At 36.6% G+C, this 72,089-nt stretch overlaps 2 pseudogenes; both read right to left on the reverse strand.

Moving 5' to 3' along the window:
* Positions 1–22,024: 22,024 nt before the first annotated feature.
* On the reverse strand, positions 22,025–23,258 carry LOC149231936 (SUN domain-containing protein 3 pseudogene; annotated as a pseudogene).
* Positions 23,259–29,676: 6,418 nt separating this feature from the next.
* Positions 29,677–32,975, reverse strand: LOC149231937 (cytochrome P450 76T24 pseudogene; annotated as a pseudogene).
* Positions 32,976–72,089: the final 39,114 nt, after the last annotated feature.

Here is a 72,089-nt window from a genome sequence, read left to right on the forward strand (position 1 = left end):
TTGAGAAGGAAAACCGTTCACATGAATGTAATGGTAGTCCAAGGACCCCTGGATTATAATCTACTCCTTGGATGCGACTATATTTATTGCATGGGAGCCATTGTCTCCTCACTCTTTAAAGTAATGTGTTTTCTGCATGAAGGAAGAGTGGTCAAGCTCGAAGACCAGCTTTCATTCCCCGGTTCACACATAGCAAATAGTCAAATACCATCCCTGAATGGTCTTTTCATGAAAGGAATGTCTCATCAATCCCTAGTCCATCCACCTGATGAGCGCGAGTGATTCGGGAGGACATGACTGAAACCCAGGGGGCATGCACCCTAGCCTGTTTCGACAGGAAAACCTTGGTATAGAGTAGGTTTCCGCGAAGGATATATGACTGGTTTATGAGATTAGAGTGGAATAAGATTCCTTCATCAAAGTTATGAGAGTGGAGCTAGTTGCGCCACTCACCTTTGTTCATTTCGGTAAACATCGCCGAGGAAGTGTTTTGTCCGCAGTGCAGATAGAACAATCTTTGGTAATCTAGAAATTTTTCACTATACCTGGGGGCATGCAAGACTTTTGGCATGCAAGCAAAGAGCGACCATTTATTCTTTAAATTTGTAGGTCCTCTAACCCTTTAAACTCATAGGATTGGTCGTTTCTTAACTTGCATAAAGAAAGGATCTAGGGCAAAGCTTTGTAAGGTGAAAGCTCCATAAAAAATGGCATCTTAGATGAGACATCCTTATTATACAACTGGATCGAGTAGTTTTAACGCGAAATTCAAGCTCGTTAAAAAATAAACATAAGCAATGAGCAAACGTTACCCCAGAGTTTAAGATCATTAAAAAATGAACCAATTTCCGGTAAATAACCATCGTGAATGCATTATCATCAGCCTTTGAAGCCTTGGTCATGTTGTCATCATCACCTCCACTCTGTATTGGCCGATCATTCACCTCCATTTGATTGTTTACCCTTTTTGAGGAACAGCTACGAAGAGTGATCCTGTTAGCCATCCTTGTGACACTTCCGTGATTGGAAAATTCCAAGCCTTACCTGGAATTAGCTGCTACCCGAATTTATCACTCGTTCCCCAAAAAACGAGTCTCCTTTAAGCTCTTTTCAACTGACTCATAAAACATGAAAAGATTGTTGAGTAATTGGCCTCTCCAGCTCGTTAAAGTGACCGGAAGTGATATCCCTCCTCTATATTTTAATCTTTTTGGACCTGAGGGATTATTACACAAAAAGATCGAGCGCTTGTTTTGTTTGGCTCGTTAAAATTACCGAAAATTTATCCCTTTTGTATTATTTTATACTTTTTCTGACTTAAGGGATTATATGACGAAAAAGGATTATTGGAGTTTCCTTTACGTCCCTTTCAAACTCTCTAAAATTGAAAAGGACCAAGTTATCTTTGTCGTTAAACTCGTTAAAACCGAATATCGACAAACTTGTCCATACGGACAAGAACGAGTTTCACTGTCGCTAGGCTCGTTAAAACATAGCAATGGGTTTTCCCGAAGGGAAAATTATAGAACAAGCATATGTTATCCTCCTCAATCTTGACAAAAATAAAGAGGTACTGGTCAGCAATGACTGGGGAAAAATTGGGAAGAAAACTTGAAGAAACTTTATTGGTAGTAAGTCGCTCTTGAACATGACACTTTCACTCTACATTCAAGTCAGGTTGGGTTGTTTCGTTCACTGGTCATATCACCATTGGTCCATCACACCATCCACATTTGGGGTTAACGCTACCAATCCATCATGTCATTGTCGCCGATATGTTCAAGAGAAGTCGCTCAGAGAATTCGCCTGTGTCTCATCCACTGCAATACATTTACGCTCCATTCTTTCATGATCGCCACCCTGAACATCAGATCGTTTTCACCTCCATTAAAATCATTTGCTCTGTTTCGTGTCATAGATGTGGGATTCACTAAGGCCCTCCTATGACGGATCGCTTCTTGTCGACATCAACTCATTATCCAGGAAGTCGATCTAGGAACAACCCTTTCAGTACTTTGAAGCTTGCATGCCTCAATGGCATGTTTCTCACTTCCGGCGACATGTTTACATCAATGGCCTTCGACCGAAAGATTTTGCGTGGTGTTCAACGCCAAGTCCCTTATTCACACCACGTGAATTGTATTGTAGTACCTTGAGGGTCATCATCATTATCGGTGATTCCTCTCGCGCATGTTAACAGCTTACAACATTGGCTGGTAATCAGGTGATGTCTTTCCATGTTCGACTCCAAAACATCTCTCACATGGATCGACTTGTACTTTGAGTGAAGATTGAACGAGATTGAAGACCCCGAATCTAGTTTCATCCATCCGGGCTGCGATATATATTCAGGAAAATAAAAACATCAAATGTACATCATTGCTGCACAGATAATCATCCAATCCAAGGGATGATGGCTCTACCAGAATCATCAGTCTGCACACAGACGATTTTCTGTCTTATGTACATGAAAATGAATTTATAAAGCTGAGCATGGGAAATGCCCGCGTCAGCTAGATCATGAAAAATATTATGAAGATAATGTATTGTATTGTATCTTATTACAGGTCGCCTCCTATCTCGAAAAAACTTCGGATCCTCATGATAAAGCATTTCACCCAACATTAAAAGATTAACGACCTCATGCTTTAGGGGGCAACTGTTATAGACATTTTTGGGCACTGCAATGCCAATCATAAATATCCATAAAACAAGGGCTCCTAAGTCCCTAAAAGTGTTGTTCCAACCCCTAAAAGAACAAGTTCAACTGATTACATCATCTCCCAGAAGTTCTCCATGAAAAACTACTCAGAACTGGTCAAAATTGGACCATCTCACTTGCTCCATGGTCAAAGTGCACTGCATCCCACCTAAATGCACACGGGAGGTGCGATGCATACTGAAAAGCCCTTCTATGGGGTGCGATGGGCGAGAGTGGACAAATGGCAGGGTCAATCTGCGAGGTGGAGGATCATGGAATCTTCCAGAAACTTCTCCTGTGACACTTGCCTCTCTGCATTCGCCCAGGGATGAGTAAGAGATCATCAATCTCCAAGTGGAATCAAGAACTATCAGAGAGAGGACACTAATCAAATCTCAGAAGCTAACTCACCCCCTTGCAAACATCTATATATGGATCCCTCATCCCAGAGATCCAGAGGCTGGAATTTTGTATCTTGTAATGAAGTGTTGCTGGTTTCTTGGTGTAACATCATAGTGTTGGGTGATCTAAGCTTTTCATGAGGTGAATAAGGGCTTCTTGCTGAGAGGATGACGCTGGGTCAGAACAATTGGTGGTAATCCTCTTTGCTTTTCTTGATATTAATGAAGCTATTCAAGTTTTCCTTCACATTCTTGTATGATTGATGATATATGCTTTTGTGTGGTCAATATATATCCGGTCCTATATTGTTTATGATAGTAGATCTCTGTTCTTGGATAGTGTTATGCTGCTTTGATTCTACAGGTGCTCTTTGAATCTAGGTAGACGAGGAAGCGAGTGGCAAAGATCTATCAGAAGGGAGAGGAATCAAGCAAGGAACCAAGCGCAAGAGAGAGGTTGGAATCCTTTGTTCCCCTCTTATCTACATCTCATAAAGGAAAACTAAAGTAGTTTTAGTTTGTTTGTTTCTAAGATAGCTACCAGTCTTAGTGGGACTAGCAGCTCTACATAGACACTAGATTTCTCAATAACAATAGATCTCCTAATTCGAAAGTACTTGATGTAATCATGTTAATCTGGGCATCATTATGAGGGAAATTGGGTGGAGGGAAAGCGAAAGTTCCCATAAAAGATAAGTCTTTGAGAAGACCAACACCAACTTCTTCATACAGAGTCGTTGATTTTCCAACAAAAGGCACACTACTAGTGGAATTAGGATCTGAGGTATAGTAGAAAAATTGGTTTACCTTCACAATTCTTTCTTTGCGAAGAAACGTGATCATCCTAAAATATGATGAGACTATTGCCACCATGGCATAAGTCCAGATCCAACCAAGTGAAAGGTTATATTCAAGTTGAGCATCAACAACCTCAACTTCTATTGGAATCGTTTTACCCTCTAATTCGATTGGTAAATCATTTAAAATACTGTAAGGATGAAAACCTATTCCATCAAAGGCTTTCAAAGTTGTGGGAGATTGATTGGTTTTTGGAGAACCTAAAGCTCTCCAACAGGAAACGGACATAATACATGTCGACTCTCATTCACCAATCATTGTTCGAAAACTCATCAATTTTTGACATGGAATGGTATCTGAAAATCCAGTTGGTTTGGGGGACGTGGGACATGATTCTTGAGATAAAAAAAAAAAAAAAAAAAAAATCAAATTGGAGTCATGAGGATCTACTGCTCCAATGGTTGATAATAACAACTTCCTTTGTGCTGGACAAGTCTACAAAACTTCAAGATCTAACATTGCCAAAGGTGACATAACCAAATCTTCAACGATGTTATAGTTATGAGCAGCCCTAGCGTGAGGTTTAAAGGCTGGATTTCGAAGCATACCCATAGGAGGCAGATGAATTATCATATCAGGGTTTGGTTTTTCAATATGTAATGGTTTAGAAGAAGGAGGAGTAGATGTGGAAGTTTGACTAGATGGACTAGAGTCATCTTCATCTTCAATGGGACTCTTTGATGCATAATGTTTGGATCTCATTGCTACCATAACTTTGGAAGACATCATCATGATATATGCCGATGTGGATGAGGAAGATTGGTCATGAGAAACCATTTTTCTACCTTGAGGAGGAAAGGGGTGCTTCAAAACAGTCGAAGTGGGTGAACCTTTGATAAATTTAGAAAATTTGGCACAATGTGGGCACTCCTTGGTGTAATGATCTTCATCACAAATTAGGCAAGGATAACGAGGTTTCCTCTTTTCATCAGAGGGATCGTTCTTATTTGATTTATCCTTAGAATGAGTGTCTTGTTTAGCTTTCTCTTTTCCCTTTTTCTTATTTCTAGATTGCTTACCTTTGCTGGTAGATGATTCTATGACGTTAATATCTAAAGTAATTTCGGGGGAAGGATCTTCTTCAAGTGATTCAAATAGAGCTAAAACATGAGTTTTCTTAAAATTCTTCTTTTTATTCTTATATTTTTGGCTCACATAACCAATCATACAATCAATGGCATCTGATATTCTAAGGGCTAGATTAGTTTGACTAGTGTGGGGTGAATTTGGGATATTTTCATACAAAGTACCAGACTGAGTATAAAAAATATCAAGGTATTGAGCATAAATTACTTGCTCCTCAGTTACAACACATCCTTTGGAAACATCTTTAGTTATTATTGGTAAAAGAGATTTTACGAACCATTCGTCCAAAATCGGGTCTAGAATGTAAACATTAACCAAATGACGTCTTCGTATCCATTCATGAATGTGATCTAAGATATGGGTTGACGCTGACTATTTTAAAGAGGTTATAAGTTCAGTTCCATTAACATATCAAATGGGAAACTGAAAAATGGGTCAAAAAAGTTGTAGCAAGGGCGTTAAATGTACTGAAGGAAGATTGCGGTAATTCTACATACCATTTGGCTTCCGAACCAGTTAAGGTTCATTGAAAAAGTTGTAATCTAATAGAATCATTGATTAGTGAGTTAGACACACACCAAAGATAATAGGTCATAACATGGTTTGATGGGTCTTCACCCGACATACCTTCAAACTTAGGGATGTCACTGGGAAACTTAGTAGGAATGGATGGCCAAAATGGTAAATAAAGAAGAGGATTATTAGTTAACCAAGAGAGGTCAAGCAAATCCAAAGTTGCAATGAAAGGAAAATGGTGGTTAGGATCCTAAGGTGTCAACTGATAACCCTGAGGGATGAGTCTTGTACTAGGTGGAGGATACCCAGGATATCCTAGAATAGCCTGAGCAGTTGGAATCTGCATACCTCCTGGATATTCAGGATGAGCCATGCTTGAAATATAGGAACTTGGTATGGTTGATTCTGAAATGAAGGACTCCGACCCATTTGATATTGAATGAAATGTCCTTGAAAGGGTTGATTTTGCAAAGGTTGACCTTGGAGAAACTGAGTTTGAAAAGGTGGACCTTGCACAAATTAACTCTAGGGTTGACCTTGTAAAGGTTTTCCTTGAAATGCCACTTTAATATATGGAAAATTAGGTTGTACGACAGGAATTTCGGGTATGGACATAATTGTAGGAATAGATTGAACACCAGATACCCGAAGGATAGAATGAACAAGTGGTTGCATCGTTACTTGTGATGTAAGTGGGATAGTTACTTGTGATAATCCTGGAATGGGACTTTGAGGTGAACTTGGACCTTGATTCTGAACAGTTGTTGGTACAACAGACTAAATAGATGTTTGAGGAGTACTCGGGATAGGATGATGGAGTGGTTGCTGGGTAGGCATCGATGGATTAACCTGGGCAGATGGTTGGACTTGAAAAGGCAATTGTTGTGTAGGTTTTCCAATAGATTGAACAGGTTGATACATGGGCACCTGAGAAGCAAATGGAATCGACTGTTGATTTAACGAAGGGTTCCATATTGTATTCATTCCAGGGTAACACATTCCAATGGTGGGTTGAGGCATAATAGGTAGACCAAAAATAGTTTGAGGCATTTGAGCATAATTAAGATAATTTCTAACCAAGGGTTGCCCCTGAGCTATAGGATAGGATCCACCTAAAGGTTGTCCACCAGGTGAAGGATACGATGGTTTCCCCCCAGGCATGTAATAACCCCCTGTTGGGTTGATTTGAGGATTACCAACATTACCAAAAATCATATTAATAAATTGTTCAAATGTCAAACCTTCATTAGTAGGATTAATTACACCAGTTGACATGTTTGAAGTTTGATTTGAGGAAGAAGCTCTTGAATAAGCTCTAGCAAGAGAGTGATATCCAGGCGGTAGAAAACCACCATATAATGTTGACTCCAAAGAAGTAGAAAACATAGATGTGTCTAATGAGGTACTTCTAGAAGCCATCATAGACCAGTCAAAACCTAGTACAGTAGAGTAAGGAGTCATCTATCGCGGAATTCCTTGTCCTAAAAAGTTCAAGGGTGTAAAATACCAAGGGTCTGGGTGAAGAGATCTAAACAAAATATCTGAAATATCTGTTGGTTCACTAGTAGAAACTATTGGTTCTTCCTCTTCGTCTGAAATAATTCCTTCAATGCTAATGATACTAGGAGGGAGACTATCGATAATAGTGAGTTTCACACGTGGTGAATGTGGAGGATCTAGAATATGAGTTGTAGCAAGTGTATAATATTCAAGTTCAGAAATATCAGACTGAGGTTCATCAATATCTATTTCTAAAATGGGATTTGTATCTAAAAAGTCTCCAGTATATGATTTAGTTTGAATGAGTTCAGTAATTTGTAAATCAGTTCCTTTCGAGTGTGATACTAATTTTTGAGTTTGATCAAGTTCAGTTTATGTCACTTCAAGGCCTAAGATAGTAGATGTTTCTAGTTGATTAACTTCATTTCCTTTTACATCAGAGTCTATAATACTAGAAGTTTCAGTTTCTGCTGCAGTTCCGGATCCCGATGATTTAGACTTTTCGGCTTTTATCTTTTCTAACTGACTTGGTGTATACTTAGGGGGGTCCCCGAGTATACTACATGATTGTCTTGGTAATTTTGCCACAATGAAAAATTTTCACTTATTAAATCACACAATATATAAATTACACTTAAAGTCTCTAAAAAGTAAAAACAACATAGTAAGTAACACATGCTAAAAATTTAGGAGTTCAAACCATACAAACTGACTCTTCACGAAGATCAATAATTACTAGTTGGTGATGAAATCCAATGTCATAGTGATCAAGGTGAAAATATTTATAGAAATGAGCATTTGGAACCAGTTACCTTGACAACCTGCTTAATGAAATAGTCTAGTGCAAGTTACTTTTCTATAACCCATCTCGAGCAAAGATTACCCTCCAAAAAGTCCATGTGAGTCTAGTCAACGTCTACTTTGGGTACAGAAGGACATTCCCTCTATTGTGACCTTAGATAGAGCCCTAGGATTATAGTCACTAAGTTTACCAATTACAACAATTTTACCTGGGGGACAGTCATAGATCAGAATACACACAAGGGAAGAGTAACAAGCTCAATCCCCTTAAAGGCTCCTCCACATGATCAATTGGAGGTTTACTTTCAAGTGACCCCAAATACCTTTTGGTACCATTGTAATACCTGAAAATCACTATATCTTGGATGATGAAGTGGGTATAATCATTTCACCAGATTCAACACGATCTCATTCTTAACTCATGTACAAGAAGAGCTTCCCAGAGAAAAACTGAAATAATTATATTTTCTCTCCCTAAATCAAGATTCTATTGTTTGTTTGCATCTTTGGAAAGTTTACTTCCTTCCCATTTCCAAAACCCTATACTTAAGCAATTGTAGGTGGAGAGAGCCCTAACACATGTAAAATTCTAGATGAATTTTAATTAACATACAATTATTAAGTTGTTCTTTACTCAATAGGTAATAAAGGTGAAACTCATGATGTTATGACACTACTCAAAATCTTAATGCACTCAAAAATGCAATTTGCAACTTCCAAATTTGATGAAATCCTATTTAGAGGAAAGAAAGAGTTTCTTTAATTTTTCAGAAATGAAGTGCAAAACTCACAATTTTTCCGACTTTCTTAAAACAACCAATTCCATCTTAATGAAATCAAAATGTAGAAAATAAACCAAGTTCCAGATTTCCCTAAATATCAAAAAAACCAAAAATACTCTTTATCATTTATCACTCAAAAATTTCAAGCACACAGAAATCAATCAAGGGAGTTGGAGGAAAAATACGTTTTCCCTATGAATGCTTTGATTTAATCATAACAAAAGTGCAATTGTGAGAAATTCCCAAAATTGAAAGAAACAATTTCTTCACAAAAGCAGTAGGTGTCAAGAAACCCTAATTTGCAATTCAATATGAGTTTGATCACAAATAAATAAAAAATTAAGGTCAATTGGTGTATTTGACAAAACAAAATAAGGATATCACAACCAAAAGGACAACCTATCTTGTTCTGATCAATTGACAAACCAACCAAGAAAAAACCTAACCAGTTTCTTCAAAGAGACCTAATTCTCAAAAAAGATAATGACACATCCAAAAAATCAAACTCAGGTCGGGGTTGAGGCAAAAGCCAAATTTTAAAAAATTCCTAAGGCCTACGCAGGTCAACAATACAAAACAGAGCGCATGCACCTAGTTGCTAAGTAAAAACTGGCATAGAACTGCGTTTTGTTGGCGAAAAAAAACAACACAGATATCATAAACCCAAGAAAAAATAAAAATTCAAGAAATCAACCACATAGATCTGAAAGTTCATTAGTTCATAAAGATTCAGGTCAAGATAAATCAGAAGGATCAGAAATAAATACTAAGGAAAAGGAAGAGAGTAGAGACATTCCCCAGTATGGTGGCCAATTTGTTACATCGGAAAAATCCCTCTTGCAAATAAGAGCTATCTCCCTAGATCCTTGATGGAATCTAGAAACAAGAAAAACAATTGAGCTGACTCTTTCCCTAAGTTGGACTTGTTTGAATTATAAGAATTAAAGTTAATGGATGAGCCTCTTACCTATTTCATGAAATGCTCGATGAAGATCCCTTGTTGTGACTTGATGCAGCTCCTGAATGCTTGACAATACTTGCAACCATAAACCATAAAAGAATCGAAATCATATGCAATATAATAATGCAAAATAAACTTAACTTAATGATCAAGGATATTAGGAATTGAATTTGCCTTAATTAATATTGTAGAAAATTATAAACCATTCATCATTCTAACAAGACAACTCAATGGGAGAAAATGTTCATTTGTATTAACCAAGGATAAAGAGGAGCCTTAGAACCTTCGCCTTGATGCCGTGAGGTTCCTCCCAAATGCCTTCAATCTCCTCCTCAGATTATAAGCTTTCCAATCTCTAACTAGAAACATAAGTTTATCTTCTCTGAGTTTTGACCTCCTCTAACCCTCTACCCTCTAGTCATTTTATAGGTCAAGAGGAAGAAGTTTCAGATCCAAAAGAGGAGGGTGAGATCCCCTAATTGAGGGATTAGGTTTTCATGAGGAAAGGGATTAAGATGAATCATATGAGGGTTATAGTTTGAATAGTCATCACCTAGAAGCTTTCAGTTGGGAAATATTCGACCAACTACGTTTATATAATGTACTTTTTATTTTTACTTTCTTGAATTCACCTGCACGAGTTTATAGTGACAGATAGAGCACATCTCTACACTGTTCTCAGAGTTAATTCTAGCGAATGCACGAGAAAATCTAGGATAATCAGCACAGGTGAAACTTGACAAGGTGTGACACCTATTATTCCCAAATTTCTCATCTTCTTCAAGATATTTTTGGTTGTTTGACTTCTAAGGGAGTTCAATCAAACATGTGCATGAATGGTAAAAACACACATAAACTGATCAAGTATCATGATGAAAAAATTGACATGTAACAGATACCCAAGCCACTTTGATGAGATGAAGCTTTTTGTGGCTCTGCTTACCTCCCTCCCTTAAAAATTTCCTCATAATTTTAACTAGTTCGCAAAGAGTCCTAGTTGGCAGTAGGAGAGCTATGAACTAGCAAAAAGGAAATACTGATAATACCACTTTAATAAGAACTTGATGCACAACTAATTTCAACCAAATCACTCACCGCTATTGTAACTTGGACTTGAATTTCACAATAATTCCTAACCATGATTGTGAAGAGTGGGATTTTCAATGGATCATAATCCCTAAACATATAAAATCTTTCTAAGATGTTGTATGATAGAAACCAAGAATAGCAACCAAATGTTTATGAAGAAGGGGGATAATATTCCAAGAATAGATCTGTGATTTTCTATGATTAATAAGACCTATAGAAGTGAATAGATATTGATTTGGAACCCGCTTGAAGCGCTTTGTAATCATTAGTTAGGCTCCTCCCAACAAGAAGGTATCATATGCAAATTGGGAGTGATTTATACTCTTGATTCCTGAGACATATCTTATACATGGAAGGTTGACATTCCTTTGTTCATATCCAAGACACCTTATTAATGAACATGCCATCAAGATTTAGAGGAAAGGTGGAAAGGGGCACCCCTAATGGAGCCCTATTGAGGCTTTAAAAAATCTTGAGGAGTGGCCATTCACCAAGGGGGAGATCAAATGAGAGGAGATACAAACCTACAACCATTTTATAAATTTCCCATTAAAGCCAAATTGAGATAGAAATTTTAATAAAAGGTCAGAAGTGACACGGTCAAATGAATTTTCCATATCAAGTTTGATGAACATAATCTATCCTTCCTTACACTGCTCAAATGTACTGGTTCTTAGACTAAGATGATATTATCTATTATGTGCCTTTGGCCCACGAATCCCCCCTGATTCTCAAAGATGAGATTGGGAAGGAAAGGTTTTATGCACTATTCTAAAATTTTAGAAATTATCTTATATGAAACATTGTATAAAGAGATCAGTCTATAACTTGGGAAGGAGGCCATATTGACTTCTTTGGGACTCGAGACAATAAAGGACTAATTAATCCCTCCTCCCATACAACCATGCTTGAAGATGTAATCCACTAGAAAAATAAGATCAAAATTAATGACATCCTAATATGCCTAATAAAAGTGGGATAAAAACCCATATGGACCTCGAGGTTTGTTCAGGCTTTGATAAAATTCCATTTTTCAGATTTCCACTTTTGTAATGCTTCATAGCACGTCTAAATTGTCATCTTCAGGCACCAATTTCAAATTTTATCTAACATGTACTAAACAACCTCTGAATTGGGTATAGGTTGGGAAAAGTATAGAAAAATGAAGTAATCGACAACCGCCCTTTGGATCCCCTTAAATTCCTTGATCTACACTCCATCAATGCTAACAAATTTAAAATTATTCCTTCAACCCAATTCCTTAGCTTGGTTATGGAAGAACTTAGTTTTGTGATTGCTAGTTAGTAGTCAAAAGCTGCAAGACTTAAGGTGCCATTCTTCCTATTCTAATATTAGCACATGATGGAAGGCCTCGAATTTTGCGTGCTTTTATTTCAGAAGCTCCATTGCGATAGATCCTTTCTCTATTTTCCTTTTAGATTCTTCCATATTTGATTTATGAATGTTTATTTTGGCTTCCTGTGTTCATTATTTGTTTCTATCGTGTGCTTAATGACTATCTTTAGATATTTTTTTCCCAAAAGGTAATTAGAGAACCAATTTCCCACCTACTCCATGTTTCCATTAGCAAATTCGAGAAGTATTCCCTTTAGATCCAAGGACAAGAGAAGCGGAAGGGAAATGACCCATAGTCTACTATTTGAAATACTTGAAGAGAAGTTAGTCGATAATTTGAACTCACCCAGGGAAGAATATGAGAGGAAATCTGAAAGTCTTGAGATAAAAAGGAACATGAAACTAAAAGTCTTCCTAGGTGGGCTACAATATTCCCTAGGCCAAGTCTACCATTATTCCATGTAAATTTGTTAACAATTGGCTTGATATCTATTAGATCTATCCAAGTAATGAGATCCTCTAAAATTTCTTGAAACTAATCTCGAACATGGGATCCTCTTTTTTTTCCGCAAGGATGGTAGCTTTATTAAAATCCCATGCCATAATACAATCTTGACTTCAGGTGGAGCCTCTGAGGTCTAGGAGAGACGCTCAATAATTGATCTTTTCTATCTATTGAATAGGCACACATACATTTTTTTTGTGTAAGGATCGACATTCAATTACTGATAAAAATAAGTACAAACGATTCTCCAGGGTGTTAAGGGACGCCCTGCATTGAAACCAATCCAAAACCACCATTTTAAAGTCTTGATATTACATATACCGAGTTTGACTAAAATGTTTGTCAACAGCATAGGGAAGAGTGAAAATGATTTGCATAATGATACATAGAAACCAAAACTTTGGCCTAGAGCCACAAAACTAGTAATAAATGTGCTTAACATGACTAAACTATCCTATGTAAAAGAACTAGATGCCACATAAGGGATGGCCAATTACTTGAATGAGCGTGGAAGACTTGAGACTCTAAATGAGCTGTGGAGAGTCACAAGCTATATGCCATGAGCCATGAGCTACAAGCCACAAGCCATGAACATTCATAACAAGGAACCCTCCTCGTCCCATTGAGCATACATAGTGGGAGCACCTTCCTTGACACCCCTAAGCCTATGCTACGCACAACATGTACTCCTTCCTTGTCCAATAATCATAGACAATAGAAACTCCTTCCTTGACACCCCGAAGCCTTGAGCCTCTATTTTTCTCTGAGTGTGACTGACGAGCTACCTTCTTACAAACTCTATGACCTCCCAGAACTAGTGACATAAAGCTTATGCTTTTCAGTGATAGGACAGGACCAAGAACCCGAAGGAATTGCTTCAAATTCCCTGCATGCCTCCCAATGTAATAACTCCAATGATTAGCCAATTGTCAATAGTTCGAAAGGTGAGCCTGAATGCCGAATTGGAGCCTCTCTGCAACCAAATAAATTCTACAGGTCACAAATTGCCCCACGACTAATAGACGTCCAATACCAACCTCCATGCAGATGAAGAGAGAAAAATCCCAATGTTAGGCATCGAACCTAGCTACTAGAGAATTGCGAGGAGGATCAACATTGAAATTATCCCACACCATGGCTTGAATGGAAACCTAAAGAATATTTCAATTCTCCATGAAATGAGATGAATGAATACTAGCTTTGCATGCTGGAGCATTAGGCCAACACAATTCACCCTAAGGTTGAATGACCTTACAATCATCACATGCCATCATAAACCAAACACTATGGTACTAGAATGCATTAACAATGAAGGCTCTAGGAATGAGTGAATTTAATGGGGCATACTACTGAGCTATGGTTGATGCATGACCCTCTAGGTGGAGATCCAGTCCACCTAGAGTAGTCTTGTCAATTGGAAGACTACATTCACACCCAGGATGGGGGTGAATATGCACATATACATTAACAACAATAAATTCCTTGTTTGATGGGAGCTGAAGAAAGTGAATCATCAACCAATGAGGAAGCAAATTTGAGTGAATAAACTTGGAAATAGAGGTAGACCAAATGTAGAGCCCCCTAGAAGCCCCATCTAATCCAATCACTCTAAGCTCAGAATTCTTCCAAAATTTTGAAAACACTTGGAGGGTATCTTGTTCCCCCATATTTGTCTCATGGAGCAAGAGGATGGCCAACATTTCCTTTTTTATTATAGATTTAACTGTAGACATCTATTGATCGGAGCCTGACCCCCTGCAATTCCAAAAGAGGAATTTCATTATTTATTGTGCAATTTGTTGCCTCCATAATGAAGGCCATGGCTGTTTTTATTGACATTTATACTAACCATTTTCGATGGATCGATTATTGTTTGGGTACCCATTTCCTTTTTTTTTTTATAAATTTTTTTCATTCCAGAGCTATTGATTCGTCTTCCTCCCTACTTTTCTCTACGAATGATTTATTTCCTTTTCCTTGTTCGCATACAATTTTTCATCTACACATCTTGCTAGTAACCCTCAACCCCGAGTTTTGAGGGCCTTTGGAGAGTGGAATTATTATTTTTATGAATCTAAATCCTCCCCTTGAGTCCCACAGAGGCTTCCTCTAAGGGAGCATCCCTTCTGGTGCTAGAAGAGAAGATGGCTTAGTGGGACTTGGGGCCTTCCCCATCATCATTTTAGTAGTTAGGATTTCCCATTCTTCTAGAAAATGTTTTAAGTTATTGAAGCTATTGTTTGGATCTAGGGATCTATTCTTATTAATAGCATAGGTTCCCTCTGTAGGTGTTGTCCCTTACTTTTTTGGAGACATGGGCCCTTTCCCTTTCTGCCTTGTAGTGGCTTGAGGAGGAGCTTGGTTGTTTATCCTTGTGAGGCCTCTTCTCCTATTCTATTACTGCCATTATTATCTATCATTACTCCACTTTAGCTTCTCTTCTGCCTTCTTACTACAATCACGTGTGAAATGGATATATTCATGGAAAAACTTGTATTTAAATGGAATTTGATTGTAATCAAATTCCTATATATGAGATCAATTGTCTACATTTAGATTTATTATTGTTGGTAAACACTTGTCTAGCTCCACCTCCACATAGATCTTGGTGCAAGTTTGCAACCCTTCTTGTGGCTCATCTTTGTCGATGTAATTTCTAAGAGCATTTCCTATACTACTAAAAGTTTCGTCATTCCAACAATGTAGTAGGAAGAAGAGAATTTTAACCCATACTAAGACTTATGTTGGAACATCACATTCAGGATTAAAATCTGGACTCCAGTGATCTAGATATAACCCAGGGTCTCCCCCATGAAGTAGGGGTTATTCCTAAAGATGCGATCCCAATTTTCTTTTACTTCGGACAGGACGATGTAATTCCATTGTCAACAAAATGACATTGAAACCTTATTTTTAATCTTGGGTATCCAGTTCTCATCGATCCATGCCCGCAAGGATCTCAAAGAGGGTCATAAACCCATAAAATGACAAATAATTCTCCTATCTGCAAGGTTCAAGGTCATTGATATAGATTGAGGTGTGAACTGCCACCTTTGGAATGTTGTTGATCTTCTTCACAAATTTTGAGGATTTAACCTTCTAGAAATGTCGCCCTCTAACAACAAGGGCATTAAATTCCACTCTATTTGGAGGGGGTGGCGGGGGTGAGATGGGGTCCTCTTGAACCTTCATCCATTTTCAATAAATAAAGGAAAGCAACAAAGGGTAACAGGATGAGCAATGTGCACTAGGTTTTGTTTGATTTTTCCATAATTAATTTACATTTCAAAACTAAAACTATATTACAATGTTATAAATGACTAAATTTAAATATTAAATAATCATTTTAAAATTTATTTTTAATTGAGAACTTAATAAATACAATTATATGAATTTATGTTTTATAAATTTTATATATAATTAAAAAACTATTAATATTTTTTTTATTTTTATAAATTTTATTAAAAAAATTTCAATAGTTTATATAACTTAATAATTCTCTTTTAATATATTGATGTTTAGTTTTAATGGTTTAATGAATTTATGTTTTACAAATTTTATATATAATTAAAAAACTATTAATTTTTTTTTTATAAAATTTATTAAAAACTTTTCAATGGTTTATATAACTTAATAATTCTCTTTTAATATATTGATGTTTAGTTTTTAATGGTTTAATTTAAATTTCTAAATAAAATTTTACATTATATTCCAATATATAATTGGAAATTTAATAATATATTGACTTTTAATTATTATAAATTATTATTATTATTGTTTTTTATTTTTTATTTAAATATAAATTGGTTTGTTTAAAGAATTATCAAAAGAATTCTAAATATTTTTTAATTTTAATAGTAAACCATACAAATTGTTATATAAATTTAGAAAAATAAGTACTTACATTTTATAAAGACTTTTTAAAATACAAATTTATAGAGTAATAATTAATTTTTGATTTAACATTTTAAATAAAATTAATTGAATCTCAAAAACACTTGATCATCTCAATCTTCAATCTAATAATTAAATTCATGATAAATATGCTCAATGAAGATAGACACTTACAATTCTCATATTTGTAACTAACAAGATAATAAGACTAATACTTTAACTATAGTCATCCAATGAATCAATCTATTATAACTTTAGAATGCTCAACACTTTTAAAGACCAATGCCTTTTATTTTTCTCAAAATAAAAGGAATTTCAAAGAGTTACTAATTCATTTCTACAACTCTCATATTTGAAACTATCAAGATAATAAGACTAATATTTTAACTGTAGTGATCCAATGAATCAATATATTATAACTTTAGAACCCTCAACACCTTTAAAGACCAATGTCTTTTATTTTTCTCAAAATAAAAGGAATTTCAAAGAGCTACTAATTCATCTGGGGTATTGGTTCCTCAACTTTATGCTAGCTTTACCAAATAATAATGATGTGTAGGTTTCTCAACTTTCTGCTAGCTTTATCAAATAATAATGATGTGTATTTAAATGAAACATAATACGAACTCCACAAAGACCTAGAACCATTGACATTCTCTATTGGAAAACTACAAGGTAAATTACGTTTAAAATTGGGACCATGCTGAGACTTACCTATAAGGATCACATTACCCTTCTTTATTTTAGCTCAAAATGCTCTATAAAAAAAATCCAAGATAAGTTTTGTTTAAAATTGGTACCATGTCGAGACTTAGCTATAGGGACCACATTATCCTGCTTTCTTTTAGCTCAAAATACTCTATAAAAAAATTCAAAAGTAAATTATGCTTAAAATTGGGACCATGTAGAGACTTAGCTATAGGGACCACATTATCCTTCTTTCTTTTAGTAAAAGTCAAGGAAATCATATGTGTGACCAAACTTGGATTGTCTTTTTTACTTTTAAATAGCACCCAATTTTTATAAAGCCATAATTATGAAGAACATTAGAGGTTAGCCCAATAAAAGATATAACCATCCTATAATGTATCCACTGCCTCATATTTTGAGGGTGCCCCATAATTCTAGAAACCATTTCAAAGTTTAAAGAACCTCTTGACACACTTGCAAAATGAAAAAGATTAAACAAAAAAATAATTCATTAATTCTTTGTGAAACATTTGTTTAATCCCCTTTATCCAATTTTTTTTCCTTTTTTTCTTTCTTTCATTCTATGTCAAAACATTGTTTCTCATTACTATCCACACAAAAAAATTATGCTTTTTTTACATTTCCATTTCCAAAAAAATCAACCACAATCATTTAGCCTCACCTTCCTCATCGAAAGAAAAAGCAACTCCATACCCCAGTTTTCCAATTAGAATACTTATAACCTTATTCGATTACTAAACTAGTTGATCTTCCTCTTCATTCAAAATGATTGCATAACAGAAAACAATTTGAGTATAAATAATTCATTCTTACATGAGGCCTTCGTATAGACCAATATTGTCTTCCAAGAATTAGGGCGGAAACCATTCTACTTGATAATCATATTTTCTTACATGTACAAACTTGATAGGTCCATAATCACTCAAATGATTTGTCATGTAAATTGTGAGAGAAAAAAAACAAAGACTTAGATTATCATATTTTCTTAAATGTACAAACTTGATAAGTCCACAGTGCACACCGACTTGAATGATTTCTAAATTCTTAAAACAAAATATTTACCAAATACCAATTTTCCAAGCCATCCACCATTCCAAGACTGGCATGACAAAAATCACACTCTTCTAAATAACAATATTTTATTTAGAAATTTAATATAACTTTAAGACCATTAGCAATCATGTAAAAAGGCAACAATATTTAAAACAAGTTAAACGTTAGGACATAGTCAACAACAACCATTCCACAAGAAGATGAATTTAAAGGCATTGATATTGACAGTTCCATTTGTTTTTTAAAATATTAACATTCAGACAATGTCTCAGGTAGGTGTTCTTTTAGATTTTCTTTTCTCTAATATATCTAGCCTGCGCCAAAATAAACTACGAATAGACTTCATATAACCAACGAATATACTTTGGATATTACCCGACACAAATACAATCCGTATAAACAATTCTAATAGACGTCCCTATTGGAAAGGCAGAGGAGACAAAGCATGAATTCACACATAAAACATATTGAAAAATGAAATAAACTCCAACAGATTACAGAAAAACACACATAAACATCAGACACAAAATATGGGCGGAAAAAGGCTGAAGCTTCATGCTTCCTCATGTATTATCTCCCATTCATATATATATGAAATAATTGAATATAGTGTTACAAATAAATAGATGAGAGATAGTGTTCTCAAGATAGTGCGTGCTATCTTAGACACTTTTGGTTGAGATAATTTCTCCTTTGGTCGAGATAATTTCTCACCAGACACACACCAATATAGGAGTTACCTAAACTAACTCCTATCTTAGAGGAACAACCCAAGAGTTAGGCACAAAGTCCTAACTTGGAATATTTAATTAATTTATTTATTTTTGGATTTATTATTGTTTTATGAGAGAGGCTAACATTCCCCCCTTCAATGATAAATCCAAAATAAGAACGAGGAACCATCTTCCAAGTTCTCATGTTGATCCTCAAAAACATTGCCTGAAAAAACCGCCAAAACTGGATGCTGGAAAAAAGTCAAATCTGAAGAGAACATGAATCAGTTGCATGCTTGATTCATCTCTAAATGTTGCTTGACAACTCCATCACATGCCAAGCCGCAAAAGGATCCAACTGTCCTTTGTTTGAAAACAGCATCCGGTGTCCACAGACACAATTTTGATGAACGCCCACTGGCGTATTTGCTAATGATGATTGCCCACTGGCTGATGATGTTGAAAAACAACTCAATGTTTCTTTTGCTATGATGAAAGCTGCTCACTGTTGATTTATTGTTGGTCGCCCACTGGCGAATTTACTGATGTTCGCTGTTGATGAAAAATGCCCATTGGCTGATGAAGATGCCCACTGGCTGCTTCGCTGATGTTGTCGAGACTTTCAGTCTGACAACCACTTGTCAATTTCATTGACATTTTCCCCCCTTTGTCAGCTGAAAGGAGAGACAATCTTCTCCAAAATATATTTGAACTCCCCCCCTTCAGGTGTAGGAGAGTTTCACTGTTGTACTCCCTCATTCAACTGCATGAGAGTACCATCATCTATTCACTGCTGGCTGCACTATGTGTGATTGTAGTCGGTTGTAGAACTGAGACAATTGTTTGACTGTGGATGACCATTCCCAAGGATCAATCCATTCATAATGTATCTTCAATCTGGCTGATTTTTGTTGGTTGCGACATTTTTCTGAGGAATGATTGGGCTTGCCACAATGGCAACACGGATGGAGATCAAAACATTGATCTTCCATATGACCGACTCTTTGACAATGAGAGCATTTCAGTTGGACATGAACTTCAGGTTGCATGCAATTCTATTTGTCTGCAATTTTCTCAGAACCTACTGAGGTGAGTTGTTCAAGAAATCCTGCACTCACAAACTTAATTGGCTTGGAATAATCTGGGATATGTAAGTTAGTGTCATCAGAGACATATCCTAAGCCTCGTTGATTCTTGTTATTTTGAATCTCTTCCCAGGGCTTGATGATGGGTTTGGAAGAAATTTGAATTTGATCATGAACAACTTCGACACTTGAAGTTGTTTGGATGAGTGATTTGGAATAAACATCATTATCTTCATCTCTATGGTTGAATGACTTGGAAGAAGCACTCTTTTGTTGCAACTCATCTCTTTGTAGTTGCGACTCTAGTTGAAGAAACTCAATGGTTTCATGTGTTTGTTGTAGATGCCGTGAAAGATCAGCAAGAGTTTCTTTGCTGATGTGCACCATGTCTTCATCACTGGAGATGATCAAACTGTGAAGAATGTGTAACAACTGACTATGTTGTGCCATCTGAACTTTCTCACTTGAAATCAGGCTCTCTTGTCGTAGATGTCGTGCTTTGAATTGTTTCACTTGATTTTGTTACTTGAATGACAGGCTCACTTGATATGTTGCTTATTACACTTGCTGGGAAAACTTGCTAGAGTTGTCGAACTTTCTTACTTAGACTCTGGAATTCACACTCGCTTGATGACGATCGTGTTTGAACGCTCACTTGCCTTACTTGATGACTTCATGCTCAATTGAATGAATAGCCACGCTCGCTTGATGTCGATCTCAACTTGCTTGATTGGTGTTAGAGTTGAACTTGTTTGGTTGCTTTGATGGTTGTTGCAATGAACTTCACGTTGGGTCGCTTGAAGGTTTGAACTTTGTAATGTTGTGATGCAAATTGCTTGAATGAATGCTCACACTTGCTTGCAGGAGATGTGAACTTGTTGCTTGTTTGCTTTAGAGTTAAAATTCATGCATTCACTTTATTCTACTTAAAGGAAGGGTGTCGAATACTGTCGAAAATGCACCCAGTGACTCACTACAATGAATTCAATTTGACTCAATTCAAGACTTGGGTGTCGGCTTCAACAGAGAATGCACCCTTACAATTCAATGCAATTTGAGTTTGATTACAAGTTCAATAATGTTGATGTAGATTGTGCTTTGAAACGTTGAAATTTACAGGTTCATTAACTTAATTGTAGTGATGTAGACTTTGCTTTGAAATGCTGAAGTTTGCAGATTCATGAACTTGATTGTATTGAATGAATTTGTTTGTTGAGGTAGAATGCCGATGTTGAAAACTTTGATGAGTTGTTGTATGTGTGGAGCTTAATTATCCTTCCTTGCAGCTATTTTGTTACAAGTGTTGTGCTTGCTTGCATTGAACTTTATGTGTGATAAATGAGATCATTTATGTGTCAAAACTAGACACAAATCATAAGCAAAAAACATGAAGCATGCACCATCATCAACACACTCTTCGTGTACCTAAGATCCCCTTATTCAATTTCGGGCGGATCTAGGACACAATCACCACAAATAATATGTCTTTATTAAGTAATAAGGTCATCAATCTTTCATCTTTTACAACATTGCCACTGAAGCTTTCTCAAATAGTGAGAATCTGATGCTCACAAATTTTGGAAGCAAATGCGTTCAAAAAACTGACTCAACCTCCTACAACAATGAGCTTTCTTTTGAAAAACCGATCACTTCAAACTTACAGAGAAAGAAAACTCAATCCTTATCACTCCATTACAAGGAAATAATCCCTTACTTTATAAAAGAATCTCACTTAAACCAATAATCCTTATCGCTCCAGAAAACTAACTTATCTCTCCAAAATATTACAAAATATACTCCTTAAAAAAAAACAATTTAATGAATTTTTTTTTTTTTTTTTTTTAGAGTCACTTTATCAAAAGTGAATTACGGTTGTATTCGTTTAAACTTTACATTTATCCATGTAATTTTTCCTTGAAATCATTTTCAAAAAAAAATGATTGGCACGTCTCAATATTTATATTATAAAGCCATAGCTTTATGAAAATGGTTTTTTGGAGAAGTAAATTAATTCAACTTGCCTGGAAAACGTTGGTTCTTAGACAATTTTCTGGCAAACGTTGATCCTCGGAGCTGGAACTCGCTTTAGAAGCATCTTCTCTTAACTTGAGGTCTGTTTCTTTTTCTTCTAAACCATCAAAAAGCATATGAATCTCATCAATGCTATTTGAGCCCTTTTCATCTGGCAAAGGAACTGCTCCTATTGCATGGATTGGTGATGGCTCACCAGAGAAATCAGTATTTCTCAAACCATGCTCTCCAACTGCAATCAAGTCTTCAAGCATACGCTCAATAGCATCAACTCCATAAACTTCCACAGTACTTAGAGTGCAAAAAAATTCAGAACCATAGTGGCTAAGGAATTGCAATTTCAAATACCGTGCCCATTTAGGTTCTTGAAGAGCGAACCTCTGGACATGCTTAACATTTCCAGCAGTAAAATTCCCAAGAAGAACCCAATCATCAGTAGGGTAAACTAAACTACTAAAAAGCTCAAAATCCTTCAGTTTAGATGAATAATGTTCGAAATTTGCAATTGCTACTGTATCAACCAATGTTTCCTCAGAAAGCTCTATAACAACGAATTTTTCTTCTGCACTGCAGGGATTCCGAAGATACTTATCCTGGTCTTTGTCAAGGATATTTTGAACACCTTTTACTTCTTTATTGTGGGCTAGAATTTTGGCTCCCTTGGAAGCAGCAGCATAATTGTATTCACTTCCTCCAGGTTCACGCCTGTGCGTGATGATTCCAAATTGATTACTGGTAGGCCGATCCTTTTCATTGCTAGCTTTCTTCTTAAACTCATTTAAACCTACGGGAGTAACACGAGATGATCTATGAGTTTGTGGATGTATTTCTTTATTTTCGGTCACACTAATTTGAGAAACAGCAGTGTCATCATAGGCTCGGGCAGGCTCCTCTACAGTGGCTATACAACGGCTCTTCCGCGCGGTTGGCTTAGTTGCTGGCTTCTGCTGGCTTCACGTTGGCTTTGCTGGCTTCTTTGTGCTTGTACGATACCGAAATATAAGCATTTTCCAACATTAAGCTGGGCTGGAGGGAGCAGATCATGCTTGACTGGTCCCGGGGAAGGAGATTCGCATTTCTGAAATTTGACTTTAAGATCTTCAAGATCCGTTGTGTATTTAGTTTCTACACCGTGGTGGATGAGAATGCCGAGAATCCAGCAGGGAAAGGCATCAGATATTCCTCGCCGGAGCCTCGCTTATCATCTCTGCACATCGCTTTGCAATCATATTTCATTAAGAGACCATGATGAACTTGGCAGATCCGTAGTGCTAGACTGCAAGTTCCAAAATTAAAAATAGTGTGAACGACTCAGAGATCCCAATGGATTCTCACGATTGGGATAAAGCGAGTGGATCTTCAAATCAATGTATCCGATCGTATATTCTGAAATGAATCTCATCCACGGTCTTCCATAACGCTGAACACTGATTTTCTTAAACCACCGAGGGTTTTATGGTCCTGAGCTCCAATTCGGTAAGGATGTGGCGAAGAGTCGCCCAAAACATATGTTCCTCTTCGACAGTCAATAAGATTCCATTGTATCAAAATGATCAGGTTCTCTGCAGATCGACCTCTTTAGGCACTTCGCCGATGGGAGGCAACGGTTCTTAAGTTCAGTCTATCCTTTCCACACAAGGTATGTCTAGTGGAATGAGCAAAGGATAAAATCTTCAAAAATTCTGCCACAGTTAATCAGCAACCACACTCAATCGCTGGCACGGTCATATTATTCTCATATTTCCCTCACAGGCTCATATAGCTCTGATACCACATATTGAAAAATGAAATAAACTCCAACAGATTACAGAAAAACACACATAAAAATCAGACACAAAATATTGGCGGAAAAAGGCTGAAGCTTCATGCTTCCTCATGTATTATCTCTCATTCATATATTAAAATAATTGAATATAGTGTTACAAATAAATAGATGAGAGATAGTGTTCTCAAGATAGTGCGTGCTATCTTAGACACTTTTGGTTGAGATAATTTCTCCTTTGGTCGAGATAATTTCTCACCAGACATACACCAATATAGGAGTTACCTAAACTAACTCCTATCTTAGAGGAACAACCCAAGAGTTAGGCACAAATTCCTAACTTGGAATATTTAATTTATTTATTTATTTTTGGATTTATTATTGTTTTATGAGAGAGGCTAACATCGAGCTACTGCTCTTCTATTGATCACATAAAACATGATGCTTACAATGAACCCGATGAAGGGTATTTATCCTTTTCCAACTATCTACTCGCCTTGACATGCAACCATACACTAAAAGTCATCTATCACTTAACTCGACTTGACTTAACACTCAAACACTCAACCGCTCAATCAATCAATTAACTGACTCTCTATGTTTAGCCAACTCCACATTCAGGTGTAATTATCTTATTTTAACACTCCCCATTAATTACGACTACTAAACTAAAACATGACTCATGACAACTCAAGCATGTCTACTGGTCTATGTCTCGGCTAGGCTTACAACACCCAAGTTTCTTCTATAAAACTCAAACCCATATTATGCTAATGACTTAGTAAATATATCAGCAAATTGATCACCAGATTTACAAGGCTTCAAGTGAACTTCTCCATTTCTCACAAGTTCTCTAATAAAGTGATATCTAGTATCAATATGCTTGCTCTTCTGATGAAACACATTATTCTTTGATAGTGCAATCGTTGAGGTGTTGTCACAATATATCACTGTTAATCTTTGTTGTTTTTGCTTGAGTCCATAAAATACTCTTCTTAACCACACTACTTGGCATGTTGCTGATGTTGATGCTACATATTCTTCTTCTACTAACGAAAGTGTCACAATGGGCTACTTCTTAGATGCCCATGAAATCACACCTGAACCAAGATGGAACACAAAACCAGAAGTGGTCTTCCTATCATCCAAACTGCCTACAAAATCACTATCTATGTATCCAATCAAATCCTTTTTTCTGTGCTTGCATACATTATGCCACAATCTCTAGTTCCTACTATCTATCTCAGAATTCTTTTTCTTGCACTCCAATGTGTGTATTTTGGAGTCTCCATAAATCTGGAAATCAAACTCACTTTTTGCATGATATCCAGTCTTGTAATTGTGAGATACATGAGGCTACCAACCAATCTTTTGAATAGAGTTGGATTGTCATATGATCCTACATCATCCTTGCTTAACTTTGTACCTGTTGCAACTGGTGTAGGGACAAGTTTGCAATTTTCCATCTTGAATATTTTCAATAATATGTGGCATATTTATTTTGACAAATAAAAATTCCTTTTTCAAATTGCTCAACTTCTACTCCAAGAACATATTTCACGAGACCAAGATCTGTCATCTCAAATTCTTTCATCATGGCTACTTTAAATTCATTTATCTCAAAATCACCTGTAAAAATCATGTCATCAACATATAAGAAAACAATTAAAATATGTCCATGCTCATTTAGCTTTGTGTGTAAGGTAGGTTCAATATTTCTTCTGCAAAATCCATTCTTAAACATGTAGCTATCGATTCTGCTATACCAAACTCTAGGTGCTTGCTTCAATCCATAGAGCGATTTCTTCAACCTGTAAAATTTCTCTTCATTAATCTCAACTTCATATCCTTGAGGTTGCTGCACATAAATTTCTTCTTCTAGAATTCCATTCAAGAAGGCTGATTTCACATCCATCTGGTATACTTTCCACTTGTTCTGAGCTGTTGTGGCTAGAACTGCTCTTACAGTATCAAATCTGGCTACCGAAGCAAACGTTTCTCCAAAACCTATTCCCGGTTGCTGCAAGAATCCTTTTGCTACAAGTATAGCTTTAAATATGTCAATTTCACCTTTCTCATTCAACTTTGTCTTATACACCCACTTCACACCAATGAGATTTTTTTCCTTTGGCAAATCAACCAAATCCCATGTATCATTCTTTTCAATAGTTTCAATTTCTTCATCCATGGCTTGCACCCAATTTTCATCTCTGATTGCTTCTTCAAATGAAGAAGGTTGGAATGACAACAATGCAAAATTTGAACTAACATCCAAATCATCATAAATATCTTTCAAGCTTCTCATCCTTCTCTTACCATTGCTTGATTCATCACCTAATTGACTGTTGGGAGAATCTCGATCTGTTGATATGCTTGAAGATCAATGTTGCTCTGAAAATCTTGGAGTCCTCGTTGGGGTGTCTCTGTTTGGTGTCTTCACATGTGATTCTTGCTGCTCTTTTTCTACTACATCATCTTCTTCCATCAATGGCACTTGTGCATAAACTGTTTTGTCTACAGTTCCATTCCATGACTCTTGTTCTTTGAACACAACATCTCTGCTAATTATGGTCTTCTTTGTGATAGGGTTATACAATTTGTAAGCTTTCATTGCTCACTATAAGCAGTGAATATGAATTTTTCACTTTTATCATCCAATTTGCCTCTTCGCTCATTAGGCACATGTGCATAAGCTACACATCCAAATACTCTGAGATGAGATACGTTGCAATACATACATGACCATGCTTGTTCTGGTACTCTATTCATGAGAATCCTTGTAGGAGATCTGTTGATCACATAAATAGCACATGCAACTGCTTCTGCCCAATACTCATTAGTCAAATTTCTGCCTTTCAACATGCTTCTTACCATGTTCATAATTGTCCTGTTCTTTCTCTCTGCTGCACCATTCTCCTACAGTGTGTACCTGGTTGTAAACTATCTTTTGATTCCATGTTGTTTACTATAATCATGGAATGCCTTTGAGTCATATTATCCACCACGATCTGACCTCAATACCTTGATCCGTCAATCACTTTGGTTCTCTGCTAAGGCTTTGAATTCTTTGAACTTTGCAAAAGTTTTGGACTTCTTCTTCAAGAAGTAAACCCAAGGTTTTTTGCTATAGTCATCAATGAAAGTAAGGAAGTAACAACTTCCATTGATCAACTGTTTCCTCATAGGACCACACAAGTCTATATGCACTAGCTCAAGAGGTTGCTTTGATTTGTATGCAACTCCCTTTGGAAAACTTTCACGGTGTTGCTTTCCCAAGATGCAACACCCACAAGTACTAGCAAGTTCATTAATGGGAGGTAATCCTCTGACCATCTGTTTCTGCTGCAACAATCTTAAACCAGAAAAGTGCAAGTGTCCAAATCGAAAGTGTCATAACCAATAATCATTAGAACATGCAATTGTAGAAGAACTCACCTGACCACTGTAATTCATAATTAGAGGAAAGAGACTATTCCTCGTCATCTGCACCTTTGCTATAAGCTGCTTTCTTAGGGGCTTGTCATATATAACACATTCTTAACCTTTAAAGATAACCTTGTATCCTTTGTGTGTTAATTGACCAACACTTAACAAATTATGTTTGAGACTAGGAACATAATATACCTCTTAGATTGTCTTTGGCTCCCCCTGCTTGGTCAAAATGTTGACCAATCCTTTGCCATCTACTTCCATAGTTTTTTCAGTCCCCAACTTTACCGTTGTTTTCACAGATTGATCGAAATTTGCAACCAAATCCTCATTGCCTGTCATGTGGTTACTACAACCACTTTCTAACAACCACAGACTAGCAGAAGGTTCATGCATGGTATGGCAAGCTAGGAACATGGAGTTAGTACTCTCTGTAGTGACATTAGCTCTTTGGTTCCCTTGATCAGCTATTTTCTTCCTGCAATCACGAGCATAGTGACCAAATTTATTGCAATAATAACATCTCACCTTTGATTTGTCAACTCTTTGATTATTGTTGAAGCTTCTGTAGTTTCTTCCACTTTCATATTCATGCTCTTCTCGACCATCTCTCTGACCACCATATCTTCCACTCCATCCTTTGCCTCTCATTCTAATTCTGCCTCGACCTTTGTCTCTTGAAATAGAAACCTGACTTTTGAAAGCAGTCTCTAAAGTGGAATCCTTATTTCTGTCTATCCTTGCCTCATGCGATAGAAGTGATCCCATCAACTCATCAACTGTCAATGATGCCAAATCTTTGGCTTCTTCTATGGTTGTTACCACAACATCAAATTTGGTAGAAAAAGATCTGAGGATCTTCTCAACCACTGTTTGATCTTTAATCTCTTCACCATAAATCTTTAACTGATTTACGATAGTTATGACCCGATTCATGAAAGAATCGATGTCCTCTATCTCCTTCATCTGTAAACTTTCAAAACCTCTCCTAGTATTCTGCAACTTAACAATATTGACTTTGGTCATACCTGTATAGTTTGTCGCCAAAGTATCTCGTGCTACTTTTGCTGAAAATGTGATCATAATCTTCTGGAACATTGCTCGGTTCACTCCCTGCTGAATAAGCTGAATCGCTTGTGCATTCTTCTTCTTGTCTTTCTTCCACTGTTCTTTCTCTATATTACTGAGAGCTTGTTCTTCTGCTTCATCTTTAGGTTCCGAAAACCCAAACTGGACATAATCCTAGACATCATGCACCTGCAACATGGTCGCCATCTTAATGGCCCACACATTATACTCTTTCCCTGTAAATGGTGAGAACTGGGGCTAGAAATTTGAGAAAGCCATCTTCCTCCAAAAATACTTTTTTGAAAAAACTGTAAATTTCTCCTTTGTAAAACTCTTTTTCAAAAAAAATACCCTTTCAGTAAAAACCCTAAATTTTTTATTTTATAAAAAAAAGAAAACAAACAAATAAACAAACAAACAAACAAACAAACTTTTTCAAAAAAATCTCTTAATTATGTTTTATATATAAAAATAATCATTAAAATATCTTTATATGTAAAAACAAAACACCTTTATAAAATCACCAACGAATTAAAAACAAATTTACGTGGGTCCAAATCCTTAATAAAATCTTTTAATGAAAAAACCTTTGTTTTTTTAATATGCACTCTTTTAATAAAAGACTTCAAAGACTTCCCAAGCATATAAATCTTCGAAACGTTTGACTTTGAATTTTGAAACTATGTTATCTGTAACACGTTTCTGTGAGTTTACAATAGGCAAAAGCGCGTTAATCCTGTAACGTTTCAAAAATTCACGTAATTTGCGGTTTTCACTTGACCCTGAACGCGTATAGAACTCTAGGATGGGTTAATGCTCAAAGCACGAAAAAATATATTTTTCTTTTCACACGAATCACTGCAAATCTGTTCTCTCTGGATCTGTGTAACTTCGCTCTGATACCAATTATTGGAAACGCAGAGGAGACAAAGAATGAATTCACACGTAAAACTATGCAACATCCCTCTGATACCAATTTGTTGGAAAGACAGAGGACAAAAAGCATGAATTCACGAGATGCTACTATTTTATTGATCACACACAACATGATGCTTACAATGAACCCCGTGAAGGGTATTTATCCTTTTCCAACTAGTTACTCGCCTTGACATGCAACCATACACTAAAGTCGTCTATCACTTGACTCAATACTCAAACAATCAACCACCTTGAGTCAACACTCAAACACTATCACTTAACTCTAATTGACTCAATACTCAAACAATCAACAACCTTGATTCAAAACTCAAACACTCAACCACTCAGTGAACTGACTCTCTAAACATGTTTAGCCAACTCCACATACAACCACTCAATCACTCAACTGACTCTCTATGTTTAACCAACTCCACATGTAGGAGTAATTATCTTATTTTAACAATCCAGTGGCCTGTGCGGCACGAGAATAATTTCTAGCGCCACTGCCTTTGCCATAGTAATTCCAAACTTCTCTGTCATGTCCACTTCTTATGCACTCATGCCCTTCGCTGGTGCCCACTCGAATGAATGGATGAGAGAAGCCAATACCAGATGAATCATCCGACTCGCCAACGGAAGCCCCGCGCATATTCTCCTTCCTGCTCCGAATGGTATCAGCTCGAAGTGTTGTCCCCTGTAATCCACGCTATTCTTCTTATCATCAAGAAATCTCTCAGGGACGAATTTAGATGGTTCATTCCAGATGGCAGGGTCCCTTCCGATTGCCCACATGTTGACGATTACCTGGGTGTGTTTGGGTATCAAGAATCCCTCAATCTCACAATCACTATCTGCTCTGTGTGGAAGGAGCAGAGGAACTACCGGGTGCAACCTCAAAACTTCTTTTACCACTGCACAAAGATAAGGGAGACGGTCACTATCACTTTCTTCCACCCTTTTATTGCGACCAACTACCTGGTCCAACTCGCCCCGGGCTCGTTTCATTTTCTCCGGATTACATATGAGTTCTGCCATCGCCCACTCCATGGTCTTCGCAGTAATGTCGCTTCTCGCCCCAAATATGTCCTGCATCAAGAAATTGGCCATAAGATAAATTACTTTGGCAGTATGAATTCACTAGTAAACTCCGATACTTTAGAATAAGATACTATCTATCATTAAATACGTCAATAGCCTTATTGTATGATACCAACAACGGAGAATGGAAATGATTACAGTTAATGTTGGAAATTTCAGGTGATTTCAAACACAAAAGACCAGAGAACAATGCTCTGATATAATGTTGGGAATTTTTCTGCTAAAATTCCAAAAACAAAACAAACACAACACAGAGAATGATACTCTGCTAGGAATTTCTGATAATTCCATAACAACAAAAAAAATCACTTGAACAAAGGATAATACTCTGTTTTACAACACAGGATCTTTAACACAGGATCTTGCTGCAGACAAAATTTCAACTTGCTGAAGATAAAGTTTCAGCAACAAACAAAAAAAATTTCTATTCATTTACAATAAACCAACTGTTACAAAACGTCTTCCTCTTAACAAAGGGATTTCACCAGCACTGCTTTTACAAAAACATCTTCCTCACACAGAGTGATTCTCCAAGTGTCTATGTTGATAAGCATCTTCCTCTTAATAGAGGGATTTCACTATTGTCTATGCTAAAAAGCGTCTTCTTCTTAACAAGAGGGATTCACCAAGAACTTCCAGTTCCATAAAAAAAATTATTCTGTTTCTTTAGGAACAAATACTTTGTCTCCGCTTACAAATTTACACTGCTATGTAAATATTTTCTTTTTACTTCTTGCTTTTGCACTGCTATACATTACAAAATTACTCTATCTTCTGCTTGCAAATTTTTACACTGCTGTGTGTAAAAATTTTCTCACATACGCTCTTTACATTCAACCCTCACGTTGCTGCGCATATTGGGTTTTCATTCTTCCACACAAAATTGTAGATCTGCGCTGCCCTATTTTCTTCTTCTTTGCACTACTGTGCGTTTCGTTTCTCTCACAATACAATTTCTACTATTGCGCTGCTGCGCCTCTCTATTCCATTATATTACATTAAACAACCTTTGCATATTACATTGCTGTGTAAAACCCTTCTTTTATTTCGCACTGCTGTGCCTTTCATTACCAATACAATACCAAAAACTGGACATTACATACGCTCCTGCGTGTTGTCCCCTTTTTCATTCAACCACAAAAACATTCACGCTCTGTTGCTGTTACAAATACATGGTCAACAAAAAATATAACAAGACACTGCTATCTTACTTTCCATACTCCGGCGCATTAAAAAAAAACTAATAAAATTAAAATCTTTACCAACAATTTACCCATCACAATAAATTTCATTAACTTGCTTTACTGACAGGCCGATGGTCAACAAAGATTTCACTTCTCGTTAATTTATTTCTGGAGCGATGGTACTTCAGCATGGCGAGTTAATTTTTGTTTTGTCCGTAGATTATGGCTGGCTGCAATGTCACATGGAAGGTCAACCAAAAGTTTACTTCACGCAATGTCATGTAGCATTAAAACAGAAACATGTTCCCGCTATCTTAACCGTTGATCTGCCCTAAAAAATCGGACGGCTGTGGTGAATATCGCAAGCCCCTTCTTACCGACCTTTACCTTCAGGGGCATTGGTGGTTTTGAGACCGTACTCTAGATGCGTGGCAGCAAGTCGGTGTGATCAGAGCCCTCGAAGGAAAAACATCTTTTGATAAAAAGCGGTGCGATGAGCACCAGCGGTTTTCTGGAGTACTTTTACGTCGTTGTTCAACTGTCGGCATCCGGCAACACTGCAGTTGAAATTATAATTTCAATAGTTAAGTAGACTCTGATGTCGGTGAGAGTAAAATCATCGCCTCTGATATCCAGTAGAGCGTCCAACAGATCCTCAGGACCATCACTCGCGTCCGTCGTTTTGCCTTTTGTGGCGAGGCGGTTCTCTATGAATTTGTCAACAATGCCAAATTCCCTTCCCAAATAGAATGTTGTGTTATGTCTCACACCCTAAGGATCCAACCACTGAAGAAAGGGAAAGTAGTCCACCAAATTTGGAGCTCCTGCATTCACCCCCCATTGCCAAAGACTGTCTTTGAACTCTTGGAAAGCTGGAGAATTGGGATGGAACATGTCTTTACCAAAGGCCATCTTGCCTAACATATTAAGAGCGAAGTGGGCCATCATATCTCCGATGTTTACGCTCTTCCCCTCTGTACTTCCCAACAGAATCTGCTTGATTGTTCGGAATACTTCATCTCTTCTCAAATGTTGCAGGGCTTCCAACCTCTTGACGCTGAAGAGCTCTTTATTGGATATGCGTCTGAGCAAACGCCAGTGGGATCCATATTGGGCCCAAATTACTGAGGACTTGTCGTAAGAAAGGCATTGAATTGACTGTATGACCGTCCGGCCCGCAAAAACATGGTCATGGGTCTTGAGAACTTGCTTTGCCATGGCCGGAGAGGAGACTACCACAGTAGTTTTCATTCCGAGAGAGACACACATGAGAGGGCTGTACTTCTGAGCGAGGTGGAAGAGAGCTTCGTGGGGTTTGTTGACCAACTGGAACAGGTTTCCTACAATCGGCCACCCTGGAGGTCCCGGAGGAAGCCTGCGATAAGTCTTCCTCCTCCACACATCAAAGGCAAAGAATATAAAGACAGAGGTGAGCCCTGTAATAGAATACCATAACATCCATCCATTATCCATTGAGATTTATTGCAGAGGCGGCTAATTGGCAACCATGGAGAGTTGAGCTAAATATGACTATAGATAGAGGTAATAGACAAGTATAAATACACGAATGCGAGCCTTTGCCCTAATTGAAACCATCGATTCACGGAAAAAATAAAAATAAATACATATAGAAATGCATATAAAGGCGTTGTCTATTCAGGCCAGACTTTCACGTAGATTGTGACTTTTTGGCGGGTGATTTTTTTTTAAGAAATCTGATTGTTGCAGTGTTCAACTAGAGACTATAATTTAGAGGATGGTGATTTTTTGGCAAAATTTTTGTAGCTTATTTGACTGTTACAATGTTTAAATAATTTTTTTATATAAATTCAATACCATCAAAAACTCAAACGCATCCAAAATTCTGAAGCTTTACAGCTGTGACCCTAACCCTGAACAAAAACACCCCAACCATGAACAAAACTTGTACAGAATATCACACGGTCTAGTCTTAACCTTTTCACAGTGATGAGGTCATCTACGGAGTTGCGTGAATCGACGTTGAATGGGATATGCCCACCTATGACTCAAATTATATTGTTCAGGATATGCATGTGCACGTTGGGTTTGAATATTAGTTCTATGAAGGCATTTAGGTATTTGAATACAACGGTCATTCTCTGCATCAGAGTTAGTTGGACTGTATTCGCTTATTTATAAAAATCACTATTGGGAATCGGAAGTGCACCGGACTGTATTAGGAAATAAACTTCGCCATCAGCTACATTTTAAATAAAATTTGTAGTCCTTGATTTAGATTCTGTGTATACATTTATATTTTCCCAACCATGAATTATTTAATGATTTGGATAATGGGGAAGATTTTGGTTTTCTCAAGAAGTGAAGCATTTGTGGGTGAATTGAAGCATTTATGTGTGAATTGAGAGTGAAAAATGGTTTAAATAAATATTGTTGTGCGAAATATTAAGTATTTAATAAGTTTTTTTGGTAAGCCTGTTTAAAAGGATTTTATTAATATATAAATATTTTTATATGGATAGTAAGAGAAGCAGAGATATCGGTTATCAAAACTAGAGTCTTAATATTAACATCAGTTACATCCATACTTTTAAAGTAGAGTTAAAAACCCTATAACTAATACATGATAATGAAGGACTAGGGAAACTCCATTGCAATGAAGAGACCATGACACGAGATCAGAGCAAGGACACTATATAACAAAATTACAAGATCGTTCCAATAGAAGATTGGTTCCTATAAAGAAAGTTGATTGGTTCCTGTAAAGAAAGCTATATGTATGCCATTGGAGATATCAAAAGATCGACTACCCCTCATTTGTGACAAAATAAAGTACAACACAGTACAATATCAACCACATTGCGACCATCTATTGCATTCAGTAAGAAGAGAGATATACCAGTGTAGACCTTCAACAAAGCTGTAACATTTTCTAGAAAGACATATTAATTAAGTTGACAAAACCAGGCACTAGAAATCCACTTGTGTCTTATATGATCGTTGGTGAAAGAGGAGATATAGCAAATGGATGAGAAGTAGTAGTCATTTGTGTATTGATTAAAACATGAGGCCTAGTGAGTTCCTCAGATTCCGAGTCTACAATAACATATTTCTCCACCCTTTGCAGACATTAAACCATATCATCAAGGAAAAAACAAACATTCATGAGCATTCTCTTCATATCTTCTTGACCTACAAAATTCTTGCAGCTATCCACGTGCTTATCATGTAGGACCAAGTTAAAGAGTGTGTCCATTTGTTGGTGGACTACAAGAGAGTGTAAGAAATGCAATCTCCTCTCCCTAAATTTCCCTAGATTAGGAATCCTTTTGAGATATGCGACCCCCACTTTGGAATCTAATAAGTAAAGCTTATCACCAAACTCTCTCGACTCAAGATGTCAAATTTCCTTTCATACCTCCGAGGGACCGAGTCGAAATAAGATGCTACTGAATTCCATTCAAATAATTGTCAATGAGAAATTGAACTACTTGCCCCCCCTCATCGACTTTCCATTCTCTGTCGAGGAGGCATTGTCACAAAAGGGAGCAAAGAAACCACATGAATTTGACCACTATAATGACGAACATGACAATACCCTAAAAGTTGGGTTGTCAGCCTAAACCAACATACCACGCGGTCTATTTTCAGAAGTTGGAAAGGTGCTTTCAAATGAGGTATTTGAACATCACCAACTACTTCGATGAGAGAACAACAACCAATTTTAAACCAACAATGACGATGAGAGTAGAAACTAAGGTTTTTAGACCGAGAGAAAATCAATGACGTATTATCATCAACACATCACAACTAAAGTCCATAGATAGTAAATATGGAGCGAGTGGAAAGACACACTTCTTACCAATGCTTTTGTGGACCAGAACAAAAAATTAGAAACCAATGTGGACCATAAAACACATTACAAGACCAGAAGGGACCAAAGTCTAAAACATTACATATTAAAATCACCAATTGCTCTATTACCCAACGAGAGATGAAAATTCCCTAAAAACCATATGGAGAAACTTCCCGGATACCATACTACACAAACGAGAACAAGACAATTAAAGGAGATACCTAGAGAGTCAGTCCCTTGAAGTGCCGAAGTAGGAAGGACCACAACTAGTTCAAACACTGAACTTATTGCAATGTTGTGTAGAAATAAGACGAAGAACATTGACCCCCTTCGAAAGTCCAAGACTTAAGATTATAAAAAACACAATTCCACTGTCCTTAGAAAGAAGAGAACATCCCAACTTGCTAAAAGATGAGAACATGCAACCCCGACATCTGATGTAGAGCATGATAAAGGAAAAGGAGCATGTAGGTAAAGGTTTCTCCTCCCCACCACTTTCGATCTGCTCATACCATCACTGTTCAAAGAAAAACACTATAGAAGAAGTATAGTTAAGAATGATGTGAGGAAAGAAAACTATTTATAAACTGTAGCAATGCGAGAGAAAAACTAGTGTTATTCTTGGCACACTTATTTAGAAAAACATTCCTCTTATTAAGAAAAATATTTTAAAAAATGTTACATATCTCTCTATATATATTATTTTTGTTATTAATATTTAAAATGTTATATGGCAACTTCATATTAAAAATGAAATAATTACAAATCTCCCTAGAAACCTATTAATAGAATAATAATTCTATCCCTCTATATATAAAATCTATATTAAATATTTTTCTCTCTCTCAAACATATGTAAAATCTATATTAAATTTTTTTCTCTCTCTCAAACATATATATATATATATATATATATATATATATATATATATATTTCTTTTGTTTTATATAATATATGCATAGTTAACATTGAAATATTTTATTTATGATTCACATTCTACATATTAAAATGTTAATACATGTCCAATCATATTTAAAAAAAGAAAGCATATACATGTCATATGAATGAAAAATTAATGAATTATAGACCAAAAAAATTCTATTTAATAGAAAAGGATCTCTCTCTCTCTCTCTCTCTCTCTCTCTCTCTCTCTCTATATATATATATATATATATATGTATATGTATGTATGTATATGTATATGTATGTATGTTACATGTCAAATGAGTAAAAAGTCAATGGATTAAAAAGAACTCTTCCTCTTATATATATATATATATATATATATATATATATATATTTTACCTAGTAAAATATATATGTTTATTTTGTTTTGTATTGTATAGTATATACATAGTAGACATTGAAATATTTATGAATGATTCACACACTACACATTAAAATGTTAATAATGGTCCCAATTATATTTGAAAGTACAAAATATACATCCATAAAACACTTTCTATATATAATATTATTTTTGTTATAAATACTTTTTAAATGTTACATGCTTATTGATTTTCCCCATATATATATATAGATATGTCAGTCAACTCTATATTAAAAAATAATGAATTACAAATCTTTCTATCATATATATATATATATATATATATATATATATATATATATATATATATATATATATATATATATATATATTTCTTTTGTTTTATATAGTATATACATAATTGAGATTGAAATATTTTATTTATGATTCACATCATTCATTAAAATGTCAATACATGTCTTAATCATATTTGGAAATAGAAAACATATATCCTCAAAATTCTTAATTTTATTATAAATATTTTTTAAAAGGTTATATATATAATTATTGTTATTAATATTTAAAATGTTATATCTGAATTCCATATTAAAAAATGAATGATTGCAAATTGTGTTAAAGAACATATTAATGGAATAAAAATTCTCTCTTGATAGAATTTATTTATAGTATCTTCATGCCAAGTCTCATCATTTCCCAGTTCAGAATTTGGGTGTCCTCAACATGCTAGCTACTTGTGCATTGAGAATCTCTGATGAAAACCACCTTTATAATGAGAAAGCCCATCTCCTTAATGGTTTTGTTAATAATGAATATAGTAGGCACCAAGGCCTTAAAGATTTCCTAAAAGCAAGCAGAGTTCCCAAGGTTAAGAAGGACCCTATAGATCGTGTCTCAGGGGTGCATCTCCCTTTCATCCAGGGGACCACTGACAAGATTGCAAGGATCCTAAGGAAGCACAATGTTCCATCGACCTTTAGACCCCTTAACACCATTCAAAGCTCCTTAAGATCTGTAAAAGACCCTATTGACCCCAAGGATATGAAAGGTGTTTATGTTATTCCTTGTTCTTGTGGGACCCCCTACGTTGGTGAAATTGGATGCTCTATCAATCAAAGGATTCATGAGCATGCAGCAGATATCAAACATATGAGAACCGGTCTTCAATCGTGGCAAAACACGTGGAAAAGGCCAAGCATCATATTTTTATTGAGGAGGCTCGAGTCATTGCTAGGATTGCTCCTTTTCATCACTAGAAGTTTAGGGAGGCCATTGAAATTGAAAGGAGGCAGAGTAATCTCAACAGAGATGACGGATGGAAAGTCAGTAGTTGTTGGATTCCTACCCTTTCTTTTTAAGACCCCCTGTTTTTCTTTTTTTTTGTTTTGATTTCATCTCCTCGTCTCTTGAATTATTTTGGTTTCCTCATTGTTTTCTTTTCTATTTTAGTGGTCTTTTTTCCTTTTTTGTTATTCTTAATTCTATATATATAATGATAATAATATTATAATAATAATAATATTATTATTAAATCCTGTCATAGCATTAATTTAAGTTTAAAATTTAATAGATAAAAAGAGAAGACATAGTAATTATAATAAATTTTGATGAAGACATAGTAAAGAAGGTATTTGGGTATTTATTAGCATATTTGTTTAATTCATTATATAAACAAAGGGTTAAATAATATACATATATAAAAATTATAGTATTTTTAGTATCCTAATTTCTATTTATTCATAGTTTATTTATTTTAATTATAAACACGTTTATTTAAGTTTTATAAATAAACTAATTCATAAATATATAATAAAATGAACTATAATATTTATGTTTGGTCTATTAGTTCTTATTTAATAAAACTCGGTACTTATAATAAACATAGTGTAATACATATATAATTAGTTAGTTACCCTAATATATTAATAATTTTATATATTTTATTAATGATTTCACTAATAAACCAATTAATTTATCAATTAATAGTTATTTATTTCTAATTCTTGGTTCATTTAAATGTAGCCCTTTCTGGTCTAGTCAAATGGAACCATTTCTGTTGGTTAAATATAGTTGTTTCTTTCTAGCCGTTTGAACGGTTAGTCTCTCTATTTAACTCAATTCCATGATCTGTTTCTTCATCTTGTCTTGACAATGAACCACACTTGCTTATGGATCACAAAAGACTTAATTCAATAATTCAATAATTATTAATCTTTTTAAATGGTTTTTTTCCCAAGTAAAAATCATAATTTCCATTAAGAAAATTAAAATTACATGTTGAAGATGCTAAAAACACATATCAAAAGAACTAGCGCATAAATAATCACACTAGAAGTCCGAGCCTAAAAGTATATGATCTAGTCATAGCATAATACCAAAAACATCAAAACTGCTGATTTTTAGGGCTTTTTAAATAACCAAATATATAGAGACAAAACTGATTCTTGTAGCTGCCATAATTGGTACATAAAAATATTAAAAATGGATCAAATATAACATCATAAAGGAAATAAGCTGCAAATTTACTCTCGAGCTCCATCATTCTGGATACCATCTATAAATGGTATGTGTTAATACTCATAATGTTCAATGAGCTCCATCATTCTGGATGCCATCTATAAATGGTCTACGGTAATACTCATAATGTTCAACCTACTCTGTAATCTGTCATCTGCCCCAAGCTTGTTGCCTTCCTGCCTTGGAAAGCTCATCAGATATTGTGTTTCTCTCCCTATAATTATGTTGACATGTGATGTGATAAAAATTCTTTTTTATAATTAAAACTTCCTCAAGGATGGGCTTCAGTGTGTGCATGTGACATACATAATTTTCATTAAACCAATTAATAACCACAAATATTTTATAAATGTTATATATTAGTTTGGAATAAATTATACATATGACTTATAATGAAGTGTGAAAACATACATTTTTTAATTTAATTTTTTTTTTATCTATTTATATAAACTTGATATAAAACTATGTTATTTAACATGAATGTTAAGATATTTTATTTATATTTTTTTGTTATTAGTATATTTTTATTTTAACTATTACATGCAAACTAAACATAAAATGGATTGTATTTCATGTAATATCAATTATATTGTTTTTACATGGCGTTTGTAAACTCCATATTAAATAGTGAAAGAATTACATATCTCTTTAATATTGCAAAGTAAATTATATTTTTTTCTTTTTAATTTCAATTACTTTATATCTATATAAAGTGGATGTAAATTAAGGTGGGAATTGAAGTATTTGTGAGTGACATTGAGTTATTACTTCTTCTATTTTTTTTCTAATTTGTTGTTGTAACCATTATTTTACTATTTTTAAATGTAACATTACATGACCATATCTCCCTCATACTAGGTTGTAAAACACCTCTCAACCGAATTAGTCTAGATCCATCTTAACTCTAAATTTATAAGTAGCTAGAGGGATCAAATCTGTAGAGGTGCAAACCTCATTTTGAGTAGAAAACTTGAATCTTGATTAAGAGTTAAGTTGAATCTAGGCTAGTGTTAGAAAATGTGCATATTCTATACTTTCTAAATTTGAATATATAATTAATAAAAAAACAAATATTCTTACCTATTAAACCTAAATTTGAATATATAAATGGATAAAAAACAAATATTCTTACCTTTTAAACCTAAATTGGAATTTATAATTAATAAAAATTAAATATTGTTACCAATTAAACCTAAATATATACAACCAACCTAGATCCATCTTAATATTTTTACGGATTAAACCTAAATATATATAACCAGCCTAGATCCATCTTAACTCAAGAGATCAAATCTCTGGAGATGCAAATATTTTTTTGAGTGAAAAAATTGAGGAATGTTTTAGACCTCCAGATATCTGACACCTCTCAATGCTTCATCTCAAGTTAAGATGGGTCTAGGCTAATTTATATGTATATTTAGGTTTAATGGGTAAGAATATGTGTTTTTTATTACTTCTAAATTCTTTTTTTTTTTGGTAAAAATTTTTATTACGTAATGTGAGTCTTGAGATGATTGACATGCCTATCCTGTGGCTTGAGTAACCATGATTAAGGGAATCTAAGCTATTAGAATCACTCAAGGATTGCAATCGGCCTTGGCCGCACCAACCCTTAGCATGGGTGGATTTTTTCCCAAGCGGTTTCGAACGAGTGACCTTTTGACCATGGAGTGCCTTTAACAGAATTCCTTGCAACATCTATGCCTTGTGAGCCATTATGAATTCAACTTTAGAAAGTATAGAATATGCAAGCTAAGTGGGCTTGATTGTGGGGAAAACTCCACAGTTAAGCGCGCTTGAGCCAGAGGAGTTCTGGGATGGGTGACCTCCTGGGAAGTCCTGGTTACCGGGTGCAAGCCCCGGAAGTGATGATTGATGCTATGTGATTCGTTCTCCACATTTCACTAGTTTCAATCCCACTTCTTCACCCCTGTGAGCATCACCCGATGCAATGAGTGCTAAGTGAACTATTCAAAAATCATGAGAAATTAGTCAGTTACGACTACCTCTCATGGAAATGGTCATACATTTGAATGACTTACTTAACGCAGTTGAATCCCAAAAAATGATATCTAATACAATGCACTGCGTAAATCCCCCATACTTAAATTCAAAAAGAGTCAAGGGATCTCTACTTGAATGGTTCATGAGGCACAATACTTGCTAAGGTTTTGCAAATGGGGTAGCAAGCTAAGTGGGCTTGATTGTGGGGAAAACTCCACAGTTAAGCGCGCTTGAGCCAGAGGAGTTCTGGGATGGGTGACCTCCTGGGAAGTCCTGGTTACCGGGTGCAAGCCCCGGAAGTGATGATTGATGCTATGTGATTCGTTCTCCACATTTCACTAGTTTCAATCCCACTTCTTCACCCCTGTGAGCATCACCCGATGCAATGAGTGCTAAGTGAACTATTCAAAAATCATGAGAAATTAGTCAGTTACGACTACCTCTCATGGAAATGGTCATACGTTTGAATGACTTACTTAACGCAGTTGAATCCCAAAAAAATGATATCTAATACAATGCACTGCGTAAATCCCCCATACTTAAATTCAAAAAGAGTCAAGGGATCTCTACTTGAATGGTTCATGAGGCACAATACTTGCTAAGGTTTTGCAAATGGGGTAGCAAGCTAAGTGGGCTTGATTGTGGGGAAAACTCCACAGTTAAGCGCGCTTGAGCCAGAGGAGTTCTGGGATGGGTGACCTCCTGGGAAGTCCTGGTTACCAGGTGCAAGCCCCGGAAGTGATGATTGATGCTATGTGATTCGTTCTCCACATTTCACTAGTTTCAATCCCACTTCTTCACCCCTGTGAGCATCACCCGATGCAATGAGTGCTAAGTGAACTATTCAAAAATCATGAGAAATTAGTCAGTTACGACTACCTCTCATGGAAATGGTCATACGTTTGAATGACTTACTTAACGCAGTTGAATCCCAAAAAATGATATCTAATACAATGCACTGCGTAAATCCCCCATACTTAAATTCAAAAAGAGTCAAGGGATCTCTACTTGAATGGTTCATGAGGCACAATACTTGCTAAGGTTTTGCAAATGGGGTAGCAAGCTAAGTGGGCTTGATTGTGGGGAAAACTCCACAGTTAAGCGCGCTTGAGCCAGAGGAGTTCTGGGATGGGTGACCTCCTGGGAAGTCCTGGTTACCGGGTGCAAGCCCCGGAAGTGATGATTGATGCTATGTGATTCGTTCTCCACATTTCACTAGTTTCAATCCCACTTCTTCACCCCTGTGAGCATCACCCGATGCAATGAGTGCTAAGTGAACTATTCAAAAATCATGAGAAATCAGTCAGTTACGACTACCTCTCATGGAAATGGTCATACGTTTGAATGACTTACTTAACGCAGTTGAATCCCAAAAAATGATATCTAATACAATGCACTGCGTAAATCCCCCATACTTAAATTCAAAAAGAGTCAAGGGATCTCTACTTGAATGGTTCATGAGGCACAATACTTGCTAAGGTTTTGCAAATGGGGTAGCAAGCTAAGTGGGCTTGATTGTGGGGAAAACTCCACAGTTAAGCGCGCTTGAGCCAGAGGAGTTCTGGGATGGGTGACCTCCTGGGAAGTCCTGGTTACCGGGTGCAAGCCCCGGAAGTGATGATTGATGCTATGTGATTCGTTCTCCACATTTCACTAGTTTCAATCCCACTTCTTCACCCCTGTGAGCATCACCCGATGCAATGAGTGCTAAGTGAACTATTCAAAAATCATGAGAAATTAGTCAGTTACGACTACCTCTCATGGAAATGGTCATACGTTTGAATGACTTACTTAACGCAGTTGAATCCCAAAAAATGATATCTTATGCACATTTTCTTAACATAATTAAATAGTTAAAATATGTTCATGCCTTAATTTAATGTATAATTTAACTTTAATTGTGTTGAGAGGCGCGCCATCCTATGGAAGAAATGTTGTAATGTAATGTTATGTAAACATTTTAACTCAGTCAAATTGCATAAAAATTAAAATTAAAATTTTAAAAAAAATTAATATATAAATATATGATGAAATTACTTATTTTATATACATATTTTCAAATATTATATTAAATTAACTTATATTAAAATTAATATCACAATAGGATGAATGTTATTCATTTCTTAATAAAATGTATTTGATTATTACTGCGTGCCTCACCAACGACTATAACACTCACCTCATTGTCAAATTCCGTTGAATTTCAATTATTTTTTTGAGCTTTTGTAACTTTAACCAAACTTTTCTAGAAAATGTTGAATATTCCTATTTTTGCATCAATTCAAAAATAATTTTCTAATTTATAAAAATATTATTTCTAGTTTTCCATTGGATGAGCGAGCCTTGATGTGTCCATTGAATTTCAATTATTTTTTTGAGCTTTTGTAACTTTAACCAAAGTTTTCTAGAAAATGTTGAATATTCCCATTTTTGCAGAAATTCAAAAATAATTTTCTAATTTATAAAAATATTATTTTTAATTTTTCATTGGATGAGAGAGCCTTGATGTGACATAATTCCCCTGGTGGAGATTGTTTTATTTTTGGTATTGGTTAGTTCCTAACAAATATTTTTAAAATAAAAAAAGGTCATTTTTGTGAGTTACCAATCCATTAGTGAGTGCTTTGATACTAGCATTATTATGGCTCAGACTGCTAGTGCTCTACCCAATGATGCCAAAACTATTTGTGTTGTAGGTCACTTACGTAATTGAGGGTATGTGTGTGGGGGGGGCGTGAGGTGGGGCTGGTGAACACATATACAAAGGAATTTTTCATTGTGTGGAGTATGAAAGTGCAAGTGATGGTAAATAATGGTGGCAAAGTGTAATTAAAATTAAAATAAAAAATCTAGAGCCATTGTGAGAAATGCGGAGGTGCAGAGGAAGCTTTCATTGTGTTTCCTCTGCACCTGCACACTGCCACATGAATTCATAAACCTTTGACAAATTTGGTAAATCACAATTTTTTTGAACAAGGAACATTGCATTTGGCACCCTTACGATGCTCTCTCATTGAATTGTTAAAGGAATAAATATTATGATATTCTTCCTACTTATTGTTTGAATTCGATAAGCCATTTCAAATATGAATGGAAATATATTGTTGTTCATGATGGGGAGAAGATCCCATTTCTCATGTGGAGTTGCAGAGGTGCTTATCTACACTTCTTCACACTCATCGTCCCTGTAACTTGAATTGTATGAAAATGTGTGATCACTGTGCACCATGATCTTTAAACGAGAGGGAATATCAGACATATTGACTTGGATTAGATGTTTATATAATTGTTTTTTAAATTGTGCTAAAAGGTGTAATGAATTATAATGAATGAGCTTTGAGGGCGATTTTTCTTTACTTTCGCACACCACACTTGACGTCTTTGTTGGGGAGAAAGATAAAATAATATATTCTTATTTTTGGTCTTTATTGTTGGGTCTCTCAGTTATGCTCTTAAATTATACAAATAAGACCAAAATAGCTTTTATCGGGGAGGGTTTTAGAATGGTTGCTTCCACAATCATATCAGTGATGAACTCGCTGACAATGAGATGATGTGGGCAACTTTTACGATGCACTATGGCTTAACAATTTGGCCCATCCATGTCAGTTCGTTCATAATGTATTTTTATAACATGGAATGAGATTGGACTATGAATCCAATGTTCGATTCCGATAGCCAAATTTTTTGGTTACAACTTCACATAATAAACAAATAATTTATATGATTTTTCGATGTTGTAATTGAGAGAGATTAATTGTACATGATTTATGTTGGCACCACTATTTCAATTAATTTGCATTACCATTATTACAACTTGGGCTCATGTGTGTGTTTTTTTAAATTAAAGGTTGATGTCATGGTTTACTTGTTCAAAATCTATATAGCTATGCGAAGTTAACGACATCATAAACTTTACTAAATTATACTTTCTACGAGAATCCATGGGATACAAAAAAACTTGGCCAAACGAGCGAAGGAGAACATTTCACATTTTCTGGAAAGTCACAAATTATAATAATACTAGATGTATTATGAAAAAATGTTATTGATTCCAAGAGGACTATAATGAGGATTCTGAAGGAGCACATTTGATATTTTCTAGAAAAGAAAAATTTATAATAATACTAGATGTATTCCAACAAAATGTTATTGATTCCAAGAGGAATATAATGAGGAGGGTGATAGACCAATAGGCAAGTTAATTGTGGAGACAAGGTCCATATAAAGTGAATAATGACCACATTGCGTGGAGTGCATAGGAATCTTCCTCCACACAATGAAAGCACCTTTCTCCACACCTTCACACAAATAAGGCTCAAATACCATTGTCAGTGGTACACCTATATACAAAGTGGATCGAGTTTATACAAGGTGACACCCAAAGTGGTATTGAGTCATATTTCCTTACCTTAAAATCACAATGGATCCGCAGGTCATCAAGGAAGTGTAGAGTGTAGAGGAAGTTTTCATTATGTGTCCTCCACACTACCCCTTTGTACATGATGCTACGATGGTGGGAAAGGGTTTCAAACGTTGGCAGGTTTACTGATGGCTCAAGAAAAAATATATCAAAAACCATTTATGCAATCCAATTGCAATACAACGCCTAATTCTCACTCAATATGCATGCATTGAAACTGCAAGTGGTTACTATTCTAATATATCAATATAATACTTCATCACTGTCTATCTATAAAACACATACAATTATCTAGAGAAAAAAAAACATAGATGCACCGAGAGATTCTACTAAACTCCAACAGGTGAAGAGTCATATGAAGTACAATAGATCAAACAAAGATGCCAAAGAAGCCACCTACTTAGTCCCATGACCTTCTATAGCCTAATAAAATCACAATAAGTTATGCTTGTTCATATACTATATTTCACTTAGAAATACACTTCAGTTATCAGCTACGAGCTAACATTTTTGACATTGTATATGTTGTCACACCTTTATATAAGTTAGGCATAAATTGATACATTCAAATCACAGTTTGTGTAACGATCCACCTCGAATTGTAGGAGGAATATGATTATTAGCATGCATATAATAGCTACATATGCATATATCACATGCATGGAACTAATATATATACTAATTGGCTATAACAAATGTCCAAGTATAGGATAAATTAATTAATTATTAAAAGTACTAATTAAATACCTAACTATCACGAAGGAAATAATTATATTAAGTATAAAATTCAATAATGAAATTTAAGGGATATACTAAAGCTAAAATTTTAATTAATAAACTCATCAATTAGTAAACCTATTTAATAATCCATTGATTAATAAACCTAGATAATAATATCATTTCAATCAAAATTTGGGTTAATTAAACCAATTTAAAAGAATTAACTAATAAAATAATTTCAAAATGAAACTAGCAGATCGAATAAAATCAATCATATATATTTAATGGTTATAAATAATTTAAACATCCCAAAGGACGATCATTTAATGGTTATATATAATTTAAAAACACCAAAGGGTGATCAATTAATGCTTATAAGTATATTAAAATTGAAGGATGGACGACTGCTAGAGTCATAAAGACCATACATCATGATGTCAAGTGATCTATTGCTAGATTCATAAACACCGTAAAATAAAGCTTAGGTCTAGGTTGAATCAAAAGCCAAATTTTCAAAAATCCATAAGGCCTCCACAAGTCAGAAATACAAACCAGAGTGCATGCACCCAGTTTCTAAGGAAAAACCGGTGCAGAATTGCACTCTGTTGGCGAATGAAAACAACGCAAATATCATAAACCCAAGAAAAAATAAAAATTCAAGAAATCAACCACACAGATCTGAAAGGTCATTAGTTCGTAAAGACTCAGGTTAAGATAAAGATGAAGGATCATAAAGCAAAACTAAGGAAAAGGAAGAGAATAGAGACATTCCCTAGTATGGTTACCAATTTGTTACACCAGACAAATCCCTCTTGCAGACAAGAGAGATCTCCCTAGATCCTTAATAGAAATTAGAAACAAGCAAGACAATTGAACTAACTCTTTCCCTAAGTTGGACTGGTTTGAATTATAAATATTAAAGCTAATGGATGAGCCTTTTACCTATTTCACGAAATGCTCAATGAAGATCCCTTGTTGTGACTTGATGTAGCTCCTCAATGCTTGACAAGACCTACAACCATAAACCATAAAAGGATCAAAAGCATATGCGATATAATAATCCAAACAAAACTTAACTTGATGATCAAGGAGATTAAGAATTGATTTTTCCTTAATCAACATTGTAAACAATTATAAAACATTCAACATTCTAATAAGACAAACCAATGGGAGAAAGTTTTCATTTGTACTAATCAAAGATAAAGAGGAGCCTTACAACCTTCGCCTTGATGTCGTGAGGTTCCTCCCAAAGGCATTCAATCTCCTCCTTAGATGACAATCTCTCGAATCTCAAACTAGCAGCATAAGTTTATATTCTCTGATTTCTGACCTCCTCTAACACTCTACCCTCTAGTAATTTTATAGGCCAAGAGGAAGAAGTCTCAGATCCAAAAGAGGAGGGTGAGATCCCCTAATTGAGGGATTAGGTTTCCATGGGGAAAGGGATCAAGATGCATCATCTGAAGGTTATAGTTCGAATAGTCATCACCTAGAAGCTTTCAGTTGGCAAATATTCAACCAAATACATTTCTATAATGTAATTTTTATTTTTACTTTCTTGAATTCACCTACACAGGTTTATAGTGGCAAACAAAGTGTATCTCTATGTTGTTCTCATAGTTAATTCTAGTGAATGCATGTGAAAATATAGGAAAAGCAGCATAGGTGAAACCACGGGGCCTTCACCCAATGAAAGTTTTACATATCACGTGCTTTCATGGCATATTAAACAATACCCTTAATTTGACTACATATTGGAAAATACCTCTAAAACCACATTATTTAACCCCCTACCATTATTAATCCAATACAACTTCCAAATTTAAAAACCCCTACTTTCACCGGATATTGTAGGTATCAATTTTTTCATTAACATTTTTTATACCTCTTTATATTTTTTCATTAACTTTGAGCTCCAATTTTTATACCTACCAATATAAAAACCCTTTACCCTATATATATCCCCCAATATAATATGCCATTTTTTCCTCAATATGTATTCCCTAATATGAACCCATGTGGTTTGGTATTGCTCTGCCAGTGAAGCCCCCATGGGTGAAACTTGATAAGGTGGGACAACTATTATTCCCAGATTTCTCATCTTCTTCAAGATATTTTTAGTTGTTTGACTTCTAAGAGAGTTCAATCAAACATGTTCACGGATGGTAAAAATACCCATAAACTAATCAAGTGTCGTGGAGACTGTTATCGGGAAATCTAGTGTCTATGCAGAGTTGCTAGTCCCACTAAGACGGGTAGCTATCTTAGAAACAAACAGATTAAAGTTACTTTCGTTTTCCTTTATGAGAAGTAGATAGGAGAGGATCAAAGAATACCAACCTCGATCTTTCGCTCGATTCTTCACTTGTCCCTTCTCCTCCCCGACAGGTCTTTTCCGCTTCTCCCTTGACCACTCCACTACAAAGAGTACCTGTAAAGTCAAAGAAGCATAATACCTTCAAAGTGCAGAGATCTACAATCATAAACAATATAGGACCAGATATATATTGACCACAAAAATGCATATACTATCAGACATACAAGAATGTGGAGGAAAACTTGAATAGCTTTATTGATATAAAGACTAGAAGAGAGGATTACAACCCATTGATCTGACCCAGCATCATCCTCCCAGCATGAAAGCCCTTCTTCACCTCATGAAAAGCTTAGATCACCCAACACTATGATATTCCACCAGGAAACCAATAGCACTTCCTTACAAGATACAAAATTCCAGCCTCTGGATCTCTGGGATGAGGGATCCATTTATAGATGATTGTAGGGGGTGAGTCAGCTTCTGGGATTTTGATTAATTTCCTCTCTCTGATAGTTCTTGATTCCACTTGGAGATTGATGATCTCTTACTCATCCCTGGGCGAATTCAGAGAGGCAAGTGTCACAGGAGAAGTTTCTGGAAGATTCCATGACGATCCACCTTGCAAACTGTCTCTGCCATTTGTCTACTCTCACCCATCACACCCTACAGAAGGGCTTTCCAGTATGCATCGCACCCTTTACACTGAGTAGGTGAGATGCATCGCACCCTCTACACTGAGCAGTCTGTATGGTCCAGCTTTGACCAGTTCTGAGCAGTTTTCTGTGGAGAACTTCTGGGAGATGATGTAATCAGCTGACCTTGTTCCTTTAGGGTGTGAAGAAACACTTTTAGGGACTTAGGAGCCCTTGGTTTATGGACATGTATGATTGGGGTTTCAGTGCCCAAAAATGTCTATAACAGTTTCCCCCTAAAGCATGAGGTCGTTAATCTTTTGATGTCGGGTGAAATGCTTTATCATGAGGATCCAAAGTTTTTTCAAGTTGGAAGGCAACCTGTAATAAGATACAATACAATACATTGTCTTCATAATATTTTTCATAATCTAGCTGAGGCAGGCATTCCCATGCTCAGCTTTATAAATTCATTTTCATGTACATAAGACAGGCAACTGTCTGTGTGGCAGACTGATGATTCTGATAGAGCCATCATCCTTTGATTCGAATGATCATCTATGTAGGAATGATGTATATTTGTTGTCTTTATTTTCCTAAATATATCACAGCCCGGATGGATGAAACTAAATCTGGGGTCCTCAAACTCGTCCATTCTTCACTCGGAGTACAAGTCGATCCATGTGAAAGATGTTCTGGATTCGAACATGGAAAGACATCGCCTGATTACCAGCCAATGATGTAAGTTGTTAACAGGCGCGAGAGGAATCACCGATAATGATGATGACCCTCAACGTACTACAGTACAATTCGCGTGGTGTGAAAAAGGGACTTGGCATCAAACACTACGTAAAATCTTTCGGTCGAAGGCCATTGATGTAAACCTGTCGTCGGAAGTGAGAAACTTGCCATTGAGGCATGCAAGCTTCAAAGTACTGAAAGGGTTGTATCTAAGTCGACTTCTTGGATAATGAGCTAATGTCGACAAGAAGCGACCCATCGTAGGGGGGCCTTAATGAATCCCACATCTACGACACGGAACGGAGTAGATTATTTTGGAGGTGAAAACGATCTGATGATACAGGGTTCAGGGTGGCAGTCATGAAAGAATGGAGCGTGAATGTATTGCAGCGGATGAGACACAGGTGAATTCTTTGAGCGACTTCTCTTGAACATACCAGCGACACTGACATGGATTGGTATTGTTAACCCCAAATATGGATGGTGCAATGGACCAATGGTGATATGACCAGTGAACGGAATAACCCAACCCGACTCGGACATGGAGTGAATGTGTCATGTTCAAGAGCGACTTGCTACCAATAAAGTTTCTTCAAGTTTTCTTCCCAATTTTTCTCTAGTCATTGCTGAGCAGTACCTCTTTATTTTTATCAAGCTTGAGGAGGATAACATATGCTTGTTATATAATTTTCCCTTCGGGCAAACTCGTCACAATGTTTTAACGAGCCTAGCGACAGTGAAACTCGTTCTTGTCTATATGGACAAGTTTTTCGCTATTGGTTTTAACGAGTTTAAAGACAAAGATAACTCGGTCCATTTCAATTTTAGAGAGTCTGAAAGGGATGTAAAGGAAACTCCAATAATCCTTTTTTGTCATATAATCCCTCAAGTCCGAAAAAGTATAAAATAATACGAAAGGGATGAATTTTCGATAATTTTAACGAGCCGAACAAAACAAGCGCTCGATCGTTTTGTGTAATAATCCCTCAGGTACAAAAAGATTAAAATCTAGAGGAGGGATAGCACTCCCAGTAGCTTTAATGAGCTGGAGAGGCCAACTTCTCGGCAATCTTTTCATATTTTACGAGTCAGATGAAAAGAGCTTAAAGGAGACTCGTTTTTTGAGGAATGAGTGATAATTTCAGGTAGCAGCTGATTCCAGGTAATGTTTGGAATTTTCCAATCACAGCAGTGTCACAAGGATGGCTAACAGGATCACTCTTTGTAGTTGTTCCTCAAAAGGGGTAAACAATCAAATGGAGGTGAATGATCAGCTAAAACAGAGTGGAGGTGATGATGAGAACACGACCGAGGCTCAAAAGCTGATGATAATGCATTCACAATGGTTATTTACCGGAAATTAGTTCATTTTTTAATGAGCTTAAACTCTGGGGGAAACATTTGCTCATTGCTTAGGTTTAATTTTTAACGAGCTTGAACTTCACATAAAAATTGCTCGTGCCAGTCGTATAATAAGGATGTCTCATCGATAGATTCCATTTTTATGGAGCTTGCACCTTTCGAAGCTATGCTCCATTGCCTCTCGTATGCAAGCTAGGAATGACCAACTACGCTCCTCTACTTAACTACCAAGATCACTACCAAGGTTAGGTAGGAAAATTTTTCCTTTACTTTGTTGGTGCCATCTGGCCCCTGCGAAGATGAATAGTCGACTCAACCACTCACCCGACTTAGGCAATTGAAGTCAACAGAACCATAGAGTTAGCGTTATGTTAGTCACTTTTCACTTGCTCACAAAAGGTTTACATGCCCCTAGGTACAGTGAAATAAAGTTTCCAGGTTACCATTTAGAAGTTCTCACATTCGCAAGATAGTTTCCATCCACACAGCAGACAGAAACACTTCCTCGGCTTAGTCCATTTGGACAAAGGCTCCAATCACCTAACCTTGACGAAGGAATCTTATCCCAGTCTAATCCCATTGTCCCATACGGACGGGTGTCAGACCAATCATATATCCTTCGCAGAAACTTACCCTATACCCAGAGTTTCCCTACCGAAGCAGACCAGGGTGCATGCCCCCTGGGTTTCAGTCATGTCCCCCCGAATTACTCGCGTTCTTCAGGTGGACGGACTGGAGATTGATGAGACATTCCTTGTGTGAAAAGACCATTTAGGGATGGCATTTGACTATTAGCTATGTGTGAGCTGGGGAATGAAAACTAGTCTACGAGCTGGACCACTCGGCCTTCATGCGGAAAACACATTACTCTAAAGAGTGAGGAGACAATGGCTCCCATGCTATAAATATAGTCGCACCCAAGGAGTAGATTATAATCTAGAGGTCCTTGGACTACCATTACGTTCATATAAACGGTTTTCCTTCTCAACGTTATAGGTACATTGGGAAGGATCCCTAACGGTTGACTGGTTCCTTTGTCGAAGCCTGTCAGATTTCTCATCTCAGGCAGAAGCGATGGCGAACCAAGCACTTTCCAAGCAGTTGAGGAAAGGATACTCACAGAAGCCCCTTCATCTATGATGGTACCGACCATGACCATTTTGTAAGCTTGTACAATGATTCGGAATGGTACACTAGCCGGTAAACGGGGTCTGCCTAGTAGATTCCAATCGAAGGAAATGACTAGGTTGCTTGGAGGTGGGACCGAATAGACGGCTAGATATGACTCTGACGAACTTCCTTCCTGCGGTAAAGGAACGGGTAGATTTCCCCCATGTTCATCAGAGTCTGTGTTTACGAAAATAATTTGAATGGTGTCATTCTCATTCTCTTCAGTGATTGTATCATCTGAAGATGGACCTTCTGAAGACACGACTGGGTCGACTGCCGCCTCAACCTTTTGACTTTCATCTGGTATGGATTCAGCAGGTTTATCTTCAATGACAGATGCTTCGACCAACCATAATGGCGTGTCGGTCGGATTTTCAACTAGTGATGGACTCGGCAAGAGTTTCTTATATCCAGGAGGAAGCCATAGCGGTGAAGCAGGACGGTTATCCAAGACTCTTTTAGCTTCGTCTAGGAAGGGACAACAGTGGACGACGTGATCGCCTTCACACAGTTTACAAGGAAATTTACATTTCCTTTTTTGTCCAAATGCTTCGCTTTCACTAGTTGATGGTGTACTTTCAACATGATCTTTAGAGGTTGATAACACCAGTTTGTGCAATCGAGGAGACCAGTCCCTTAAGATCTAAGAGATGCAAGGACAATCTCGATGATAGTGGTCTCCTTTGCAAATGACACATGGAGATTTAGGCTTGGACGGTGCGGTGTGTGGATTTTCACTAGACGATGCCCGGTTACCCCTTTTCGCCTTTGGCTCCTTCTTCTTCTTCTCTTTCTTCTCCTTCCCCTTCTTCTCCTTCTTAGTTACTTTATTTTTGGCTTTACCAGCTTCATCAAGCGAAGAGGAAGGAGGAGAGGGAGAATCGGACAAAGTAGAAGGTTCAGGGGTAGCTTTAGTATCATCTAGTTGCTAACTTGATTGTTCAGGAATCACGGTGTTTTGAATGACAGAGGTCGAGAAGAGCCATACTGGCAAGCCAATCGTCAATCCTGGAAGCGACAATGTGGCCATATGAGGTGCACCAACATCTCCCCAAGAGGAGAAAGGACTAGGATTTCCTCCAAGGGCAAATCCTTGGTTGGTGGGCTCCATTTTCCTCAACCTAAGACCAACACGGGAATGGTGATATTATTCTGATTAAAATAAATTTTAGACGCTTTGACACAACTTGTTTTTTCAATTTTTAAGAGTCGAGAAAAAACAAAAGATGACTCTAGTCGCCTTCGATTTTTAATGAGCCTGAAGTGACAAGTGCTCAGATGGACCTTTTCCTTTAAGGAGTCTAAAAAGGAACGAAAGAGACTACTCTGGGAATCTAGACAGAAGGATTACCAAACCAATCGCAAAATTGCAGAATACTTTTTATGGTACGGCAGTCAATCTTCCCGAATGTTGTGTTCAGTGCATTGCAATCGATAGGGTGGCAGACACGACTTCCTATGATAAAGGATATAGCCTATTGTAGTCTCCCAATATATACTTGACGGTACGTGGGAGCACAAGTCCGTACTGGCACTTGTCGTCTCAAAGAGGAGGAATCACCCAACCAACAATGAAAGTGACAGTTACCAGGCTTTACGATGCCAGAATATGTCTCTAGCCTAGACTTCTAGATGTTGTGCATTAGGTTCCAAAGCATTTTTATGTTCATTAAATTTATTTTACAGTTGATCTTTCTTAAGAAATTTTCCTTTCAGGTTCACCGCGTGATGTAGATATACAATTCCTAAAATTCAATCTAAGATGATAAACAATCGTTTAATCTTCTTTTTGCAATGAAAATCCTAGCTACTAAAGAAAGAGAGATGATATTCTTTCAACATAGAGTAGAGAGCACAGAATAGATGCACTGTCCTAAATCAAACCAACAAGCAGTCTAAATGCAAATGCACATGCATGTATTTGTTTTCAGCTTTCTTAATGTGTGAATGACAAGAAGAATGCTAAGTACAAATCTGAATTATCTTTTCAAAGCAAAACTGCTTTCGACACTTGAAAAACTACTGATTCAAATCAAATACAAGAGTAACTGTATAATCGACCATCAAGAACAATAGAATTCTTTTCTTTGACTGAAAACGACACTTGCGACACTTCCAAATCAAAAGACAACAGTTTGATTACGTTACTTTTTGTAAAAGAGAACTGTAAATGGCGCACAATACATAAAAACATTCACAAATATTTGTACTATGGAGGTAGAATCATGCAAAGGAAGTGAGTTTCCACAGTGGTATGCTGATCATAGACATCAAAACTCCTGAATAAAGCTGAAGAGAGTGAACACAAAACCAAAATCTGAGAGCAGAAGAGACCTTATCTGATCAGCGCACCTGCAACACAGGGAAAGTCCGATGCAGTGCACCTACTGCACACGGGAGGTGCGATGCATCCAGATTCCCAAGAGGAGAAAGTGCGATGGTCCAGGGACGAGACTTCAACTTGGTTCTTTGTCACAGTTTGCAGCTTAGTTCAGGGATTTAAGCCGAGCTAATGATAGTCAATAAATAGAAATCACAGGGGTTGATCTAATGAGGTTAGTAGAGCCACCACTAGGGCAATTAGGATCTTTGCAAATTGATTGTTCAGTTTATAAACAAAACCCGGAGATAGACTGAAGCAGCATTGATCTACTTTGCACTTGCATAGCAAATGCAATTCGAAGGCTAGCTGGCTTAACTTCAGGCTCTGTCTGTAAGTTTATGAAGCAAACAATCTATTCGCTCCCCAGTGGAGTCGCCATTTTGTTATCGGGAAATCTAGTGTCTATGCAGAGCTACTAGTCCCACTAAGACGGGTAGCTATCTTAGAAACAAACAGATTAAAGTTACTTTCGTTTTCCTTTATGAGAAGTAGATAGGAGAGGATCAAAGAATACCAACCTCGATCTTTCGCTCGGTTCTTCGCTTGTCCCTTCTCCTCACCGACAGGTCTTTGCCGCTTCTCCCTTGACCACTCCGCTTCAAAGAGTACCTGTAAAGTCAAAGCAGCATAATACCTTCAAAGTGCAGAGATCTACAATCATAAACAATATAGGACCAGATATATATTGACCACACAAATTCATATACTATCAGACATACAATAATGTGGAGGAAAACTTGAATAGCTTTATTGATATAAAGATTAGAAGAGAGGATTACAACCCATTGATCTGACCCAGCGTCATCCTCCCAGCATGAAAGCCCTTCTTCACCTCATGAAAAGCTTAGATCACCCAACACTATGATATTCCACCAGGAAACCAACAGCACTTCCTTACAAGATACAAAATTCCAGCCTCTAGATCTATGGGATGAGGGATCCATATATAGATGATTACAGCGACGTGATTCAACTTCTGGGATTTTGATTAGTGTCCTCTCTCTGATAATTCTTGATTCCACTTGGAGATTGATGATCTCTTACTCATCCCTGGGCGAATTTAGAGAGGCAAGTGTCACAGGAGAAGTTTCTGGAAGATTCCATGATGATCCACCTTGCAAACTGTCTCTGCCATTTGTCTACTCTCGCCCATCACACCCTACAGAAGGGCTTTCCAGTATGCATCGCACCCTTTACACTGAGCAGGTGAGATGCATCACACCCTCTACACTGGGCAGTCTGTATGGTCCAGCTTTGACCAGTTCTGAGCAGTTTTCTGTGGAGAACTTCTGGGAGATGATGTAATCAGCTGACCTTGTTCCTTTAGGGTGTGAAGCAACACTTTTAGGGACTTAGGAGTCCTTGGTCTATGGACATGTATGATTGGGGTTGCAGTGCCCAAAAATGTCTATAACAGAGAAAAATTGACATGTAACAAGTACCCAAGCCACTTTGATGAGATGAAACTTTTTGTAGCTCTGCTTACCACCCTCCCATAAAAATTTCCTCATAATTTTAACTAGTTTGCAAAGAATCCTAGTTGGTAGTAAGAGAACTATGAATTGGTAAAAACGAAATACTGATAATACCACTTTAATAAGAACTTGATTCACAACTAAGTTCAACCAAATGAGTCCCTATTGTTGTAGCTTGGACTTGAATTTCACAATAATTCCTAACCATGATTGTGAAGGGTGATATTTTAAATGGATCATAAACCCTAAACATATAAAATATTTCTAAGAGGTTGTAGGACGAAACCAAAGAATAAGAACCAAATGTTTATGAAGAAGGGGGATAATATTCCAAGAATAGATCTGTGATTTTCTATGATTAATAAGACCTCTAGAAACAAATAGATATTGATTTGGAACTCGCTTGAAGCACTTTGTAATAATTAATTAGGCTACTCCCAACAAGAAGGTATCATATGCAAATTCAAAGTGATTTATACTCTTGATTCCTGAGACATATCTTATACATGGAAGCTTGACATTCCTTTGTTCATATTCAAGACACCTGCTTAATAAATATGCCATCAAGATTTAGAGGAAGGGTGACAATGGGAACCCTTGATGGAACCCTATTGAGGCTTTAAAAAATCTTGAGGAGTGGCCATTCACCAAGGGGGAGATCAAAGGAGAGGAGATACAAACCCACACCCATTTTATAAATTTCCCACTAAAGCCGAATTGAGATAGAAATTTTAATAAAAGGTCCCAAGTGACATGGTCAAATGAATTTTCCATATCAAGTTTGATGAACATAATTTATCCTTCCTACACTGCTCAAATGTATTGCTTCTTGGACTAAGACGATATTATCTATTATGTGCCTTTGGCCCACAAATCCCCCTTGATTCTTATAGATGATATTGGGAAGGAAAGGTTTTATGCTCTATGATAAAATTTTGGAAATAATCTTATATGAAACATTGCATAAAGAGATCGGTCTATATCTTGGAATGAGGCCATATTGACTTCTTTTGGAATCAAGACAATGAAGGATGAGTTAATCCCTCCTCCCATACAGTCATGCTTGAAGATGTAATCCACTAGAATAATAAGATCAAAATTAATGACATCCCAATATGCCTAATAAAAGTGGGATAAAAACCCATATGGAACTGGAGCTTTGTTCGGGCTATGAGAATATGCCATTTTTCAGATATCCTCTTTTGTAATGCTTCACAGCAGGTCTAAATTGTCATCCTTAGGCACCAATTTCAGATTTTATCTAGCATGTACTAAACGATCTCTGATTTAGGTATAGGTTGGAAAAAGTATAGAAAATTGAAGTAATCGAAAACCACCCTTTGGATCCCCTTAGAGTCCTTGATCTACACTCCATCCATGCTAACAAATTTAATGTTATTCCTCCAAACCAATTCCTTAGCTTGGTTGTGGAAGAACATAGTGGTGTGATCACTAGTTAGCAACCATAAGCTGCAAGACTTAAGGCTCCATTCTTCCTCTTCTAATCTTAGCACATGATGGAAGGCCTCGAATTTTACGTGCTTGTATTTCAGAAGCTCCTTTGCGATGGATCCTTGCTCTATTTTCCTTTTATATTATGCCAGATTTGATTTATGCATGTTTATTTTGGCCACCTTTCTTCATTATTTGTTTTTATCGTGTGCTTAATGACTAACTTTAGATATTTTTTCCCCAAAAGGTAATTAAAGAACCAATTTCCCACCTACTCCATGTTTCCATTACCAAATCCGAGAAATATTCCCTTTAGATCGAAAGAGGAGAGAAGTGAAAGGGAAACGACCCATAGTCTATTGTTTGCAATACTTGAAGAGAAATTGGTTGATGATTTGAACTCACCCAAGGAAGAATATTAGAGGAGATCTGAAAGTCTTGAGATAAAAAGGAACATGAAACTAAAAGTCTTCCTAGGTGGGCTACAATATTCCCTAGGCCAAGTCTACCATTATTCCATGTAAATTTGTTAACCTTGATAACTATTAGATCTATCTAAGTAATGAGATCCTCTAAAATTTCTTGAAACTAATATTGAACATGGGATCCTCCTTTTCTTCCCCAAGGATGGTAGATTTTGTTAAAATCCCATGCCATAATACAATCTTGATTTCAAATGGAGCCTCTGAGGTCTAGGAAAGACACTCAATAATTGAAATTTTTTGTCTATTGAATAGGCACATATACATTTTTTCTGTGTAAGGGTCAACATTCAATTACTGATAAAAATAAGTAAAACTAATTATACATGGTGTTACGGGATGCCCTACAGGGAAACCAAACCAAAACCACCATTTTAAAGTCCTAATAGTACATATACTGAGTTTGACTTAAATGTCCATCAACACGATAGGAAAGAGTGAAAATGTTTTGCAGAATGATACATAGAAATAAGAACTCTGTCCTGGAGCCAAAAAACTAGTAGTAAATGTGCTTAACATGAAACTATCATATGTAAATGAACTATAAGCCACATAAGGGATGGCCAGTTACTTGAGTCAGCCTGGAAGACTTGAGACTATAAATGAGCTGCGAAGAGTCACAAGCTATAAGCCATGAGCCACAAGCTACAAGCCACAAGCCACAAACACGCATAACAAGGACCCCTTCTCAGCTTATTGAGCACACACAGTGGGAGCTCCTTCCTCGACATGCCTGAGCCTCTACTATTCACAATAGGTACTCCTTTCGTGTCCAATGATCACACACAATAGGAACTCCTTCCCCGACACCCCGGAACCTCGAGCCTCTATGCTACTTCGAGTGTAACGAATGAGCTACCTTCTTACAAACTCTATGACCTCCGAGAAGTAGTGACACAAAGCTTATGCCATTCACTAACACGACAAAACTAAGAACCTAAAGGAATTTCTTCAAATTCCCTGCATGCCTCCCAATGTAATAACTCCACTAATTAGCCAATTGCCAATAGTCTGAAAGGTAAGCCTTAGTGCTGAATTGGAGCCTCTATGCAACCAAGTAAATTCTACAGGTCATGAATTTCCCCACGACTAATGGACGCCCAACCCCAACACCCATGCAGGCACAGAGAGCAAAATCCCAATTGTATGCATCGATCCTAGCTGCCAAAGAATCGTGAGGCGGATCAACATTGCAATTATCCTAGACCATGGCTTGAATGGAAACCTAATGAATATTGTGATTCTCCATGAAACCATATGAATGAATACTATCTTTGCACGATGGAGCATTAGGCCAACACAATTCACCCTGAGGTCGAATGTCCTTATAATCATCACGCACCATCATAAACCAAACACTGTGGTACTAGATTACATTAACGGTCAAGGCTCTAGGCATGAGTGAATTTAATGGAGCATACAACTAAGTTATGGTTGATTCATGACTCACGAGCTGGAGAGACAAGTCACCCAGAGCAATCTTGTCAAATGGAAGACTACATTCGCACCCACGGTGGGGGTGAATATGCACATATACATTAACAACAATAAATTCCTTGTTTGATGGGAGATGAAGGAAGTGAACCATCAACCAATGAGGCACTAAATGTGAGTCAATCAACTTGAAAATAGAGGTAGTTCAAATTTAGAGCCCCCTAGAAGCCCCATGTGATCCAATCACTCTAAGCTCATAATTCTTCCAAAATTTTGAAAACTTTTGGAGGGTCTCTTGTTCCCCCATATTTGTCTCATGGAGTAAGAGGATGGCCAACATTTCCTTTTTTATTAGAGAATTAAATTTAGACATCTATTTATTGGAGCCTAACCCCCTGCAATTCCAAAAGAGGAATTTCATTATTTATTGTGCGATTTGTTGCCTCTAGAATGGAGGCTAGGGATGTTTTTATTGACATTTATACTGACCATTTTGGATGGATGGATTATTTTTTGGGTACCCATTTCCTTTTTTTTTAATAAATTTTTTTCATTTTGGAGCTATCGATTTGTCTTCCTCCCTACTTTTCTCTGCGAATCATTTGTTTCCTTTTCCTTGTTCGCATTGGATTTTTCATCTACAAATCTTGTTGGTAATCCTGAACCCCGAGTTTTGAGGGCCTTGGGGGAGTGGAATTATTCTTCTTATGAATTTATATCCTCCCCTTGATTCCCCATAGAGGCTTCCTCTAAGGGAGCATCCATTCTAGCGCTACAAGAGAAGAGAGCTTAGTGGGGCTTGGGGCCTTCCCCATCATCATTTTAGTAGTTAGTATTTCCCATTCTTCTAGAAACTTTTTTAAGATATCGAAGCTATTGTTTGGATATAGGGATATATTGTTATTAATAGTAGAGGTTCCTTCTCTAGGCATTGACCCTTACTTTTCTGGAGACATGGGCCCTTTCCCTTTCGGCCTTGTAGTTGCTTGAGGAGGAGCTTGGTTGTTCATCCTTGCAAGGCCTCTTCTTCTATTATATTGCTGCCATTATTATCCATCATTACTCTACTTTAGCTCCTCTTCTGCCTTCTTATTACAATCACATGTGAAATGGCTATATTCATGGAAAAACTTGCATTTAAATGGAATTTGATTGTAATCAACTTCTTGTATATGAGATCAATTATCTAGGTTTATATTTATTACTGTTGGTAAACACTTGTCTAGCTTCACCTCCACACAGATCTTGGTGTAAGTTTGCAACCCTTCTTGTGGCTTATCTCAGTCAATGTATTTTCTAAGAATATTACCTATACTTCTAAAAGTTTCCTCATTCCATCAATGTAACAGGAAGAAGAGAAGTTTAACCCATACTAACACGTATGTTGGAACATTAAATTCAGGATTAAAATCTGGACTCCAATGATCTAGATATTACCCTTGGCCCACCCCATGAAGTAGGGGTTATTCCTAAAGATGAGATCCCAATTTGCTTTTCCTTCGGACAGGAAGGTGTAAATCGATTGTCAATAAAATGACATTGAAACCTTATTTTTAATCTTGGGTATCCAATTCTCATCAGTCCATGCCCCCCGGGATCTCAAAGAGTGTCATAAGCCCATAAAATGACAAATAATCCTCCTATCTGCAAGCTTCAGGGTCATTGATTTAGATTGAGGTGTGAACCTCCACCTTTGGAATGTTGTTGATCTTCTTCACAAATTTTGAGGATTCAACCTTCTAGAAAAGTCACCGTCTAGCAAGAAGGGCATTAAATTCCACTATGTTTGGAGGGGTTGCGGGGGTGAGATGGGGTCCTCTTGAACGTGGATTCATTTTTGACAAATAAAAGAAAGCACCAAAGGATAACAGGTTGAGCAATGTGCACTAGGTTTTGTTTGATTTTTCCATAATTAATTTACATTTCAAAACTAAAACAATATTGTAATGTGATAAATGATTAAATTTATATATTAAAATATCATTTTATAATTTATTTTTAATTGAACACTTAATAAATACAATTATAAGAATTTATGTTTTATAAATTTTATATATAATTAAAAAACTTCTTTTTTTTTTTTATTAAAAAAAATTCAATAGTTTATATAACTCAATAATTCTCTTATATTGATGTTTAGTTTTTAATGGTTTAACGAATTTATGTTTCATAAATTTTATATAATTAAAAACTATAAATTTTATATATAATTAAAAAATTATTATTATTTTTTTTTTATAAATTTTATTAAAAGAAAATCAATAGTTTATATAACTTAATAATTCTCTTTTAATATATTGATGTTTAGTTTTTAATGGTTAAATTTAAATTTCTAAATAGAATTTTAAATTGTATTTCCAATATATAATTGGAAATTTAATAATATATTGACTTTTAATTATTATAAATTATTATTATAATTGTTTTTTACATTTATTTAAACATAAATTGGTTTTTTACATAAAAAAATCATCAAAAGAATTCTAAATATTATTTAATTTTTTATTTTTATTTTTTTTTCGATGTGGTTCACGGGGGCACCGGAGGTGGGCCGCTACGTCCACGTAGAGCTGCACGGCCATCAGGCCTACCCCCGAGGGCGTCGAGGAGATTTGACCCCGTGACCTCTCAAACCGGAGAGTACTATCAGCGGGAACTCGACCATTTGAGCTAACCCTCGGGGGCTTAATTTTTTATTTTTTTATTTTTTATTTTTTTTAATTTAATAGTAAACCATACAAATTGTTATATGAATTTAGAAAAATAAGTGCCTACATTTTATAAAAATACTTTTTAAAATACAAATTAATAGAGTAATAATTAATTTTTGAATTTAATAATATATGGACTTTTAATTATTATAAATTATTATTATAATTGTCTTTTATTTTTATTTAAACATAAATGGGTTTTTTACATAAAGAATCATCAAAATAATTCTAAATATTATTTAATTTTTTTTTTTTTTAATTTAATAGTAAACCATACAAATTGCTATATAAATTTAGAAAAATAAGTACTTACATTTTATAAAGATACTTTTTAAAATACAAATTAATAGAGTAATAATTAATTTTTGATTTAACATTTTAAATAAAATTAATTGAATCTCAAAAACACTTGATCATCTCAATCTTCTAACCTTCATTGAGTATAAAAATTTCTTTTGAAAGAACATCAATCTAATAATTAAATTCATGATAAATATGCTCAATGAAGACAGACACTTACAACCCTCATATTTGTAGCTGTCAAGATAATAAGACTAATAATTTAACTATAGTGATCCAATGAATCAATATATTATAAATTTAGAATCCTCAACACCTTTAAAGACCAATGTCTTTTATTTTTCTCAAAATAAAAGGAATTTCAAAGAGCTACTAATTCATTTCTACAACTCTCATATTTGAAGCTGGAAAGATAATAAGACTAATATTTTAATTGTAGTGATCCAATGAATCAATCTATTATAACTTTAGAATCCTCAACACCTCTAAAGACCAATGTCTTTTATTTTTCTCAAAATAAAAGGAATTTCAAAGAGCTACTAATTCATCTCGGGTATTGTTTCCTCAGCTTTCTGCTAGCTTTATCAAATAATAATGATGTGCAGGTTCCTCACCTTTCTGTTAGCTTTATCAAATAATAATAATGTGTAGGTTCCTCACCTTTCTGTTATCTTTATCAAATAATAATCATGTGTATTTAAATGAAACATAATACGAACTCCACAAAGACTTGGAACCATTGACATGCTCTATTGAAAAACTCGAAGGTAAATTATGCTTAAAATTGAGACCATGGTGAGACTTACCTATAGGGACCACATTATCCTTCTTTATTTTAACTCAAAATGCTCTATAAAAAAAATCCAAGATAAGTTGTGTTTAAAATTGAGACCATGTAGAGACTTCACTATAGGGACCACATTGCCCTTCTTTCTTTTAGCTTAAAATACTCTATAAAAAAATCCAAAGTAAATTATGTTTAAAAATAGGACCATGTAGAGACTTAGTTTTAGGGACCACATTATGCTTCTTTCTTTTAGTAAAAGTCAAGGAAATCAGGTGTGACCAAACTTAGGTTGCCTTTTTTACTTTTAAATAGCACCTATTTTTATAAAGCCATAATTATGAAAAACATAAGAGGTTAGCCCAATAAAAGATATAACCATATTTTGATGGTGCCCATTTCAAAGTTTAAAGAACCTCTTGATACACTTGCAAAATGAGAAAATCAAAAAAACAATTCATTAATTCTTTGTGAAACATTTATTTAATCCTGTTTATCTAAACCTTTTTTTTCCTTCCTTTCTTTCTATTATCCTCATGTCAAAACATTGTTTCTCATTACTATCCACACTTTTTACTTTTCCATTTCCAAAAAAATCAACCACAATCATTTACCCTCACCTTCCCATCAAAAGCAAAAGCAAAAGCAACTCCATACCCTAGTTTTGCAATTAGAATACTTATAGCCTTATTCCGTACCCTAGTTTTGCAATTAGAATACTTATTCAAAATGATTGCATAACATGAAAGAGTTTGAGTATAAATAATTCATTCTTACATGAGGCCCTCGTATAGACCAATATTGTCTTCTAAGAATAAGGGTGAAAATCGTTCTACTTGATAATCGGATTTCCTTACATGTACAAACTTGATAGGTCCATAATCATTTAAATGATTTCTCAAATCTTTAGAGAAAAAAACATAACCTCAAATCTTTAGAAAAAACATAATTTGAGCGGGTTTTCAGGTATTTGCATGGCACTAGTGATTATGGTTTGTGCTACCATGGAAGACCAAGATTGGACAGAGTGTTGGATATTTGTGGCTTTGTTGATGCAGAGTGGGCTGGAGATCTAGATCAGAGAAGATCTACAAGTGGGTATGTGTTTAACCTATTTGGAGATGCAGTCAGTTGGATGAGTAAGAAACAATCTGTAGTGGCACTATCAACTATAGAGGCAGAATACATGGCAGCCACTCATGCAAGCAAGGAAGAAGTTTGGTTGCAGAGATTGTGTTCAAGTATGGGGTTAGTACAGCAAGCTATAAGGATAGACTGTGATAGCCAAAGTGCAATTTTCTTGGCAAAGAACCCCGCATATCATTCAAAGACAAAGCACATTGATGTTCAGTATCACTTTGTGAGGGATATGATAGAAGACAAAAAGGTGTTGTTGGTAAAGGTGGACACTTTGAAGAATACTGCAGATGCATTGACAAAATCTGTGAGCTCTGAGAAGTTCTCTTGGTGTAGAGAAACAATGGGTGTTGTAGGGCTAGATAAATGACTAATCTCTCTTGTGGCCCCCTGTGGAAAGAAAACAACAAGTGGGAGAACGTTGGGTTGTGTTATATTCTTTCCATGGCTAGCCCACGTAGTTAACCGAGGGTTAGAGGGGGGGAGGTCATAGGGGGTTTGAGGGGTACCCGTAACCCCACTTTATGGGGTCTAGGGCAGTGCCCCAGAAAATTTTGGTTTTGGACCCTATGTTAGGTTGGGTGGACCCACCTATGGCTTTGTGCATGATTTTCGCACATGTTTTTTGGACGCGATGGTTTTCAGTCCATGGTTTTGGACGCGATAGTTTTCGGTCCATGGTATTGGATGCTTCGGCATGTATAAATATTGTTATAGACATTTTTGGGCACTGCAACCCCAAGCATAAAATGTCCATAAACCAAGGGCTCCTAAGTCCCTAAAAGTTTTGTTCCAACCCCTAAAGGAACAAGGTCAACTGATTACAGCTTCTCCCAGAAGTTCTCCATGAAAAACTACTCGGAACTAGTCAAAACAGGATCATTTCACCTGCTCCATAGGCAAAGTGCATTGCATCTCACCTAAGTACACTCAGTGGGTGCATTGCATTTCAAAAAGCCCTTCTATGGGGTGCGATGGGTGAGAAGAGACAAATGGCAGTGTCAATCCGCGAGGTGGAAAAGCATGGAATCTTCCAGAAACTTCCCCTGTGACACTTGCCTCTCTGAATTCAACCAGGGATGAGTAAGAGATCATCAATCTCCAAGTGGAAGCAAGAAATATCAGAGGGAAGACACTAATCAAATTACAAGCTGACTCATCTCCCTTACAGATATCTATATATGGATCCCTCATCTCAGAGATCCAGAGGCTGGAATTTTGCATCTTGTAAGGAATTGTTGTTGGTTTATTGGTGTAAGATCATAGTGTTGGGTGATATAAGCTTGTCATGAGGTGAAGAAGGGCTTCTTCTTGTTGAGAGGATGATGCTAGGTCAGAACATCTGGTTGTAACTCTCTTGGCTCTTTCTTGATTATCAATAAAGCTATTCAAGTTTTCCTCCATACTCTTGTGTGATTTATGTTTTAAGCATTTGTATGGTCAATTTATATTTGATCCTAGATTGTTTATGATAATAGATCCATGTTCTCGTATAGTATTGTGCTACTTTGATTCTACAGCTACTCTGTGAAGCTGGGTATACAAGGAAGCAAGTAGCAAAGGACTATCAGAAGAGAGAGGAATCGAGTAAGGAGACAAGCGCAAGACAGAGGTTGGTCTCCTTTATTCTTCTCTCATCTATATCTCATAAAGGAAAACGAAAGTAGTCTTTACTTTGTTTGTTTCTAAGGTAGCCACTAGCCTTAGTGGGATTAGCAGTTCTGCATAGACACTTTTCCCTGTAAAAAAATGGCGACTCCGCTGGGGAGCGACTAGGTTGTTTGTTTATCTACATTTGTTTACTTTATAAACTTACAGACGGAGCCTGAAGTTGGGCCAAGTAGTTTTCGAACTGCATTTGCTATGCAAATGCAAAGTAGATAAATGCCGCTTTAGTCAATCTCTCGGTTTTGTTTATGAATTAAACAATTGATTTACAAACTCTCTAATTTCCCTTGTGGTGGCTCTAGTAACCTCCTTAGATCTACCCCTGTTGTTGATTTACTGATTACCACTTTCTCGGCCAAAATCCCAGAACTGAACTGCAAACTATGACCTGAAACCCAAGCAAAGTCTCGTTTCTAGTCCAGCGCACTGTCTGTTCTGTGAATCTCAAATTCAGCGCACTTCCTGAGTGTAGTAGGTGCGCTGCATTTCAAATTCACTGTGTCACAGGTGCACTGATCAGACTAGGCATTGTTCCTAAATTTTGGTTTCTGTTCACTCTTTTCAGATCTATTCAAGAATTTTGCTGCCTGTAGTCATTACACCTCTGTTTGAAACCCCTTTCCTTGCTATTATTCCACCTCCATTGTGCAAAGAAGTAACGTAATTGTACTGTTGTTTCTTGATTTGAAAGTGTCGCAAGTGTCGTTTTCAGTCATAGAAGAGAACCCGATTGTTCTTGATAATCGATTACACTGTTACTATTGTATTTGGTCTGAATTAGTAGTTTTCCTAGTGTCGAAAGCAAGTTTTCATTTCCAAATCGCAAAGTGTTGTCATTGTCTCCATTTTGATTTTGAAAAGAAACTTGTTAGTAATTGTCACTTTGAAAAATAATTCAGATTTGTGCATTAGCTTTCTTTTTATCATTCACATATTAAGAAGGCTGAAAACAAATACATGCATGTGCATTTGCATTTAGACTGTTTGATTGGTTTGATTTAGGAGAGTGCATATAGTGTGTGCTCTTTGCTCTTTGTTGAAAGAATACTGTCTCTCTTTCCTTAGTAGCTAGGATTTTCATTGCACAAAGAAGATAAAAAGATTGTTTATCATCTTAGATTGCATTTTAGGAATTGTGTATATACATCACGCGGTGAACCTGAAAGGAAAATTTCTTAAGCAAGATCAACTTAAAATAAATTTAATGAATCTAACAACGCTTTGGAACCTAACGCACAACATCTAGAAGTCTAGGCTACAGACGTATTTCGGCATCGTAAAGCCTGGTAACTGTTGTTCTCACTGTTGGTTGGGTGATTCCTCCACTTTGAGACGATAAGTGCCAGTACGGACTTGTGCTCCCACGTACCGTCGAGTATATTTTGGGAGACCACAATAGGCTTAATCCTTTATCCATAGGAAGTCGTGTCTGCCGCCCTATCGATCGCAATGCACTGAACACAGCATTCGGGAAGATTGACTGTCGTACCGTAAAAAGTATTCTGTAGTTTTGCGATTGGTTTGGTAATCCCTCTGCCTAGATTTCCAGAGCAGTCCCTTTCGTTCCTTTTCAGACTCCTTAACGGAAAAGGTCCATCTGAGCACTTATCACTTCAGGCTCATTAAAAATTGAAGGTGACTAGAGTCATCTTTTGTTTTTTCTCGACTCTTTAAAATTGAAAAAACAAGTTGTGTCAAAGCGTCTAAAATTTATTTTAAACGAAATAACCATCCATTTTCCTACGTTGGTCTTAGGTTGAGAAAATGGAGTCCACCAACCAAGGAGTTCCCCTTGGAGGAAATCCTAGTCCCTTCTCCTCTTGGGAGATGTTGGTGCACCCCATATGGCCACATTGTCGCTTCCAGGATTGACAATCGGCTTGCCCGTATGGATTTTCTCAACCTCCGTCGTTCAGAACACCGCAATTCCTGAACAATCGAGTCAGCAACTAGACAATTCCAGAGTTACCCCCCAACCCTCTACTTCTTCCAATTCTCCCTCTCCTCCTTCCTCTTCACTTGATGAGGCTGATAAAGCCAAAAATCAAGTACCTGAGAAGAAGAAGGAAAAGAAGAAGAAAGAGAAGAAGAAGAATGAACCGAAGGCGAAAAGGGGCAACCAAGCGTCGTCTAGCGAAAATCCACACACTGCACCGACCAGGCCTAAATCGCCATGTGTCATTTGCAAAGGAGACCAATATCATAGAGATTGTCCCTGCATCCCTCGGATCTTAAGGGACTGATCTCCTCGTTTGCACAACTCGGTGTCATCAACCTCCGATGATCATGTTGAAAACACACCGTCAACTAGTGAAAGTGAAGCTCCTGGACAAAAAGAAAAGTGCAAATTTCCTTGTAAACTATGTGAAGGCGATCATGCCATCCACCGTTGTCCCTTCTTAGACGAGGCTAAAAGAGTTTTGGACGATCGTCCGATTTCACCGTTACGACTTCCTCCTGGATATAAGAAACTCTTGTCGAGTCCGTCACTAGTTGAAAATCCGGCTGACCCGCCCAGGTGGTCAGCCGAAGCATCTATCGTTGAAGATAAACCATCTGAAACAATACCAGACAAAAGTCAAAAGTTCGAGGCGGCAGTTGACCCGGTGTTGCCTTCAGAGGTTCCATCTTCAGATGATACAGTCACCGAAGAGAACAAGGATGACACCGTCCAAATTATTTTCGTAAGCACAGACTCCGATGAACATGGGGGCAATCTACCCATTCCTTTACCGCAGGAAGGAAGTTCGTCAGAGTCGTACCCGGCCGTCTATTTGGTCCCACCTCTAAGCAACCTAGTTGTTTCCTTCGATTGGAATCAACTAGGCAGACCTCGTTTACCAGCTAGTGTACCATTTCTAATCATTACTCAAATATACAAAATGGTCATGGCCGGTACCATCATAGATGAAGGGGCTTCTGTGAGTATCCTTTCCTCGACTGCTTGGAAAGCGCTTGGTTCGCCATCGCTTTTGCCTGAGATGAGAAATCTAACAAGCTTTGACAAAGGAACCAGTCGACCGTTAGGGATCCTTCCCAATGTGCCCATAACATTGAGAGGGAAAACCATTCAAATGAACGTAATGGTAGTCCAAGGACCCCTGGATTATAATCTACTCCTTGGATGAGACTATATTTATTGCATGGGAGCGATTGTCTCCTCTCTCATTAGAGTAATGTGTTTTCCGCACGAAGGAAGAGTGGTCAAGCTCGTAGACCAGCTTTCATTTCCTGGTTCACACATAGCAAATAGTCGTACACCATCCCTAAATGGTCTTTTCACACAAGGAATGTCTCATCAATCCCCAGTCCGTCCACCTGATGAGCGCGAGTGATTCGGGGGACATGACTGAAACTCAGGGGGCATGCACCCTGGTCTGCTTCGGCAGGAAAACTTCAAGTATAGGATAGGTTTCCACGAGAGATATATGACTAATCTGACACTCTCGTCCGTGATTGGAAAAGGGGGTTAGATTGGAATAAGATTCCCTCGTCAAAGTTATGTGAGTGGACACCTTTGTCTATTTCGGTAGACATCGCCAAAGAAGTGTTTTGTTTGCACTGCAGATAAAACAATCTTTGGTAACCTGAAAGAGGTAAACCTTTCCCGATAAAACAAATGTTTTGTCGGTAGATTTAAGGGTGACCTTGAAACTCTATTTTATACCTGGGGGCATGCAAACCTTTTGGCATGCAAGCGAAGAGCGACCATTTATTTTTTTAAATTTGTAGGTCCTCTAACCCTCTAAACTCATAGGATTGGTCGTTTCCTAATTTGCATAAAGAAAGGATGTGGGGCAAAGCTTTTAAATAATGTCGTTTTTATATATGAGACATTCTTGTTATACGACTGGATTAATCAAGCAGTTTTAGCACATAGTTCAAGCTCATTAAAAAATAAACATAAGTCATGAGCAAATGTTTCTCCCCGCGTTTAAGCTCATTAAAAAATGAACTAATCCCTGGTAAATAACCATCGTGAATGTAGTACTTCAGCCTTTAAAGCCTTGGTCGTGTTCTCATCATCACCTCCACTTTGTATTGGTCGATCATTCATCTCCACTTGATTGTTTACCCCTTTTGAGGAACAGCTGCGAAGAGTGATTCTATTAGCCATCCTCGTAACATTGCCATGATTGGGAAATTCCAAACCTTACCTGGAATCAGCTACTACCCGAATTTATCACTCGTTCCTCAAAGACGAGTCTCCTTTAAGCTCTTTTCAGCTGACTCATAAAATATGAAAAGATTGCCGAGCCATTGGCCTCTCCAGCTCGTTAAAGTGACCGGAAGTGCTATCCCTCCTCTAGATTTTAATCTTTTTGGACCCGAGGGATTATTACACAAAAAGATCGAGTGCTTGTTTTGTTTAGCTCGTTAAAAGTATCGAAAATTCATCCCTTCTGTATTGTTTTATACTTTTTCGAACTTAAGGGATTAGATGACGAAAAAGGATTTTTGGAGTTTCCTTTACATCCCTTTTCAGACTCTCTAAAATTGAAAAGGACCGAGTTATCTTTGTCGTTAAACTCGTTAAAACCTAATAGCGACAATCTTGTCCATAGCAGACAAGAACGAGTTTACTATCGCTAGGTTCGTTAAAACATAGCAATGGGTTTGCCCGAAGGGAAAATTATAGAACAAGCATATGTTATCCTCCTCAAGCTTGACAAAAATAAAGAGGTACTGGTCAGCAATGACTGGAAGAAAACTTGAAGAAACTTTGTTGGTAGCAAGTCGCTCTTGAACATGACACTTTCACTCCGCATCCAAGTCGGGTTGGGTTGTTTCATTCACCGGTCACATCACCATGGTCACATCACGCCATCTACATTTGGGGTTAATGCTACCAATCCATCATGTCAGTGTCGCCGGTATGTTCAAGAGAAGTCACTCAAAGAATTCACCTGTGTCTCATCCGCTGCAATACATTTACACTCCATTCTTTCATGACCGCCACCCTGAACCTTATATCACCAAACCGTTTTCACCTCCATTAAAATCATTTGCTCCGTTCCGTGTCATTGATGTGGGATTCAGTAAGGCCCTCCTATGACAGATCGCTTCTTGTCGACATCAACTCATTATCCAAGAAGTCGATCTAGGAACACACCTTTCAGTACTTTGAAGCTTGCATGCCTCAATGGCAAGTTTCTCACTTCTGGCGATAGGTTTACATCATTGGCCTTTGATCGAAAGATTTTGCGTGGTGTTCGACGCCAAGTCCCGTATTCACACCACGTGAATTGTACTGTAGTACCTTGAGGGTCATCATCATTATCGGTGATTCCTCTTGCGCCTGTTAAAAACTTACATCATTGGCTGGTAATCAAGCGGTGTCTTTCCATGTTCGAATCCAGAACAACTCTCACATGGATCGACTTGTACTTTGAGTGAATATCGAACGAGATTGAAGACCCCGGATCTAGTTTCATCCATCTGGGCTGCGATATATATTCAGGAAAATAAAGACATCAAATGTACATCATTGCTGCACAGATAATCATCCAATCAAAGGGATGATGGCTCTACCAGAATCATCAGTCTACACTCAGACGATTGTCTATCCTATGTACATGAAAATGAATTTATAAAGCTGAGCATGGGAATGCCCGCCTCATCTAGATCATGAAAATATTATGAAGATAATGTATTGTATTGTATCTTATTACAGGTCTCCTCCTAGCTTGAAAGAACTTCGAATCCTCATGATAAAGCATTTCACCCAACATCAAAAAAGATTAATGACCTC

Source organism: Pinus tabuliformis, chromosome J (genome assembly GCF_031772625.1).
Source record: "Pinus tabuliformis cultivar Carrire ecotype Pingquan chromosome J, CPIR1, whole genome shotgun sequence".
In the NCBI taxonomy this organism is placed as follows: Eukaryota; Viridiplantae; Streptophyta; class Pinopsida; order Pinales; family Pinaceae; genus Pinus; species Pinus tabuliformis.